The 67,092-nt window shown below is 34.3% G+C and overlaps 2 protein-coding genes and 1 pseudogene across 6 annotated transcripts; 2 read left to right on the plus strand and 1 right to left on the minus strand.

The window, feature by feature from the left end:
• Positions 1 to 1,032: 1,032 nt before the first annotated feature.
• LOC147390648 (Leucine-rich receptor-like protein kinase family protein) lies at positions 1,033 to 9,514 on the plus strand. 2 transcript variants are annotated; one of them, XR_015182671.1, is made up of 4 exons: positions 1,033 to 4,325; positions 5,783 to 6,166; positions 9,100 to 9,186; positions 9,283 to 9,514. XR_015182671.1 is itself a non-coding variant. In XM_086458090.1 (3 exons), the coding sequence occupies exons 1-3, from the start codon at positions 1,382 to 1,384 to the stop codon at positions 9,114 to 9,116; spliced, it is 3,345 nt and encodes a 1,114-aa protein (XP_086314216.1). In that variant the 5' UTR covers positions 1,033 to 1,381; the 3' UTR covers positions 9,117 to 9,514. The 2 variants fall into 2 exon arrangements, 1 of the variants encoding a protein (XP_086314216.1); XM_086458090.1 differs by having other exon boundaries at positions 9,100 to 9,514.
• A 13,172-nt stretch (positions 9,515 to 22,686) lies between these two features.
• On the plus strand, positions 22,687 to 24,597 carry LOC147390649 (F-box protein At5g46170 pseudogene; annotated as a pseudogene). Its single transcript, XR_015183189.1, has 2 exons — positions 22,687 to 24,097; positions 24,321 to 24,597. The product of XR_015183189.1 is annotated as an F-box protein At5g46170 pseudogene (transcript).
• Positions 24,598 to 34,157: 9,560 nt separating this feature from the next.
• On the minus strand, positions 34,158 to 55,674 carry LOC147390650 (transcription factor TCP2-like). Of its 3 annotated transcripts, none has more exons than XM_086417244.1 (5): positions 55,248 to 55,674; positions 54,935 to 55,040; positions 54,703 to 54,769; positions 52,983 to 54,524; positions 34,158 to 34,427 (listed from the first exon to the last, which is right to left on the minus strand). In XM_086417244.1, exon 4 carries the CDS (start codon positions 54,211 to 54,213, stop codon positions 52,990 to 52,992), a length of 1,224 nt encoding a protein of 407 aa, XP_086273370.1. In that variant the 5' UTR covers positions 54,214 to 54,524; positions 54,703 to 54,769; positions 54,935 to 55,040; positions 55,248 to 55,674; the 3' UTR covers positions 34,158 to 34,427; positions 52,983 to 52,989. The 3 variants fall into 3 exon arrangements, with proteins under 3 accessions (XP_086273370.1, XP_086273369.1, XP_086273371.1); XM_086417243.1 differs by having other exon boundaries at positions 55,244 to 55,674; XM_086417245.1 differs by having other exon boundaries at positions 52,983 to 54,540; positions 55,244 to 55,674.
• Between the last annotated feature and the right edge of the window lie 11,418 nt (positions 55,675 to 67,092).

Raw genomic sequence — 67,092 nt, forward strand, 5'->3', positions numbered from 1 at the left:
GAATGGTTTCAGCATTATTTATTTATTTATTAGAACAAACTTGACAAAGTAGGTATAACTGTTCAATTCGAGAAATTAGTAATTAAAACCATGATCAATGAGCCTAACTTATATACTCATTTGTTATTTTTCAATGAGTGTCAAATTATGATTGAGTTGGTTTGATGTGGTCGGATCATTTTCTAGAAGTGGATGGTTTAAGTTGGGATGATGTTTTTCAAATTTCTCTAACAAAAAAGATCGATAATGATTAATCAAACCTTGTAAAGGTTTCTGTAAAAATTACAACTTGCACATGCTATTAAATTTCTGATGAGATCGAGTGATTTAGATAAGATTTTCAAAATCACTTATAATTATTAGGGCATCATAAGTATATATTCATGGTCAAATCCGTATTTTCTTATATTGATTCAGATTCTTGATCTGACTCAAATCTTACTAAATAATATCATATCCAAATTTATTTTGAAACATTTTTTTATCGATTTTATTTATTTGCACGCTTATAATAGTATTTTATTTTATCATTTTACCTTCTATTTTATAAGAATTCATGTTGTAAAAAATAGTAGAAAACAACATTTTTTTTTTAAATAATATTATTATTTTCGAAGCAATATATATTCGTATTTGGACGAATCTAAGGATGGATTCGTACCTGACCTAGATCCAAATCGATGCAAGCCTTCAAGGGACATTGTGGGATTTGATTCAGGGTTTGATCATGTTTCAAACACCTAACCTCTGAGGATCGGATTGATCATGGTCCAAATACATAAGTTATTGGTCTCCGGGTAAAATTACCAGACTAGGTTTGTCAGGATTACCAATTTCAAATCAAGTCCAACCCATTTTATGTCCAAAATTGATTACATCCAAAACTCAGACGAGTCAATAGGATCAACGATTCTATCTCACTCATTTGCCTCAAAGATCACGATAACTCGCCCTAGTTGCCTCGCTATCGATCGAGTTTCTAAACTATTCCATAGATTCTACAATCTAAATTTCTTATAAAGCAACAAATCATCCTCGATAACATAAAAGAAAAAAAAAAAGAAAAAAAGAAATTATGACGCGGAAGAGAAGGAGAATGAGACGGAGGTGGAGGTGGAGGTGGTGGAGCAGTAACAGAAGCAGTATTGAACCAGCTTTGCTGTAAAGCTTCGTTGACTTCTAACTTCAATATCCCTCTCGTGTCTCTCGCCTTTCTCTCTCTCTCTCTCTCTCTCTCTCTCTCTCTCTCTACAACTTCAAACTACCTTATCTCTTCTTCTTCTTCTTTAAATGACTTCCATCCCTTTTAATTTAATCCCTCTTTTTATTTTTCCTCCTCAACCAATCTCACTTCAGATTCAACAAAAGCCTTAGAAAAAAAATGCCAAATTTCAGTAATTTAACCTTCCAAAATCATCAATTTCAGTTTTTTCTTACAATTTGTTGTTATTGTTGGTGTTTCATCTTCGTTAGATCACTAAACGAAGAAGGAATCTCACTTCTGAATTTCAAATCAAATCTCATCGACAACAATAACAAGCTTCAAACCTGGAATTCTTCCGATTCAAATCCCTGCACTTGGATCGGTGTAGTTTGTACTCCTGATGATTCTAAGGTAATTTCTCTGAATCTTCCCCAATTCAATTTATCTGGTAGTTTATCATCTAATATCTGTGAATTAAGCCAATTAACCGTGTTAAACGTGTCAAAGAATTTCATTTCTGGTCCTGTACCGAAAGAACTCGTTAATTGCAGTAATTTAGAGATTCTAGACCTAAGTACTAATAGATTTCATGGCAAAATACCACCCGAAATCTGCCAAATTTTTGGCCTAAGAGAGCTTTATTTGAATGAGAATTACTTGTTTGGTAGCATCCCTAAAGAAATCGGAAATTTGACATCGCTCGAAGAGCTTGTTATTTACAGTAATAATCTCACTGATACGATCCCTTTTACTATTGGAGTGTTGAAAAAACTTCGAATTATTCGAGCGGGTTTGAATTTTCTATCGGGTCCAGTGCCTGTTGAAATCAGTGAATGTGATAGCTTAGAGATTCTTGGGTTGGCGCAAAATAAGCTTGAAGGTTATCTTCCTAGCGAGATTCAGAGGCTTAAGAATCTGACCACATTGATACTTTGGCAAAATCTTTTGTCTGGTGAGATTCCTCCAGAGATCGGTAATTGTAGTAATTTGGAGTTGCTTGCCTTGCATGACAATGGTTTCAGTGGAAGCGTTCCAAAAGAGCTTGGTAAATTATCCAAGCTTAGAAGGTTGTACATTTATACTAACCAGTTGAATGGAACAATTCCATCGGAGCTAGGAAATTGTGTAAGTGCGGTCGAGATCGATCTTTCTGAGAATCGGTTAACGGGTTTCATTCCTATGGAATTTGGTCAGATTCCGAATCTTCGGTTGCTTCACCTTTTCGAAAACCTTCTTCAGGGAAATATACCCAAAGAGCTTGGACAGTTAGAAGAGCTGAGGAATTTAGATTTATCGATCAACAACTTGTCTGGTACAATTCCTTTAGAGTTTCAAAATCTTACCTTTTTGGAGGATTTGCAACTCTTTGACAATAATCTCGAGGGTACCATTCCTCCTCTCATGGGTGCTAACAATAACCTCTCTGTTCTCGACATCTCTGAGAACAAACTTGTAGGTAGCATACCCGAACAAGTTTGTACCCATAAATTAATGTTCCTCAGCCTTGGGTCAAATATGTTATCTGGTAACATTCCTTATGGTCTGAAAACATGCAAGTCTCTTGTACAGCTAATGTTGGGAGATAACCAGCTTTCGGGAAGCCTCCCCGTTGAATCATCCTCTCTTATGAATCTTTCTGCACTAGAACTGTATCAAAATCAATTCTCAGGACCAATTTCCCCAGAAATAGGAAAGCTTAAAAAACTAGAGAGACTCCTCTTGTCAGATAATCATTTCTTCGGTAGTATCCCTACGGAGATTGGAGAATTGGTGCAGCTCGTTACATTCAATCTTTCCTCTAACCATCTCTCAGGAAGTATCCCTCGTGAGCTAGGGAACTGTACGAAACTCCAGAGGTTAGATCTCAGCAGGAATCGATTCACCGGTTACGTCCCGGACGAACTTGGCAAACTAGTGCATCTTGAACTTCTGAAGCTTTCGGACAACAGACTTATCGGAGCCATACCTTATACGTTAGGAGATTTATTCCGGCTTACGGAGTTGCAAATGGGAGGGAATGGTTTGTCTGGAAGTATACCTGTCGAGTTGGGTCACCTCACTGCGCTGCAGATCGCTCTCAATATTAGCTACAATGCTCTTTCTGGGAGAATTCCTGAAGATTTAGGAAACTTGCAAATGTTAGAATCTCTCTATTTGAACGACAATCAGCTTGATGGAGACATACCCACTTCGATTGGTGGACTCTCGAGCCTCCTAGTGTGCAACCTTTCTCACAATAACCTTGTAGGAACAGTACCCAACACCCCTGTATTCCAAAGGATGGATGCCAGCAATTTTGCCGGAAATAACGACTTATGTATATTGGGGTCAAGCCCTTGTCATTCATCTCTGGCTCCGTCTCTTACGACACATCGAAGCTGGATTCAGGAGGGTTCGTCAAAGGAAAAAGTAGTGAGCATCACTGCAGTGGTAATACTTATGATTTCTTTGGTCCTTATTGTGGGTATTTGTTGGATTAAAAGGCGTCGTAGGACAGTCTTTGTTACGTTTGAAGATCAAGCGAAGCGTGATGTGACCGATAACTATTATTTCCCCAAAGAAGGTTTTACTTATCAGGACCTTCTAGAAGCTACTGGTTATTTCTCAGAGAGTGCGATTATAGGGAGCGGGGCTTGTGGTACTGTTTACAAGGCTGTTATGTCTAATGGTGAGTTGATTGCTGTCAAGAAATTGAAGCCATGTGAAGAAGCTTCGAATGTTGATAGAAGTTTCAGAGCGGAGATATCGACATTGGGAAAGATCAGACACCGTAATATCGTAAAGCTCTATGGTTTCTGTTACCATCAAGACTCCAACCTTCTCTTATATGAGTATATGGAGAATGGGAGTCTAGGTGAACTCCTCCATGGGAATGGACAAACGTGTTTGTTGTATTGGGATACTCGCTATAAAATAGCTCTTGGAGCAGCAGAGGGTTTGTGTTATCTTCACTCCGACTGTAAGCCTCAGATAATTCATCGTGATATAAAATCAAACAACATTTTATTGGATGAATCTTTAGAGGCTCATGTTGGGGATTTTGGCTTGGCAAAGTTGATTGATTTACCATACTCGAAATCCATGTCTGCTGTTGCTGGTTCATATGGCTATATCGCCCCTGGTAAGAATTTTATTGCTCCCATTTTGAACAATAATTATCTCATTTTATGCCCTTTTGCCTTCCAAACTTTTTTCTTAAAATTTCTTAGAATTAGAAAGTTGGTTCAGTATTTAATGTTTCTTATGTTCATCATGGAGACACTTCTAAATATAACATCCATGGCTGTATGTATCTATGTGAAGTTTCACTTTTTTTTTTTATAAGTAAAGATAGACTTTTATATTAATGAAGGAGGCCGAGATGACCAACCCAAAAGAAAGTACAGAACGCCTGACACAACCTCCAAACCCAAGTAGACAAGCGACTACTCAACCACAAGATTACAAACCCTATCCCACCTTACAAGAAAATCTTACACCAAAAAACACAACAAAGCCAAAGCAGAAACAACATCCTGCACATAAAGCTCCTTTCCTTAAATAAAATATGGTGATTCCTCTCCCTCCAAATATACCAGCAAATGGCAAATGGAATCAAACCCCACAGTATGTGTTTTGAGTTAAGGAAGTAGTTTCACTTTCTTTCTTTTTTGATTATTATAAATCTTATTAAAGAAAACAAGATAGATGCAAAAGGCGTTCGAGAGATCTGGCTGATATAAAAGAACTAAACACCCAAAATACGTAAAAGGGAAGTGAAAGCACCTACTACATACTACTGCACAGACAAGCTCTCACATAAACAAGAGATCCTTAAAACTTTAAAAGTGTTTGCAGCACAATAAAATAGGAGCTAGAATGCTGATGAAGACCTCCTGCGTTGAATGCTCATTTCCTTCAAATAATGTCTGTTTCTCTCTTTTTTGACCCGTAGATAACAAAGGGCAAATGATTCCACAAAAATCTCTTCCTAGAAATGAAGGCTGAGGACCATATAACTCTGTGAATCCATCAATCATCTTATACATTGAAGTTACACTTTCATTCAGAAGTAAATATGTAGTGTAGAGCACCATAGAGACGGATGATGCTTTCACCCATGCAGTACGCATGATCCACTTGGGCATCATACTTTTCAATCGGTTATAGGAAGTAGCCTCTCTGGAATGGTTTGGATTAAAGAATGGGAAGGAGTGTACTAATGGCACAAGACACCTCTAGTCCTCTATGGTGCTAAGAGCCACTACTTTTTTACTCTTATTTCAGACAAATTCTAAAATAAAGCTTGTGCATTTGAATTTTAAATTCTATCTCACCCCTTCATCTGTGCCACATATAGAGTAAGGGAGGGAGAAGATTTCTGTACCCTGATAAGAGTTAATTTTTTTCAATTTTCCTTCTTGTTGTTTATGTTTAAAGTGACTCACAATTAATGAGAAGGTCTCATTACCTTCTGTTACTGGGTCATAGTTTTTAATTTGCGTTCTAACAATTATTTCTTTACTGCTTTGGAGATATTTACGATTTCCTTTTTAAATGAACCTCGTTGTATTAAGAATCTCTTGTTTCTTATTACAGAATATGCTTATACAATGAAAGTCACAGAAAAATGTGACATCTACAGTTTTGGGGTTGTTCTACTGGAATTAATTACTGGGCGGTCTCCGGTTCAACCTCTTGATCAAGGTGGAGACCTGGTGAACTGGGTGAGAAGAACAATTCAGAATACGGTACCAATTTCCACAGTTTTCGACCAACGGTTGGATCTTAGCTCAAGGAAGACAATTGAGGAGATGTCTTTAGTTCTCAAGATTGCCTTGTTTTGTACCAGTACATCCCCACTCAACAGACCAACTATGAAAGAGGTCATTGCAATGTTGATCGATGCTAGGGAGGCCTCGTGCTGTTCTCCACCATCCCCAACGTCAGAGACCCCTTTAGATGAAGACGCAGCTTGCAGAGGTTAGGAACATTCTCTCTCGTTTTCAGGAGTGTAATATCGAAAGAAATTACTATACATATATTGATTGTCGATACGCATGGCCGACGTCCTGGTAGACAGATCCGACCTTATGGGTCCTACCTAGAAGATATCTAGGTTAAAAATAAATAGTCCATAAATTTTTATTTGGTTGATAATGATGTATTCGATCAGATGCTTATGATCATCTTATCAGGTTATAATGAGCTGCAAGATCTCGAATGGTCAGTCTAGATGTTGCCGTCTTATCCCTGTCTATTTATAGACTACAAGTGCATATCGTAACATAAATATTACAGATATATTCATCTATAATTCTTGTTTTGTCATGCAATCACCAACCTATCCTTGAAAGGTCTTGGATCGGTCTTTGCTGTTTTAGTTTACTATTTAGAACCTCCATAACAGAGGACTGATTCATGTGAGCCTACCCCACTTCTTTACTATAAGGCTTCGATGATGATGAGTCACACATTAGAACCCCAGGTAATTCCCAAATGATCTGTGTGTTTATTTTTATTTTTTTTAATTGTAAAAAAGCATTATTAGAAACAGAAAAGGGAGGCCAAGGTGGCCTATTTACAACATGACAAGGAACAACAAAAGGAGAAAAAGGATAAAAAGATAGACAAGACACTCAGGCTGAACATAAAAAATTCCACATAAACAATAAATCCTCAAAGAAAACTCCTTTTTTTTTGGGTAAATGCTTGATTAGTGGTTAGTGATAGGTAATAGGTTAGTGGTTAGCATAAGAAGTATGGGTTCAAGGGGGTTTGAACCTAGGATGTGGGAACAACTCTCAGCATGTCGTACCACTTAGTTAAGTGGCACTTCTTAACTCCTATAAAATCTTTAGAGATCTTAGATTTAACTTTAAGACAAAACAATGTAAATGCCTAGAAGAATGGAAGATACAGGGGTGTATCTTGTTCATTGTATTAAATTTTGACATATGCCTGAGAAATATGCTGAAAATTTTCCAATTCCACAAGGCTTGATAAGAAATATTTTGGTACATATATGTTCGTTTCACAAATATTTTGGTGATACTAAATTTAGACCGAAATAATCAAACTTCAATCATAAAAATACAAATTTTCAGTAAAAATGTTTTGATAAATCGTAAAATTCAACTAAAATATTTTAAAAAAATTTGATGAAATTTATAAAAATAATTAAGATTATAATTACTTATAGAAAGAACTTGTAAAACTCTACATGCTATTCATTCATTAGTAGAATGAATTATGATTAACTTGCTATCTATATATCAAGATGGGGACATCAGAGATCATGGGTCTATCCAGTGATCAGAAACATTGAAATCCTTGGTGTGATTCCAAGGTAAATCTATCATCTTCTTCTCCTTAATCTTCTTTTCCTCTATCTTCTTCTTCGATCCATCTCCATTTAATATTTTCTTTCTTTATTTATTTTTATGTTTTACCCGCTCTCCATAAAATATCAGACCTATAGCGCTTTGGATCTCAAAATCCTACCCTAAAGCCCTTAAAACCATGCTGTCCCACAAGATGTAACCCTCAAACCTTACTTAAAATCATCAAGAAGCCAGCCAATCCCTTCTTGGGCCACATGACCCAACCCTGCCCTAGTGCATCTAAAACCTATCCAAACTCTTTTAGAACCCATGTCGAAAACCCACAACCTTTAAACCCTCCCTCCATTAAACTTAACTCTATTCCATACCTCTAAACCTAATCAGAACATCCTATTGTAAAACTTTGGGTTACCCTTGACTACTTATTCCTTTAGGCCTAAACATTTCCCCTTTTTAACCCTATTCTTTGGTTATCCTATGTTGATAGCTATGCCAAATCTATTACATGCACTTAGGAATGATCTCCCAATTTGGTTTTAAATGTCTAACCTCTCTCCATCCTGCATAATATCATCTTATTCTGATGTATTCTAAGCATATTAGCATGTTCATAACAACACACACATATTGTCATGCATGTTTTAATTACTTACATATATTAAAATTTTATTCATAAATATTTTTAAAATAAAAATTTAACAATTTTTATTCATTTGAAAAAGTGTTTTAATATTAACGTATATGTATTACGTAAAATTATTATTCACATTTCTATGTAGAATATTGTTGGTTTTGGTTGTCGGGTACTCAGATAACCACGCCTGGTGTTCTGCGTGTAGCAAAATACTACTGATATTTTTCAGGCATTACATATGACTGTTCATTGTAGTTTGATGACTCGTAAGTTTTTTTTTCATTTCCGTTTTTTCATTTCCTATAGTTTCAATTGAAAACTATCAATATTTCCATCATTTCCGTGAAAATTGTATGAATTTTCGCATTGAACAAAATATTTCCATTTCCATTATGATCAAAATAGACACTAAAGAAACCCAAGTTTAATGTATCTATCTTGTTATATTTTTGAAAACTAGGATTTGAGAAACATGGCTTCTTTTACTATCCAAAAGAAATAAGATCCAGGATGAGAATGCTAGTTGCTGAGTTGGTTAAGTTTGTCGGTGTTGATACAATTCACACGGCTTCAAAACCCAACATTTTATGAAGATGCCAGCTTTGAAATTTCCCCGTATTGCTGCACTTAAACCACTGAACCTCGCTTACCTGCTGGAACTGAAACACTACTGCTGAGATCTTGGCACCTCCTTAACAGGAGATAATTCTTATTATAGAATCCAAAAAAAGAAAATAATTTTTTGACATCTTTTAGTAACAGATTAACCACAAATGTGGGCCTCAAGGGCCATGTAATACTACATGATGTCAGTGGCAAAACCTACCCAATAGGTGTTGGATGTTTCCATCATTGGGATTATGTTCCAATTATTATTTCCAAGAGAGATAATTTTCATAACTTCAACACATCATCCACTATCTGTGTAATTTTTGCAGGATTTGGGGAGCCATAGAGACTGCTAATTCATCTAGGAGAAGAGCATTGCAATAAAGATTTCTGCTTCTGACATTCTCCGCAATAATGTAAGTTTATTAGGGTAAAAGCATCCTAATCTTTGTATAAAGTGAAAAATTAAAAACATTAATAACTCTTTTTTTTATTTTATTTTTATGGGCTAGTGATGGTTTTCTATTAATTTAGCAAAAAAGCCTATATATAAGAGCTTCTATTAAGGGATAGATGGCTTGCTGCCAGTTACTGCAGTGCCAATGCCACTCCGACTGCAAGGGTACATAAGAAGATGAGTGAAATTGCTAATTTGTGGTGGGTTCCAGTAGTTTTTCTTGTTTAAAAGCTTCATAGAATTATGGGCTCAAAAGGTTTGCTATATACTATCATTGACATGTTCAATTGTTTTTGTTGGGTTATTGGTTTATCTTTGAAAAACAACTTGGCATCAAATTGTCCAGCTTGAGCAGTCCACTTGGGTCCCCATCAGATATACATCATTTATCTGTTTTAAACACACCATCCAATTGGGTCCCCATCAGATCGGGAAATGGTTCATCCAAAAACCTATCTGATAAGTTATCAAATCAGGTCCTTATTGGAACCCAAATCCTTGATTTGGACTCAGAGATTTTGGAATGGATTGGGTGAGTTTTTTGATCTGATCTGATCCATTGAAAGCCCTAGTATTGACATTCAAAAGCTTAAGCCTAGGTTTGTGCATTGTTCATTCATCGAAATATTGAAGGTTTACAGATTCTATTGTCCATCTAAACCACACCCACTTTTATTTATGACACCAATTTTTTTGCCACTCATATGTCGATAACTTCCCTCTTCATCATCCCTTCTATTCTCCCTTTCTCTCTCACATTTATCTTTTCTTTGTCATTTCATTCTAGTTATGGATAATTTTTTGGGTAAGAGTAGTCGCACCCACTTTTTGAGGCCTCTACACCGGCTTAGTAGTTGCACCTCCGGAATTTAAAACATGTTTGTTAATATACCCACATGGTAAGTGCAACAACAAAATATATTTTGTTATCATTCACAATTGAATTTTACAACCCGTCCTTGCCCTTGTCATGGTCCCACAAAGTACTTCACAACGAACCATCTTCATCTTCGGCCAAGAGTTGTTCTAAACCTTGAAAGGCATCAAATTTAAGTTCTTTTTGTATGTTCATCATCTCTACTTTGTAATGGGGAAAAACAGTGGAAGAATTAGGACAAATTGTATGCATTGGTTTAGATTAGAGTTAAAACTATATTGTACAACATTTGAATGCTTAAAAACATTGATAAATACTTTTAGAGAGTGTTGATAACAAGTACATGTTGATAATGCATTAAATCTACAAATATATATACATTTTATTTTATATTGACCTTGAAAGTTCCACATGTGTAAAGCCATGTCGACAAGACACATTTAACATGGATTAAGCCAACTGAGATGTGTCCTGTCGACAAGATACAGTTTTCTTGTATATTGTAAAATACAAAAATGAAAATCAATAAAAGACATGAAAAGGTACAATTTATATACAACTTTTGAGCCATCCTATTCGTTGTAATTGTGATCATTTGATTGAGTTATTTCCCTTTTAGATTGAGTTCTTGGGAATCATTCATTTGAGTTCAAATAAATAAAATAAGTCAAGGAGAGTTTTGTTGTATATTGTAAAATACAAAAACGAAAGTTGATAAGAGAAATGAAAAGATACGAGTTTTATATACAACTTTAGAACTATCCTATTCATTATAATTGTGGTCATTAGATTGAGTTATTTTTCTTTTCAGATTGAGTTCTTGAGAATCATTTATTTGAGTTCAAATAAGTAAAATAAGTCAATGAGAAAACCTAAAAATAGAATGTGATTTCAATAGTTATCAACTTCCATTGTCGTAATTTGTCAAAATAATGATTTTTTGACCCGTTTGAACCCTACAATCAACAAAAAATAGACGAGCTGAGGCTCTTCGTCTTTCCAAATGGCTCAAGCAAAAGTTTAGAGTTTTAAATTTCAAATGGTTAGTGTATTGGTGATTGCAAGTCTTAATATTAATGGGATCTGGGGAGAGGTTTTAAATTTAAGCCCCTCATAGGCCACCTACAAGGATTTATCCCTACTTACCTGATATGTATGGTTTGTGGGGTATTACATGTACCTAAGAGATTTAGACGAGATATGATGCTCTAAAAAACCAATTGCCTTGCCCCTACTAGTGGGTTTATGGGTTCAAAAACCCCATCATAAAAAATAAAAGATAAAAATTAATGATACTCATTTGTCATTCTATTTTTTAGAGGGTGGACATATTTCAAAAAGTGGGTGCAAAAAACTCGAAAAACAAAAATGGGTCGACTTTACCAATGTTGAGTTCACAAATATTTATTGTCGAGTTTGACATTTTTTTCAAATTTGTCAAATGCAATAATAAAAAATGTTGAACTTGACAACAAAAAGTGGTGAGCTCAACAATAATAAGGGGGCATTAACAACGAACGTTGGGTGTAATGGCTAAGGCATCCATCCAAAAAGGGAGAGGTCTTGAGTTCTAACCCTTTTTTTACACAAGGATTTATGGATTTATCTAGTATGTGTTGGGAGAGCATTAAGAAATAAAAAGTCGTACTAAATGGACTATCAAGGTACCATCCAAAACTTAAGGACTCCCTTCGTCAGGGTCCTATAAGTAATTTCCCCTAAACTTTTTCTTTCTTAATGCACCCCTCACCCCAATATCAATCATACTCACAAAATTCTTCAAATTTTTCAAAAATTTTGAAAATTTCTCCGAATTAGGAATTAGTCGATTAATTTGGTGAAATTGACGAATTAATCGATGATCGCTCAATTAGTCGTGAAATATGGTAACGTTTTAACCATCACCTCCAATTTTTTAGTTTTTTCAACATTCGAACATCAAGAAGAAGATAGGATTTGGAGAGAGGTTGAAGATGATAGGTTTTGATACGAAACCTAATAAAATAAGTTGTATAATTTCTGAAATTTTTATTTTTATATTTTTATTAACTTTTCCCTAATTGAACCTTCTCCAAATAATTACTTAATCCGAACTTTGTTACTATGGTATCAATTGTTGATATCCATGCTTAAATTTTCAAGGTCAGTAACTCAAATCATTAGATCAACTTTGCTCCCATCTCTAAATCAACCTTTGACAACTGTCGAGATCAATGATTATAAACTAATAATTATCAAAGGCGCCTCTGAGGGTAGGAGTGGTTGATTTCTCATCCTAAATTGAAGGGGAACACGTGGTATGATCACGTGTGATATTAATGAACCAGTTGCCTTATGTATATAGTAGATAGATATCAATCATAAAATATTGATGGAAAGAAACAACTTTGTTTAAATGATTGTTTAAGGTCTACCTCTCCTCTTTATGCTTACATTTAACTATTAAATTATATCTAAATAGCTAACCCATAGCTCATATATTTACTTTATATATATGGAGAATATCTTAAACAAATCACCTTGATATGATTAAGGGAAACATGATTGAGACAAAATAAAATCTATTATCCCTCACAATCCTGACCCAAACCTGATCATTAGATGGGTCGGATCCATTATCCATTATCAAAGAAGATACAACAAAGTATTGAGAGTAAATTTTTATTATAATATGTATCAAAATCATGATCAAGAGATGAGGGAATGAGGGTTGCCTTCACCTTATATACCACACAGAATGGGCTCCCACAAGAGATGAGACTATATCGTTTTAACATCCTCCCTTATGTGGGACACCACATGAGGAGTCAGGCGAATGCTTCCACACATCCCGAAATGGACGGTCCCTGCTCTGATATCATATTATATAGTTCATGGGCTTAATTCAACCTCAAAATCATGGACAAGAGGTGAGGATTGCCTTCTCCTAACATACTGAATGGAGTGGGTTCCCACATGCGATGTGGGACTCCCTTTTTCTAACACATCCAACCCCAGCTCAAGAAATAAAAATCGTTCAATTAAAAAATGGTACCAATCAGAGTAGTTTTCAAAGTAAAAGTCCACTAATAACTGGGGCTAGCGACCACAGAATCGGAAACACATCTGATTGGTGTTGATTGATCAATTAGGACACTTGACCAAATGCAGGGCATGGGCACACAAGGCATCACATTTCATACTTTCTTTTCTCAATTAGTCTTTTGCATAGAGTTGTCTTTTTTGGGTGCACCTCTCAATCTGTCCATTCTTATGAAGTAAATGACTTCACTACCCCAAGTGTGCATTAGCTTTATTTATTTCAAAGATGTTATTTCTTCAAGTAGTACCCAATATTGCTTTATATGGTTGAGATCACGTGTTTCTCTTGAGTCATTCTTCATGAATAACTAGAGCCAACCCTTGACGCTTTCTTTTTCAGACACTCTCTCGTCACAGAATCGTAGATCATTTGCCTTAAGATACACAAGAAAAAGATTTGTGGTTCTATGTACCCTGAGACAAATGATCTACGATTTTATGATAGGGCGTAAAAAAAAAACAAGTGTCAACTCATCATTAATCTAAAAATAAATGGCATGGAGGGAGTTTTTTCAACTTTGGAGAGAATAGATGAATAGTACCTTAAGTTTGGGGGTATAATGGGGGGGAAAAGAGTTACTTTTATTATTAAATAATTAGAATAACCTTTAAATTTCCTTCCCAATTACACCATTATTATTAGGGGATGATGGATTTTCTAAAGCTGGATAATTTAGCCAAACAACAATATGAGAAACCTGCCCAAGGGATTGAATCTACAACAATTTTTTGTAACCATGTCCCGATTAATGCTTGGACATGTGCAGTCCTCTAGCACGCATCAAGTAATTTCTTGAATAACTGAGGGTGTGATACCAAAGGGGTGATTCGAACTCAAGACCTTCACTTCCTGACGTATGGGCATGGCCATCTCAGTAAACCATTTGAATTTACAACATCTCTAACACAACGTGAGGATACACATTAATTAGCCTCAAACCATGATTGAGGCTCTCCATTAAACAAATGGTTGAGATGGGAGACTATTCCCAAGGATTCCTAAGAAAAAGTATGCCTAAATAATTGATATTAATCACTAGCATAGTTACAAAATTTGTAAAATTCTCCAAATAAGGGACTAGATGTTTAAAATAATAAACAATTTATCCATTAATCGTTGAATATGATAACCATTTGTATCCTTTCAACCTCAAAATTTTATTTTCTTCAACATTCAACTTTGAAGGAGTCGATAGGATTTTTATGGAGGTTGAAGATGTTTTACTTTGATAAAAGGAAAAAAACAAAACAAAACCAAAAACATCATTTGCAAAATTTTCAAAATTCCCTCTATTTTTATTTATTTATGAAACATTCCAAACTTTATCATGAATTTGCCGAATTGAAGCCCCCTTGAATAATTACTTAATCTAAACTTTGTTACTCTGATAACTAGTATTGATCTACAGAAATTTTGTGTTTCTCCTCTAATCTCAACCACAAATTAATGGACTTCAAACCTTGTTTGAGATTAGAAGAGTCCTAAATTATAACAATGCAAGTTTCCAAAATTTTGAAGGCCTTGTTTAGGGTTTCAACTTGAGCATAATGGCTTGAGCTCAACCTGGCTGAAGAAAAATCTGGGGTAATTTATGTAAAACTGAGTTGAGTCTAGACTAAAATAACGCAGTCCGACCTTAATTTCGGTTGAGCTTGGGTTGGGGTTTGGGCAATCCAACTCAACCTAAAACTTGAGGATATATATAGGGTCCCGTTCAATGGCCAACAGTTTGGCAAACACTTTTTCAAAACATGGGTTAGAGGTCTTGGAATGGGCTGATTTTTGGTGAGGATGATCTCTTCGGTGAGGAGATCATCCTCACCAAAAATCAGCTCATTCCAAAACTTCTAGCCCCAGTTTACAAGTTGAAAAATTGTGAACCGTCCATTTTTTGTAAATCATTTTTGATGGGTTAGAAGTTTTGGAATGGGCTGATTTTTGGTGATGATGATCTCCTCACCGTAGAGATCATCCTCACCAAAAATCAGCCCATTCCAAAACCTCTAACTCATGTTTTGAAAAATGTTTTGTCAAAAAGTTTGCCAAAAAGTTGGCCATTGCACGTCCCCCCATATATATATATATATATATGGGAAATGTTCAGCAACAAACATTTTGACAAACATTTTGGCAAAACATTTTTCAAAACATGGGTTAGAGGTTTTGGAATGGGCTGATTTTTGGTGAGGATGATCTCTACGGTGAGGAGATCATCTTCACCAAAAATCAGCCCATTCCAAAACTTCTAACCCTATCAAAAATGATTTACGAAAAATGGACGATCCACGATTTTTCAACTTGTAAACTGGGGATAGAAGTTTTGGAATGGGCTGATTTTTGGTGAGGATGATCTCCTCACCGTAGAAATCATCCTCATCAAAAATCAGCCCATTCCAAAACCTCTAACCCATGTTTTGAAAAATGTTTTGCCAAAATGTTTGTTGCTGAACGGGACCCTATATATATATATATATATATATATATATATATATATATTGTGGCGCCCCGCCAAACGCTAACACAAATCCCCATGTCAGATCTCGAGGTACTAGGTGGCACCTCGAAATATCGGCATGGTCTCCTCTGTTTATGTTAGCATTCCAAGGCGTTCAACCTGCACCTGATAAACGACATACAATCCTGCATACATATACAAAATATAATACTAGCGGAACCTTATACACGTCTAATAACGTACGAAAGATCAGAGTGCGGAAGAATAACCAGGATACAGGATTATACAAAATTCCTCACTCTAACAGAAATCCTAACACTTAAAACAACATGTATAATACTCTCGGATAAATCGACACCACTAGGGATAATAATCCCAATACTCACCAAGTGACGAACTCTGGCTGTCTATCTGACCTACCAGATGATTCTCACTCGTGCTCTATACCTGTCTCGCAAAACTTCGAATCTGAAACTAAAAAATGGAGAAGGAAAGGGTGAGTAACAATGGTTACCCAATAGGGAAACAAACAATTTCTGCTAATAATCCCTCCTAACATGAACGAATAAGCATACTGAATCATTTTAAAATATACAAAATTTTACAGAAGAAACTACGATTAACTGGTACATATAGCCAGGGATGAGCAACTAAACATTTTAAAACTCACATTACATCGATCATCATTACTCACTATAACATTCTCTTTTTATACAAATCTAATTGATCAAATGGAAACATTAAACATGGATTTCATTTTATATATCAAAATAAGCAACAGATACATAATACACAATGGTGGAGTATTGGAATTAGAGAGTTGGGATTCACGACTGGATCGCTCCCAGTCGGGACATGATGTTACAAATCTTCTCTGGTTTTTAGTTCCTGATTTTGTGGCTAGTCGCTGTTTACCACGCTTGGTTGACCATTTATCCGGCTCAGGCTGGCTGTTTGACGTGACCGTAAGCAATGGGTCTCTTTTCAATGTGTCTGAACGTTCGACTACTATAGATTGTTAGTGATCACTGACCAATCATCTTCGTCTATGCCTATCAGGCGTGCATGTGATTCTCAAATATACAAACAATTCGTATACGACCACCTTTACATTACAAGTTCACTGGTAAAGATAGAGAGGAATAAACCCGGATTCTAGTTGTGACTCCATTCTCATATGCGTCCCATACCACGTATGAGTTTGGTGGTCCCTACCGTACATCCCAGGATAGTACACCACTCCGGATGATATGACGCACTATCCCTTCAGGCATTCACAAACTCTTTAACAGCTCACAAAATAGTTACATATATATATATATATATATATATATATATTATATATATATATATATATATATTATTTTCATTTGAAAAACAAAAGAGAAATTAACAATACAAGGTTGAGAATAGATATCCAGTTTCCTACCATGCAAGTGTGGTCACCCGGCCTAAAATAAATAACATAACGGAAACGTAAACAGCGCTTCGCGCTAACAGAAAGGAAATAAACATGCAACCAATAATATTATTCCTGGATATCTGTTCACCAACCTACACACAACACAACAACGTAAAATGCAGACATCACCCCTCGGGTGTGACTCTGACATTTTACCATTTCATACCATTTTTCTCTTTTTTCGATTTTTACAATTTTCAATCTCTTCAATAAAAACATCCATTTTCTGATATTCATCAACTCAATATGAGTTCATTGAATATTAAATCACATTTTCCAACTAAAGAATTTATTTTTTATCTAAAACCTTAAAAAAATATATAACTTATATTAAAACGGGTTCCGAGCAGTGCACAGGACCCAACTTACAGAAATAACCCAATAAAATACCTTACCCACGTATAATTTGTTAAAAATACAATTAAACATATCAATCATGCAATTTCTAGTGTAAATTTTTGAAATAACAAAAGAATTCTACATTTCGGAAATACATCCAAATTTTTCCAATAAAATCCTAAATGCAATTTTCACAATCTACGATTACTAATAGAAATTGAGAGTTCCTTACAATGTCTAGGCGAAAGGATCAAAGCGTGTGCGCGGATATCGAGGCGATCGGTGCGAAAATCGAGACAGACCGAACTTCGAAGTGGCTGATTTTTTTAAATTGACTTAATGATTTTGAAGATCTCGATGTGCTTGTCTCTTCTCCCTTCTACGATGAAAGACGGTTTGACCCCGAAATCGATGAAAATCGAGGTTGAAGTTACGAAATTTCCATATAAAAATACGGCTGATTTTTGACTATACGGGATGAAAAAGACGAGAAAACGAAAGGAATTTGGGTGGGTTATGTAGAGAATGAGGCTGCAGACGTTTCTCCCTTCTGCGTCGGAAGACGGTTTGACCCGGAAACGGACGAAATCCGAGGTCAAAGTTTCGAAATTTCCGTATCCAAATACGGCTGATTTTTGACGATATGGGGTAAAATAGAAAGTGAAACAAAGAAAGGTTGGGTGGGTTTTGTAGAGAACGTAGCTGCGGACATTTCTCCCTTCTGCGTCGATCGTCGACGACGAACCGTTTGTGAGAGATCTGAGATTGAAAATCGAAGAGAAAAAAAAATTCATTTTTTTATATGTCTCGGCCGTATGGACGCGTTGGGGAAGATGACATATAAAAAAAAATTAAAATTATTATTTAAATAAAATGTGGGACGAATTCGGTATTTTGTCAATTGTTTCGATCGATGATAACTTGATCATCCGGACTTCAAAACTGACAAATGAATACTCTATTTCACCTAATTTTTCATTCCGGATCTAATGGTATAGTCAATTTCTACAAATTATGTCTCCATAAAAAATTTACATTTTTAGCCTGATGTGACCCCTAAACTTGATGTCGTTTTCGTTTTTGACGATAATTCGACTTTCTGATCTCCAAAAATGACAAATAAATAGTCCATGTTGAATAATTTTTCGTTATGAATCCAATGGTATAATCGAATTTTAAAAATTATTGCTTTAATAAAAAATCACTATTTTAGTCTAGTCCGACCCGGTAATCGAGGATTTTACAACTTTTATATTTGGACTCGCATTTGAACGTGCTTATAGGCTAAACTATGTTTTTCGATCATTTTGAATCTAATGGTGAGGTCAGATTCCATTAAAAATGATCAGAAACATCCTAAAGTTTTACCCCTAAATCCCACTTTCAAGATTTTCTTAAAATTTCACTATTTATTTTTTCCTCGAGATACGAATTAAAAATTCGGGGTGTTACATATATATAATTTTATTGCTATTGAAAGTAAAATTAGGTTTTTTCAATGAGCCCAACCCCTTTAACCCGTCCAAAACTATTAAATTTGGACTAACCTGAGCTCAACCTGAGTTTAGAACCTTACACTTGCGTTAATGACTATATGCTCAATGTTTGGGTTGAGGGCTCTCCACTTGAATTGAGGTTGGGTCTACCCTCCAACCGACCCAATCCACCCAGGTTGCAGCTATAGTCTTATGTAGTACTTTACAATCCATTACGAGTCACAAAATTTTATATCATAACGTTTTCTTTTTAATGGCCCCTTCTTATAAATTGTGAAGTTTTGAGTGCCCGAACAACATTTTCTAAAGGAGATATGAGACAAAAATAATGAACCCAACAAAATTTGGGGCTAAACACAAGTAAATTTGGATTACAATCCTTCTCAAAAATCATCACATGGTATTGGCCTCCTCCAATCAAATTTCCAATCCCACATTCTAAGAGGTTTTTTTTTTTTTTTTTTCCTATAAAAGTTATTGTGGGCAAATGTCTCATTTCTTTTAAAGGGTATCTTAATCATTTTAAGAGAATAGTTGTTGTAAGAATGTTAACAAGTACCCATTTAATTGGAATCGAAATTGAAAATCTTGATTTTGAACATATTTTTATTGGAATTAATTAGAATCGTTTCTAAAATGTTGAATTAATTAAAAGAAAGATTATAATAGAAACAAATCATTACGAACCAAAAATTTTAAGCGATTCCGATTCTACTTTTTTAATTAATCGATTTGGATTAGAGGCATTGACACCCTTAATTGATTGACCAATTTGAGTAGCCTTTAATGTTTAAAACATAATTAAACTATGGGTCCCGTTCGCTGGCTAACAGATTGGCGGACGGATTGGCAAACTGTTTTTAACCGTTCGATAAAACGGTATCTGACGGACGAGATCGACTCTCATATATACGTTATAATATTTACAATTTTACAGCGCCATCCCTCAAAATACCGTTATTTTGTGCTTCCTCCCTCTCTTCTTTAAACCCCTCACAGAACAGAGAGGTTCTGTTCGAACAAAAAAAGAAAAAAGAATGACTGTGTTCTAAAAACAATTTGTAGGATTTGGCAGAATATTACCTCAAATCTGAGGATTTGGAGGTAAATGCAACATGTTACAAGAAAGCATTGAATCTAGCGACTACACCGCAGCTGCGCACAGCTTCTGAATGTCAGGGCCTGAAGAGAGCCTGTTAACAATACCCCGTGTTATCTTCACAGGTAAACCAGCTAAAGGCCCCACTTCGACTTCGAGCTTCTTTGCCGCTGATTCCACAATCTCATTCAGCTTTTTGTACTTCTCTGTTCCACGGAGAAGCTTTTGGCTTAGAGAGACACGATAACAAAGTACATCCACCCGTCTTGTATCCTTCGCCATCATAAGTTGTTTCCTCCAACATCTGTATTAAAATAGAATACTTCGATTTAAAATAAGGGTCTTCAATATTTCTTGAATATTTCACATTGGGAAGTCTTAATGCTTTGCAATATTTGTTAATTTGTGCAAATCAGAAAATCTATGGTTTATGCAAGTAATTGTTTTTCTTTTTCTGAAAAAAAAGAAGAGAGAAAATGACATCAAAGTGCAGAAGAAGAGGAAAATTAACAGATTGCAAGCTGAAGTATGAACACCTTCCTCATCTATTGGCCTTCCACGCGGACCATGAGAACAAAAACAAAAAGTCTCATGGACAGAAACTGAAGAGTTCAAAAGTACATTTTGTATTGTTAAACTCTCCACCATGAAATCCTTAATTTACCAAAAAAAAGGAAAAAAGAGGAATAGATATGTTGTTTCGGTAAATTATTGAATACAGCGAGAGAGAGAGAGAGAGATGCAGCGATAGCGATAGAGAGAGGTCCTGTTCGTGTTCATGTTCGGGCGAGAGAGAGGGAGTGAGTGAGAGAGGGAGTGAGAGAGAGAGAGCGACAGTGAGAGAGAGAGTGAGAGCGAGTGAGAGAGAGAGTGAGTTCGAAGAGGTGAAGAGGTTTGGCGTTCTGTTCGAACAGAACCTCTCTGTTCTGTGAGGGGTTTAAAAAAGAGAGGGAGAAAGCACAAAATAACGGTATTTTGAGGGATAGCGCTGTAAAATTGTAAATATTATAACGTATATATGAGAGTCGATCTCGTCCGTCAGATACCGTTTTATCGAACGGTTAAAAACAGTTTGCCAATCTGTTAGCGAGCGAACGGGACCCTTAAACTATATGTAGTTGGGAGTTACTTAAGATATAATCACATACGATATTGTACCTTTTAGTACGGATCTCACTTGTTCCAGTCCTTTACTAAGAGTCCGTAACATGCACTGATCCCCTCGTAAAAGATGCTTCCAGATCTTGCACATGTAAAGCATTTTCTATACAAATAACTATGATAAGGTATTTATGAAAATTTTAGTAGTACACCCATGAAAAATTTGTGATATTAGATTTACCCCTTATTTAATTCAAGAATAAGCCTAGACTTAGACCCTAATGAACCTGACCAAGTTAGTGTTATAACTCGGGTGGGTTGGATTGGGTTGAGGATAAACCTGAGTCCAATCCAAACACCAACCCATGCTCATGCCCAACCTGACTTCGGATTTGAAATACTCAATTTGAGCCCAAACCAAGTTGGGTTGGTTGAGTTGTTCGAGTTGATTGGGTTAATTTATTCCTCATTGAATTAGATAATTTAGCAATGATAATTGATAAATTCTTACATAAAGATAAGTGACGTGTAAAAGAATATAAAATTTGTAATTATCTATCTTAAAATGTGTTTCAAAAGTTAGATACATATAATTATAAAAAAGAAAATTAAAGAAGAAGAAGACGATGATTAACTAAAGCAACCAATTTTGATTATTGTTAATTATAATTTCTATTAATTATGATTTCAAATAAAATCAACATTTAAAGTTACATATAATCATGGTATGACAATATAAAAATTATAAAGACAAAATCATTAATAACAAAATAATTTATTATTTAATGAAAATAATCACATATTAATTTTGATATTTCGATAAATTAAAAATATATACTAAATATTAAAATATGAATTGTGAATGAGAAAAAAATTAAAATATAAAAATAATAATTTGAAATTTTAATCATATTAAATTCAAATTAGGAAAAAATCAGGTTGTTTGATGCCTATGGTTGAACTCAACTTAATTGGAGTCCATAATTATTTATTTATTTTTTATTTGAAATTGAGACAGAATCCAAGTTAAATATGCTCAAATGTGAGTCAAGGTCAAGCTCAAGCTAGCAGGTTTGGGTTGGCCTGTCCAAGTTGCAATCCTATATCAAGTTTGGGTTGTTTTCAAGTTTTATAAAAATTATTGAACTCGTATTGCTTTTCAAAATTATTTGGAGTCCTTTGATATTGTTAAAAAAAAAAAAAAAAATCAAAAATCAAAAATCGAGTTCAATAACTATCCATAGTTTAAAAAATTGGAAGGAGTTGCGAGTAAATTTCTTGTTTTATAATATATTTTAATTTGTGTGTGTGTGTGTGTGTGTGTGTTATATATAAATCATACCATCTAATCATAAATAATATATAAAAGACACACTAGTGGGCATGTAGAGGCATTATTAGGCCCTTGTCAAGTCAAGTCCGTATTTAAAGGATTGGATAAAATTTTGTGGGCTCATAATCAAAGCCCAAACCCTTTTTGTTAGGGGGCCAACTGACACCGACATCTCCTCCTCTTTAAAGTGCTTTCTGCCTACTTCTCTGCAAGAGAAAGTTATCTCTCACTCACTCTGCTCTCTCTGTCTCTCTCTCTCTCTCTCCATCCATTTTACTCCAAATTAGAGTTAGGGTTTCGTTCTCTCCCTCCATCGCCACCTACGATGAGATGATCCAAATCCCAGACCAGATCTGACACTAAAACCCTAAACGGAGAGATCTCTTACGTCGCAATCGCTATCACCGGAAGCTAGATCTGGTCAGATCGGATTACCTTCTCTCTCTATCTCCATCCATGTCTTCTCTCCGACCAGATCTCACCGACAAAATCTTGCCGGATTCGTCGAAAATGTCAGATTCAGAACCGATCGATCATTTCGACCGGTTACCGGACTCTCTGTTACTGGTAGTGTTCAACAACATCGGAGATATCAAAGCCCTAGGTTGCTGCTGTGTCGTTTCCCGGAGATTTCACGGTCTCGTCACTCAGGTCGACAACGTCATGGTCAAAGTCGATTGCGTCATCTCCGACGATGACGTGTCCTCTTCTGCAACTATATCTTCTGACAAGACACGTGGCATCTTCTCCAATCTCTTTCGCTTCGTCTGTGGAAGTATAGTTAAACCTCTCATTTCTCTCGGCCAGTTCCTCGGTCCTAAGAAACCCTCTTCTTCGTCGTCTTCATCACCTCTTAGTGATGGCGAAGGAGGTGGTGACGTAACCCATCACTCTCCAATACAGGTCTTGAAGAACTTCAATGAAATTCGAAGTCTTCGAATCGAGCTCCCTAATGGAGAATTAGGGATTGATGATGGGGTTTTACTCAAATGGAGAGCCGATTTCGGATCCACCCTTGACGATTGTGTAATTCTTGGCGCTTCTTCGTCTACCAATTTGGGAAATTTGAAATCTTCACCGGTTCACGAAAACGAAAACGGTGTCGGTTGTGGTGATGAAGAAGATAATGGGAACATCCCTGATTCGTTTTATACGAGTGGAGGTTTGAAATTGAGAGTGGTGTGGACTATTAGTTCTTTAATCGCGGCTTCAGCTAGGCATTTCTTGCTCCAACAGATAATTGCTGAGCACCAAACCCTGGATAATCTGGTTTTGATGGATGCAGATGGGCAAGGAGAATTGAGGATGAACAGAGAGCAACTTGAGGAGTTAAGAGTGAAACCATTGTCAGCTTCGACAGCATCGAAGCGGACGTTAGTTCCTGCACTTAATATGAGGCTTTGGTATGCTTCTCATTTGGAATTACCAAATGGGGTAGTGTTGAAAGGGGCAACATTGGTTGCTATACGGCCGAGTGAGCAAATAGCGGCCAAGAAAGAGAACTCTGATGTATCTTGGATTTCAAAGGCGTTTGAAGAGCCGTATGGGAGCGCTGCTAAGCTTTTGGTGAAAAGGAGAACCTATTGTCTTGAAATGAACTCCTTCTGAGAAACCATGGAAGGATAGGTAATTTTACCAATTATTTTCCTTTTCTTGTAATCTCTATAAGTTTAAGGAAAACTGGTGGTGATTAAAAAAATAATAATGATAATCTGGATGTTTACTGCTCTGGTTCTCCCATCGATGATCTTGAATATTTAGGGAGAATCGTACACAGTAGATGTAAGGTATTACTTACCCAAAGGTACTTGTTAAATATCTGACCATTTCGCGCTATTGATCCCTTCAGATTATGGGATTTCAGGGAAAGAGCTTGATCGCTTTAGATTTACTCAATTTGTTATGGGATTTCGGGGAAGAAGAGATATTTTAAAGAAGGGATGTGGGTAATTTGAAAGAGAGACGAAATTTATGTTTTTCAATTCTTTTTTGTCTCGCTTTCTTTTCTGTTCTTTTAGTTTGTGTCAAGCCAATCTTGTTTCCTAATGTTCAAAAGGTGCTCTCTTGTATATGTTTGCCTTTGTGTTTGAACGAAAATATGAAATGAATCTACATTTTGGTTTTAATCCATGGGCGTATGCTTTGTTAAGTTCAATGAGTAGTATATTGCAGTTAAATGCTTCTTATCTTTGTTGGTTTATCCTCCTAAGCGTTGTAGGGAAGTTTTTATTCTTGGGCTCATATCTTTTCTTTATGGAAATTGGCTAGTGAAATGTAACTCTTATTTAGTTCTTAATGGTTGTTGATCCTTAAGCTTATAGCAAAGCTTCATATAATTTTATGCATAAAAAGAATGAATTTTTGGACATCTATGATATAAACCTGTTTTCAAGTCCAACCATCCTCGTTACAAGACACGTGGCGTTTTGAATTTATTTCAATCCCCTACAATTCTACCTAATTTTGAAATGTCTCCTTGGAAATGCCACGTGTAATCCAATGGAGAGGGTTTCTTCAAAATTTTGAAGCAACGTGCTGCCTGCTTCAAAGTTTTTTCCCGTTTTCTTCCACCCCACTCCAGTCTAGGTGGGTTGTTCCTAGGAAATGCTTAAAGATCTAGGAATCACCCGTGATTTGGTGTGTTTAAAGGGCTTTCACACAATGAATAATAGGACGGTTTGACCCTCCTATTATTCACACCTTTTTCTCACTCTAGGATTTTTTTATTTTTTATTTTAACCTTTTCACCTTCCATGAATCTATTTTATGGATGATGTGAGGTGTTTACTTTGTTGGATGATACACAAGTGATCTCTTAAACAGCTAGTATATGTAATATCTATTATGGTAGTTGCTAGTTCTTACTTAAAAGAGTAGTAGGGAGCGTATATGAAGACACTTGAATTAACAAGAGACATGGCTTTAGACATAATAATTGAATGGAAAAACAAGGTTTGTTTGGCCAACCACAGTTTTTGTGGGAAGGGGCTTTGATAATGATAAAATTCAATAGCTGGGGGACAGTTCGCCACTGGCTTGCCTACAAGATACATTTTTCCTGTATCCAAGAATAAGCTATCAATTCAAAGTGATAAACTATTCAACAGGAGGAATGAAGCCTCTACTATATCTTATGCAGGGATTCTTTAGGTCATTCTAGCACTAATCATCTGACAGTGAAACATGGAATTAGGGTTTTTCGAAGAACAAAAAACACGGAGGAAGAACTAGTTACTCAGGTCTTCCAGGCTTATTAATTACACATCCTACAATTGTAGACATGTTGGGTACTACTAGTCACATTTCTAACATTGGGGTTTTGGTGGTGCCCTCCCAATGAGCAAGACAGACCATATATTCATAAATTAGTTGAGCCCAAAATTGCTGAGGCTACTTGTTTCTTTGCTCTTTCATCTGGAAAATTTTCAAACCCGAAACTCTCTAAATCCTTCAAACTGATTCAATTAGCCATCAGTTTTAACAGAAGAAAATTGATACATCGACATTGAATCTTTTTATAAGATGGTTATTATAAAATAAGGTGTAAAATTCTTCTAGTGTTTGGACCACTTTGTAAAGTAGATATATTCTATGGCTAAATATGAGGGCAAGTATGGCTATCAATGGTCCCTGTTTGGATTGGATGGTATCACTATTAGTAGTGGTGAAGCCACCATCCATTAATAATTGAATCTCGAAGGCAATCATTAATGGTCAGATTTGTCCATTTTTTTAGCCTATATCAATCATTGGATCATGTCTGTCTAAAGTGAAACAGGTCCCATCCCAATTAATTACTGGTCCGATTGTATTATTGTTTGATTGTTAAATTTGCATAAGAAACTTAAGATCCCCTTTACCTCAATTCATTTTTTGTTCGCTGAAAATGATTAGCCTTACTAATTTAGTAAGGACTTCAGCCTCACTTAGGGTCCTTGTGCTCAACTTATGGCAGCCAAAAACATGATTATTGGCTTGAGAGGGTTGCAAGGATAAAATTCTCTGAGCTATAGAAAAAAAAAATCCCCAAAAAAATTGTTTTTCACAATTGAAATTCAATTTTAAGTTTGGGAGTTTTGCGGAAGTTTCATACTTGTCTATTTTCAAAATCTTGGATCAAATAAAAAACAAATGGTTTTCCTCTCCTCTTTTTTTTTTTTTTGAATTTTAGTTTTTTGAAGATCTCCCCCCCCCCCCCCCCCTACACAAAAACACCCCTCCACACCACCATGTCATCATAAATATTTGTTGTGTATCTCGAGATAATTGATCTACGGTTTAGTGGTGGGGGTGTGTGTCGGAGGGAGGTGTCATATTATCACAACTCTTTTTCAAAGCAACTTAGAGGGCTGTGGTGTTGGATTGTTGAGGTGGTAATCCATTGAGCAAATCGACTCTTAATAAGGTTCTAAGCTAGTTAGTAAAATGTCTCATTGCAATTTTCATGCAAAACCTCCTTTACTTTGTCAAGTCTGTTACTCCGCAAACTTTATTTTATGAATCAGGCTAGCATGGGTAAGTAAGTAAGATTAAATCTTATCATTGGTCATTGGCCCCACAAGGATCATCAAATTGGCAAATCTAATATAACCACCTTCTAGATTTCAGAAAAACTCGGATTCAAAAGAAAAATTCCATTTAAGCTTTGATCAAACGTATTGAAAAAGGATGGCTACCAATCTCCCAAATTTTAAAATAAATTTCAAATTCTTTTTTTTTTTTTTTTAAATCTCTTTATCAAAGTTCTTAGAATTTTGTCTTTTATAATCCTATGGCATCATATCATGTTTTTAGATGCCACAAATTGATGCGGTTAGCATCCACTCTAAGGTATGTTCTATAATAAATTAATCACATCAATTTGAATTTTCTGATGTGGATCCTAATAACTTGGAGTTGTCAGACCTCCAAGGGAGTTTCTGTAATAAAAATGTAACAGGTCTAGCAAAGTGAATCTCTCTCTCTCTCTCTCTAAACACGAGGTGGGAAATTGATCCCAGCCCAATAATTGATGATGAATTCTAGTCCATTTTGAGTCCAAATTGTTGGACTCATTCATTGAGGACTATTTGTCTTAGGTCTTAACAGGAAACATATCCCATCCCATTTAATTATGGGTGATTTAGACTTACCCCAATGGCCCCACATTTTGGTAAATATTTGAGATATCCCGATTTTTCAATTGGATGAATTTTAAAGCTATGATCCTAACTCACAACCTAAGCTATTAAAAAATTATATTATTATTATTATTATTATTATTTGAGTATTTAGGAAACATCCTCTGCGGAATTGGTGATATTAATTTTACCTCCTTGAAAAATGCAAGATCAGGTTTGCCCCCACCTTATCGGAAGTCAATGGTGTTTTGCCTTTGATAATTTAACTCTTAAGTTATGATATTTTCCAAGTTTTGATTTAGTAGTTTAAGTATTAGAAAAGCATTTTGAAAAAAAAAACATCAAAGGGTAAACCTAATATTATCAATTTAACAGGGTTATATTTCTAAAGAAAGCGGTTCAGCAACCCTAAAATTTGCCAAACATTATGTCAAATATTTTTCAAAACATAGGTTAGAAGCTTTTGAATGAGCTGATTTTTGTGAGGATGATCTTTACGATGAAGAGATCATCCTCTCCAAAAATCAGCTCATTTTGAAATTTATAACCCTAATTTACGAATTGAAGAATCGTGGATTGTCCATTTTTTTTAAATCACTTTTGATGGGATTAGAAGTTTTGGAATAGGCTGATTTTTGGTGAGGATGATCTCCTCATCGTAGAGATCATCCTCACAAAAAACCAGCTCATTCTAAAATTTCTAACCCATGTTTTGAAAAATGTTTGGCATAATATTTAGTTAACTTTAGGGCTGGTGAACCGCTCCCATTTCTAAAATATCATTATTATTATTATTATTAGAGTTGTGCTGCAGTGACCTTAAGATTGGATCTGATATCGCACATCTTAACGTGAAAGTGGATGGGAGCCATAGATACTTTTTCATTCATATCTCGAGGAAAAGTAACTATGGTTCCAATACACTTACACGTCAAAGTGTATGATGTGAGATGCAATCTTGAGGTCACTTCAGCATTACTTTTCTTTTTCTTCATCTTATTATTATTATTATTATTATTATTATTAAAGGAAAGATGGGAATGGAATGAACCAACGTCAACTATAGCTAATTATTATTTCTAAACTTGAATCCACAAAATCCCGCTTTAAAAGGGAAAAGTCTGGTGCCCTTTGAAAATATTATTTAAAACATTATTCTTATAAAGAAATGAGAAATATTAATCAATGATTGTATGGATTATTGTTGCTTTTGGATGTAGAGTAGTGGTTGCTTGAAGGCCTCGTAACCACAAGTTGTTCTTGCTGAAATTTTTATATTATTGGTTTTTTAATTCAAGGTGGAAAATTATTCCTGAGTTTGGACCATTTGAGATTCGTGCTGCTCAAGATGATAACAAATAGGGCTATAAATATGGTCCCAATTTGGAGGGTATGGTGGTAGAATCATCAGAAATCCACCATTAACAAATGGATACCAAGGAAAAACATGGTTCCATCAACAATCATCAACAGGCATCGCTAGCTCGTTTTTCATCCAAATCAATAATTGGGACAAGTTCTCGGAAAGGGAAACCAGTCCCATCCCATTTAATTATTGCTCCGAGTCCGACTTGATTGATTTAAAAATTTATTTGTTGGGTTGTTTGGGATTAACTTAGAGATATTAACTCGTTTCGGAAAATAAGTTGCAATTCTTGACTAATCATATAGGCACAAAATGAGGTGTTTACATTAAACCCATTCCAACACATTGCTTGTGTGTTGAAATATCAACCGACACTCCTAGTTTTCACTCATTCACCCGACAAGTCCAATTTTTAAAATTTGTATTATATCTCATGTCTAATATACATGTTTGTCACCTTATTACATGTTTGTATGCTAATTGCTAATTTGTTGAGTTTAGTCCCACATTGAACACTCATTGTCTTGTCTCTCTCCTTAGTAGTTCCTGGGCCTCTCCACTCATTGTTAATTGATTTTGAGTTGGACCCCCAAACTTATCATATGGTATTAGAGTGGGACTTTCTCTACTCTATGTCATCCAATTCATATTTTCACATGCAAACTCCTACATTGGACACTCATTGCCTTGTGTTAAGACTCAAATCAATGCTCCAAAAATACCTAGACATCAATGGAGCGGAAAGTTTAAGTCTTGACATAAGGATTGTAACATACACCCATGCTTCAAGGCCGATGCCTTCATTGGCCTACTTTACAGCTTGGCCTTCTTTCCAATTACTAAATATCCTTTTTTTTCTTTTTTCCATCAGTTGTCCCTTCCCAGACTAATTACGATGGTCTACTATGGCGGATCCTTCCATATCCCATACTATGGCAAGTCCATTTTTCCCCCTCCAGAATCACCTCCCCATGACTCAAACCCTAGATGTGGAGTTGACTCTGATACAAAATGTTAAAGACCCAAATCAATGCTCCAAAAATACTTAGGCATCAATGGAGCGAAAAGTTTAAATCTTAACCTAAGGATCGTAACACTTGTCTCTCTCCTTATAAGTTCCTAAACCTCTCTAGTCATTGCCAATTGGGTATGAGTTGGACTCCCAAACTTATCATCGACCAATCCAATAAAGATTAACAATTACAGTAGATATCGACTACTAATCAGGTGGGAATGGTGCTCAACATCTTTCGGATCTGACCAAATACCATCAAATTCCCAACCTCCCCTTTCTCACAATATTCTCTAAATGATCCAATAAGGAAAGAGCAATCTATTTAGACCAACCTTTAGAATCGACCCAACTACAGTCCAATTAATTAATCAGATTTATAAAGGTTGACCAGATTTAAAATTTTCGAGTCAAAAAATCATTAGCCATTTTTTTTGTTTTTTTTGAAAAAAAAAATTCACTTTTCTAAAGATGGAATCCATCAAATTGTTATGAGCTGATTTAAAATATAAATTTTGTAGACATAGATTTTCGAGAAAGATTATGATTTTCTCAGTGAAAAGATTCTTAATTAGTCTAATCTTATAAATTTAATTCATCATTTTATTAAAGTTTAATAATGTAGTTTAGAGAAACATTTTTGATTGGAATGTGTAACCAAACTACATGGCCAACAATAAAAATATTATGAAAATTCTCTTCACATCGAATTGACCAAGTCATAGTAAGCACACACAAAAAGTGTCACAAAAGCAACAAAAATAACAATTATCACACAAAAACATAAAAAAATTTACGTGGTTCGGCAGTGTACTACTCCATGAATGAGGTCACTATATTCTTGACAAAGATTACAGCCCTAGAGATCTCTAACTATCACGAAATGAAAGCGAAAGCCTTGTAGCTACGTCGTTTTGAGGTAATAAAGATTAGACAGAGACCAAAAATTAATCTTATAACCTAATCAAAAGTGGATCCCAAAAGATTCCACTCATCACAAATATATAATAGAAAATTAATCTTTATTAAATCACTAACAGATGCTAATGGTCCCAACAGAGGTCACTAATGGTCCCAATTTGAATAGAAAAGTGGAGGAATTAAACCCAACCATTAATAAGTGAAACTAAATTTTTTTAAAAAAAATTTGATCCATACAAATGTATGATCAACTCTAGTCGATTTTACTCAATCATTGGGAACAAGTTTCTCTTAAAGGGAAACCTACCCATCCCAATTATAATTATGGATGATTTAGAAATTCGCATCCACTTAATTTTGGTGAATATTTGCGATACCTATGTTTTCAAACTCATCTCCCAACATCTTGACCCCTTGTAGAAAACTTTTTTCTTTCTATTCAAAATTTCATCATTTTCTACGTTTCCTAAAAAAAAATTATCTTGTTCTTAAGGTTTGAAGGTTGAAAATGCGGGACAATTTTACTCAAAATATGTAAAATGTTAAGTTTTGGATAGAAAAATCAAGGGTCTTAGGCTACATGTTAAACCTAAGGAGATTTAGATAATTTCTCATCAGTTAAATATTAGATTGAGATGAATAAGGTGAAGGGGTATGACATCAGTTTGAAAACTTAGGGAGGATCTCAAATATTCACTAAAATTTGAAGGGGCACATTTAAATCACCTTTGATTTATTCGAGGGGTCTCACGGATGGGTTATTTAAAAAACTGCGTCATTGACAATTCAATAACCCATAAAAAAAATCGCTAATGATTTTCTGATTTGAATTATTACTCGATTTGTACACCCATTGATCTTTTCCTTGTGTATCCCGAAGAAAAGATTTGTTCTTGTCAAAATAAATAAAAAGAGTAAGAAAGATAAAACTAGAAATGAACACATTTCGAAAGATAAGATTTTTGGTAACTTTAAATCAATTACATTAATTCAAATCTTTAGCATAAATGGAGAATCCTACATGTAGTCCAAGTCTCTAAGAAATATTAAGTTGTAAAACTATGAATATTTACAATATGAGAAGAAATTAAAGATGCATGAGAGATACGTTGATACCGTTTAGTGTTGGCTGGTTTCTTCATTTGATTTGCTCACAGAGACAAGGTTGCTTCTTTTCTTTTCTTTTCTTTTTTTAGCTTTTGAAATCAAATCAAATTAATAAAACTTCAATGGGCTTTATGTTCAGTCTGTCATAAAAAATTAAAAAAATTAAAAATTAAAAAAAAAAAAAAAAAATTTAAAAGAGATCGAGAGGGGCTATGAATTGGACCACAAGTGGTTCATGTTGATTTTTTTTTTTTCTTCTTAGTTGCTATGATTCAAGGTGGAAAATTATTCCTGAATTGGACCACTTGAAATTTGTGTTGCTCAAAATGAAATCAAGTGGGGCTATGAATGGTCCCAATTTTGGATGGGAGAGTGATAGAAGTAACATCGACCATTAATAAATGGATTCCAAGAAAAGACATGGATCCATCAACAATCATTTATGAACAGTAGCAATTCTTTGATCTTTTTTAAGTTCAACAAATCATTCATTGGGCCAAGTCTCATCTCATTTAATTACGATCAGGATCAGGTAAGGTGTCCCTTCTTAAATAGGAGCGGTGTTTGCGTGGCATGTTTTGGTTGGAGTTTAAAGCACACTGGACTCTTAACCAAACCGTTTTAATCTCCAATTAAAATGTGCCATATAGACAGCGTATGTTTTTATAGGAACGTGAAGTCGTTGTGGATTGCAACTCATTTAATTATGGGTCGGATTCCAATAACTCAAGAAGAACGACTCGTGAGAAAACACACGTTCCTGGCCGATTATAAGGATTATCAAAATCATCTTCACACCTTAGTAAAATGAAGCACACAAACTTACACCAATGTTCTAAAAATTGGACCGATCATGGGAATGAAATATGTCAAATTGATCCATCCGTGATCAAATCCGGATTCAATTTGGTTGGACAGATTTATATTTACTCAAAAAAAAAAGGTGGATATCATTCTTTGTAAATTACTTTCGTTTATATGCTCTATATAAAGGTTAACAAAAACTAAGGGTTCACAAAATAAACTGATTTTTTTTTTTAACAAAATGTGGTCCAACCCACCATATTGGTTTGTTTTTTAAAACATTGACTTGCACCATCCATAGTGATAAAATTCTGCAATTTTATGAAAATATTATTGGAATTTAGAAGGTGAATTTGAAAACACTTTAATATTCAATGAGTTTGAACCATAAGGTAAAAATCCAATCCCAACTTTATGTTCTATGTTTTTTTCTTTTGTTTTATGCTTTATACTTTAATTGTTAGTATTGATTTTGTCTTATGTATTTTTAGTCTCACATCAATTAAGAGAAGAATTGATTTACAATTCTTAAATAGATATACTTCTATTAGCTTTAAAATTGATAGAAGTAGTGGACGGACTCATAGGACCCAAGAGGAAAACTCAAAGTTCTAATTGGGATTTGGATCCACCCGTGCGCGCGCACAAAAACCCATTTTATTTAAAATTCTAACCATTTTTATTTCATTTGTATGTACAAAATGAAGAGATTTATGCATATTCTAAACAGTCACTTCCTCTTTTATTTATAACACACAATTTCTCTTATTTTTTAATTAAAATTTTTTGTTGTTTTATCGTTATCAGTATACTTATATTCGTTAGTGTGAGAACACATAATATTCAAGGTTTTCAACACAGATTTGTTCTTTGGAGGGTGAGGTAACTCCAAAATCTCGTGTCTTCTGTTGAGATTCTGTTAAAGATGTGTTTTGATTTTTTATTTTTTTAATAGTAGAAGAGTTCTCGGAAACCACTCTTCCATTAATGAAAACAAGGGTTTTGGGTTTAATGAATTCATGGAGGTTTGTACTTCATTAATGGAGTTGTGGAGATTTGTTCTATTAATTTTTTATAGAATTAAAAAATCAAAAAATAAATAGAGAACCATTTATGCCTATTTGCAATGGAGTTGCTCTAAACAATTTGTCATGATGGGGATGACCTGTGAGTTTTATTGCTCACAGAAAAGTCAACAATCGAAACCTAACGAGGGTAGTTTTGTAAATTGAGGATGCCCTATATGCACATGGGTTCATGTGAGAAATTTTTCATGAACAGTGAAGGCCCAGTTCATAATCACAAAAGAAGAGATCCAAGCAAATAGAGTTCAAGAACAAAAAAATAAAAAAAATATATCAAAGCCAAAATTTAAATAAAGAAGAAGAATATGAAGGAAATTCCATGGCAGTGAGGAGATGGTTTAATGTCTAATCTCATAAAGCACAAGCCTTGAATGAGTAAAAATTATGCAATACATAAATGCAAGCAAGACTTAAAAATGGATGTAAATTTCAAAAGCATATAATAGTTGTTTATGCCTCTGGAGTAGGGAAATCAAGTCAAGTGAAGTAAAGGGATTCATTCGCCATGGATCCATATATCACACTTTCAACTTCACTTTACCTGCATCAATTGCATTATGGATATATTAGTATACATGATGACATGATAATGCCAAAAAAAAAACCCTAAAATAACAAATTCTCTTCACATGTTTTCCCATGAACAATGAAACATGGGCTGGCACACATTTACTCATTTTCAAGAAAAATTTTCCAAGAAAATGTTTGCGTCAACAATCGTACACAGCCCTAAAATAGAAATTTCTATGGTTATGAAAATTCTTTTAAAATTTAAAAACAAGAGAAATTATTAGTGTATTTTTAGGAAAAATAATTCTAAGGTAAACCTTCAAATATGCACAAAACAAGGTTATATAAGAGCTTAAACATACGAATATTGTTGATTTCCACCAACAGCCACTATCAAGGTTTAAAATCCCATCTCAACTGAAACACCCTACAACATTCCAAAATATTTCAAAAACTTCTGAGATGATCCGAAACATTTCATAAACATTCAAAGTTTCGGGGTCAATGAGTAGTTTCGGTCTTGGTCAAAACTAGAATGTTCTGCAGAAACAGTTCGAAAACAAAACTTTGACTACTACCATGTAATTCAATAAAAAGTAACATTTATATTAGTTGTAATTTTCACATATTTCCAGATTTAGATTTCTAGATTTACTATACAGTAGTAAGTACATAAGCTCAATTCAATATTTTTTTAGCGATAGCCCCACATAGCTTGGGTATCATAACCTTGGGCTATATATAAACCCTAGAGCAATCCTCCCTTACAAACTGGTTTTGTGAGGATAAGTTAGGGGGCCATGGGCTTCTACAATTTTATCAGATATAATTATGCATTTACAAAATAACTTCCAACACATGCACTTGCCCAGAAAGAGAAAGTCACTACTGAGGCTTCTTGCTACTCATGGTCTTAAAACTCATCCAAGACCGAGACGTATCGCAGGGCTGAACGAGACCAAACTCACAAGTCACTTTTTTGACCGAGATTTAATACCTCACGTTCAATTTTTTGATTTTTTGAACGAGACGTCTCAAACGTATCGGAAAACTCGTCCGAGTTGACTCGATATCAGGTCTGCATGTGACGAGACACGAAACCGAGTTTTAAAACCATGTTGCTACTACATGGAACATGCCAAAGTCTTCTAGCTAAAAAGTAATAATAAATATTTTGTAACCTAATCCATGATCATTCATTGATATCAGACTCTTCAAAATGGATAAAAAACCATTAGATGCTTTTATGAGCTTTCTTGCTCCATGAACAGCATCAACAATACCAGAAGTCAAGAAACTAAGAAAATTTACGGTGGGAATGGTAGAGAGATCATCTCCTATATTTTATAAAAATAGGGGCATGAGGAGGGAATTCTAACCATCTAGACCCACTTACGTACTTTTGAAAACATTGCTAGAAGATGCATATTTCAAATATTGATGATGAGTAAGGGATGTTGCATGGATACTTCAGCATTTACAACTTTCCTGTTTTACTTATAGCTAATTTCCGTTGTGTCAAATATATATGTAGACAAATAGGTGCAAGAAATGACGATAACACTAAAATAATTCACAAATCAAAAGTAAAGAGAACATGACACAAAGTTTACGAGATTTGGCAAGATTGCCTATGTCCACGGGGCTATGCTAAGATCCTTCCACTATTTCCATAAAAATTAGGGTCACAAAGCACAAATGTAACAATTTACAAATAGTATTGTATCAAAAATAAAATAAAAATTTTAAATGATGCTGGATTATGAAAGTAAAAAAATGAAAGCATAGCATCAACATATTGGATTGGATACATATGAATTAAATTTCAAAACCATATTACTATTTATATAAATATCCATCTATGGATATCTTAGTAGTAGAGTATTTTATAGTTGTATATACAAAGACAGTTCTTACAATGAACAGGATGTAAATTAAATACCCAAAAAATATATATATATATATATTTGATGTTAGATTATGCAATTTAAAATATCCTCATACCCATATATGGATTTCCCAGTAGTATGGAACATAATATGTTGTATGCACAAAGGCAATTTGTTGTTGTTCTAAAGAAAATTGATTGGAAGAACTCGAATGGAAACATGCATTTGGTGCCAATGAAAGAAAATGAAATAATAGAGAGATTATCTTCCTAAGATTAGGTCAAATAGAGAAATTAGGTAGTTGCATGACTATCCTACACAACCAACGTTCTTAAACCACACATCCATATCTTTAGTTTCAATATGGTGCATCACCATTATATTCATAGTATAGTTGTAATACATCATCATAATTATCATCAAAACCTTATCCTAAGGAAATAATTCCTATTCTTCCATTTGCAATCTGTCCATGTGCTCTGCCATTGAAGCTACTCTTACATAGAGATATCATCTTCCTAAGATTAGGTTAAATAGAGAATATTGATTAAAGTTCACCAAGAATACAATCCAAAACTTCTCGCATATTCTGATGCTTCAATCAAAATTTCATCATTCTAAAGAATTATAGGATTGCACCTTTGTTACAGACGTTTTTATAATTGAAATCCTAATTCTACAAAAGTGTGTGCTCAAGGATCTCTCATAGATATTGTTAGCCCAAAGTCTCTTTGGTGGTTTTCATTCTGTAGTTTCTGAAATAATCCATCCACCATTTCCTATCTCTTCATGTCTTACTAAGAATCTCTCATAGTCGCCTTGATGATTTAACATGGCCTAAGTCTTTAGTTTCCCTTTTCCTTATTTTGCGCCAACTTGTAGACATCATATACCTTATGTTTAGATTCATGTACCATTTTTTTTTTCTTTTGTATTTGTTTTTAAATCTTCTTTGATTCTTGTTATTAGCCACGACTTGCAGTGGATCTCTTTCCTTTAATGACTTCTTAGATAATGATGTTTCCTCATGTGCATGATTTTTCCCCATAAACTTCTCAAGGAACTCCTTCATTACTCTCTTAATGTCTTTAGCTACCTTAGCCTACATCAGCGCAGCCTTGCACTTTTCTTCCTTTATTAATTTGTTTGCAAAAGCCAACATATTTTATCCTCATAGTTTGATCCTTATTTCAAATCCTTTATTTTTACCACATCTTTTTTTCATTTTAAGGTAAATATTTAACACTACTAGATTATGTTGGTAGACCTCATAAAATTATATCCCATTCATTTTGATAGTTTTTTATTTTTTAGCCCAACCAGACTCTTCAAAAGATAAACTTTTTATTTCATTTTTTTTTTCTACCCTTCACACTCTTGTTCAATTCCGAAACAAGTTTAAGGGACTAGATTTTAAAATTTATTCTCTTCTTATTGGAAAGATTTCACAAATTATCTCTCCAAGGCCTAGATTTTGCATTTGGAGAATATTATGATTGTAATTAAGTTCATAACTACACGTCCTCCATTTTCGATTATATTGCTTCTTATAATTTTCTAGCTACAAGACTCATCAAATGCTACCACAAAATCTGTATGTTTAAATCCAAGCAAGTAATTCAATATTTTCATTTTCTTCTTGAGCAAATAAAGACAAGGCATGAATGGAAGAATATATAGACATGGAGAAGGTGTTAGCGTGCTTAGTTGGTTAAAGTCTATGAGTGTTGATACTACAACCTGGGTTGAAAACCTGCTTTCACCTACTAATTACTGACCGATATTCTCACTTGGCAAAGCAAAACCAAAAGATCCTAGAAGATTGGGGAGAGGGAAGGAAATTTCATTTGATGATACTTTTTATCTTCAAAATTAGTGTGTGGGAATGAGATGGATTTTGGAACTATTGGAAGTTTATGTTATATGCTAACCTAACACCTGTTACTTTGTTATCATGCTACTTATTCATTACTTAGATCAATGTTTGACTTTAAATATTTCGTTTATAATTTAAGATATGATTTATTACTTTTTAAGCGCATGAATCATATTGAGGATATAATGACATCATATCAGGTATTTGGCTAATTATAAGAAAATGAAAAGTATCATATTAATTTTATTATTTCTTCTTCTTCTTTTTTAACTTTCATGGTGATTGTATTGTTTTTTAAAAATATGACTTTCTAGGCATTTGAAAAAACAAGGCTTACACCTCAACCTTACAAGGCAAATTCCCTCTAATATACCTTTAGCAATTTTAAAAAGAGGCTCATATCAACTATTTTAGGATGAAATGTCCACCCCAAATATTGATATGAGATCATTGTCATGTGTGATCATTTTATTTTTCACTAACTTACAAAACAATTTTATTACTGGGCCCGGATATGTAGACTCATGAAAAAGGACTCATAAAGGATCACAAGATCCAATTGTCAGAATTTATCTTAAGAAGATACGTGATGTATCTTCCGATATGTGTTATCCCAATAGTAAGATTTTGTGTGTATACGGATCCCAACCATTACTATTTACTTCTTTGAACATGAAAACATGAAGAGAAGTGATTAGTAAGACAACCATGATGTTAATGTTTGAAGCAAGTTTTACTTTGAGGTTTACAAACGTGTTATGTTTAAATCATACAGAATGAGATTCTCAGCCCAAAAAAATTTCCATGTCAGAAGTAGGAACTGCCAAACATGATGTGCATGTTTAACTGTTAATGATTTGAAGAATGATCTCAACTAAACATCACAAATTGGAATTTGAACATTATCAAAGAATATTTGTCGGACCTAGCCAATTCATTATCAGTTTAAAAAGAATATTCTTTGTAGACAGGAAATTATATATCCTAAGTTTCTTGCACATTATCATATAATACATATTTATTAATTATGACTGAAAACCAAAGCAAAAAATTCAATGTAGTTAATTTAAGGTGGTATTCCACAAATATTTTCAGTCCTTTTCACATTTGAAGTCCAATAAAGTCGACAAGACGAAGCTTTGCCAAAATAAAATAAAAAAGATATTTGATACATGATTCAAAGTATATAGAAAGCAGAACATTAATATGACTAATGAGAAAATAGCATTAAGTGGGTGAAGGTTTATTTGTGTGTCTGATTGGGCACCAATACAAAGATTTTGAAGCCAAACATTGACAGATCTCCCTATTGAAACCTGGAACCTACAGGTTGAGGTGCCACAATTAGGAACCATCATGACCAATGTATCACAGGTTTCTTTATTTTACTTGGTGTTACGACAAATAATGTCCATGGAGTTGGGTTTGATATGTTTAAAGGTCTTTCAATGTTGACGAAAAAGGGCTTGAATACATGGAAATTGAAATAGTTCTATTTATGTGTACTATTGGCGAAGTATTGTATCAGTGACAAACAGTTTTGACAAATGTTGAAGTTCGATTGAGGACAGGCATAGGCTGTGAGAAGCCAACCACTGTGTAACTGCCTAGCAAGATCATATGTTCATCAAAAGCTCTTAACATTTTTATCTTTCCTTTCCACCACATGGTGTTTTACCCCTATAAGTACTCTAAAATATATAGAAACCCCTTATGATATAAATTTCTTTAACCCTCCCCCAAATCCAAAAAAAGAAAGAAAAAGAAATAACAATAATAATAATAATGATGTGAGAAACTAATTATGTGCCACCAAGAGACAGTCTATGTGCCACCATAGGTACTCATTATGCATCAAAAGGAACAAGTGCTCAAAAGCCATTACGTACTCATCGCTACATAAACCAAGAGACAGTCTATGTGCCACCATTTTGTACTATTGCTAGAAAGTGTAGGTTATCTAAAGAGGAAACAAAAGAAACCTTAAATGGATGAACAAGCTGTTTTACTTGGTTTCTGTTTCAATATTCTAATTAGTTGAAAATTAATATGTGCGTTTGGGAAATTATGTTTCCGTACAATCTAAATTAATATGTTGAATCTTAAGAGTTATTTGATTTTTTTTTAATCTGGTAAGCAATTGGAGGAAGGGTAATTTTAGAAAACCCATAATATTATAAAAATCAATATAAATATAGTGTAGCTATAAGATAATGAAAGCGGATGTAAATTTTGTTGGGGAGTTGTCATGAATTCAATCCGAATTCTTGATGATCCATTATCGACCCGTATGACCCAGATTAATTCACCCCCTGCCGAAATTTTGGACCCATTTGGTTTGATTTTTTATCCGACCCATTTTATCCTCTTTGTAACCCTAAGTATATAAAGGGTTTTTAGGGTTGTGAAAAAGGAGAGCCGCAAGAGAGAGCTTAGAATGGGTGTAACAGGGGACTAGAACATTGAAGAAATCTCGTTGTTGATTTAGTGGATTGATCATTGCTGCCCTTGGACATATGCATCTTGCCAAACCACGTAAATCGTGTCTTCTATTATGCTTTCTCTATTTCGTTTTTGCTTTAAATTTCCTGCTCGTAATTCGCTTTATTCGTTGCACGCTTTGGCACAACAAATACAACCAAAAATTTTGGGGTAAAGCTTCGATGATGAAAGCAACAATGTGAAGGCTGGTTATTCTAGAAGATATTTTGGACAACTTCCCAGAAACCAATCAAATTCAACCTCACTAAAAACCCTATCTTGTTCTTGAGTTATAAAGTTTGAAGAAGATAGAATCTTGAGGTTCAAAGGGTAGGGCTGGTCCCTGGTTTGGAGAATTATGTGACAATGATGAGTACTAGAAAGAGCAACAACTAAGATAGAAAGTTCTTAACCGAACTTTGAAACAGATTCAATCATAAAGATGACAATAGCAAAGATTTGTTGAGTATTGGGTCGTTGTGCAGAGAAACGTGAGCATTCACAAACTACATTGACTAATTGTAGCTAGAATAACAGGTTGACTAACAATTGTAGGTGCCAACAAAAGATTTTCTATTGTAGCAGTATCTTCAATTAAAATTCATATAAGTTCTGCAAGCATTGAAGTAAATAATCAACAGACCAATAAACTAAAAGAAAAATAGTTCTCTTTTTGATAAAATCAGTTAAGGCTGGTATAATCAAATATGATTATACAAAAAATAAAAATAAAAAAGAGCTTGCAGTGGCAATCAATTGCAATGCACAAATCCGAAAGTCAGGAATCCATCATCCATAAATATTGAGACACAATCCAACAATGAAGGATGATGTTGGAGCAGAGAATCGCCTTTAGCAATCAAATGACAACAATGAGTAATATCAAATCTAAGTGAATGATGTTCAAACGCCAATCTGAGTTGTATTGGTATGACATCCAAGGTTTAAAATCTCATCTTGAGGCAATATTTCAGTTCAGGAAAAATCAAGACAATGTCCACCAAAACATTTTGAGACATTCGGAAACATTCAATAATTTAGGGCTAATGTTTCAATCCAGTCTTTGGCCAAAGCTAGAATGTTTTCTCCATGATCTGCCAAAGTAGGCATAAAAAAAATATATATATTTCAAAGGATATCAAAGGCAATTTAATTGTTTTTCATATTCATGTTCTAATTGGCTAGAAATTGTGAAATCTTTCAAAGAATTCAAGTTGTAATATGACTCAAATTCGTAAGTAAAATCTTATCTTTATCATGGCACTTTTACTAGGTAGGCTTAATTAGATGTACTTTAATTTTAGGAAATTGTTTTCTTTTTTAACTATAGTAGAGTATAATAAGCCTATGAATAAGGAGTATATTTATGATACAAAAAATGAGTGTTTTGGAGAAGACGGCTTGTTTTGCTAATCGTTTTTTTAGAAGAAATCAAAGCTTCCAACTCTCTTTGACTGGTAATGAAGTCCAATTTTATTTGTTTAAAGTTTAGGGTAACATATTTAGTTTGACCTGAGTGTAAGTTGGCGTGGTTTATTTCTATTTTTTTTTTTTATTTTTTTTTTTTTTTATAAAAGTTTAATTCATCCGATTAAAAGAACTTTGGGTAGCATCACAATTTACTTTCTATATCTTTTCTCTACACCTAGGACTATAATTGTACCTCGAAAAATTGTTTCGTGATTTTTTGTAGGATGAAAGGCAAAAGTTCCACTTCAAACGTGAAAACATTGTAAGAGAATATGATGAGATTGCTACATATATTATTTTCCATCACTACCTTCCCTTTGTGATGAGATACATTGATAATGATACAATGTATCTCATGCATCATATTCTCTTATAAACGATGCAATCGAAAGAAGTTAGGATTTAGGCACGGCATCACTTGCTTCCCTTCCATCCCCATCTTTTTCTCAGAAGACCATCTAGCATGGGTAAGTAGCCAAAATGGAGTCTTCTCAATCAGATTACTATACTTCACCTTATCTTTATTCACTCCTTCATTACTTGGTTTAATACGTGTTCAGGATCCAAGGTTCTATTACAAGTCGATTTTTTCATTTGGTACGTTGTCTTGAGAAAATTCTTAGTTTGGATTTTCTCAATGCTAGGAGCTAAATTTCTGTGGAATTTTTCTTGTGTAAAGCTAGTAGAAAATGTATCAACCAATTGTTAGTCCATTGTGCCTTCGCAAACGTTGTTGGATTCCACTTCATTATTTTTTTTTCAAAATTTGGTGGTCCTTTCCTACGCCTATCGCTGTATTTCTTCATGATTGGCAGATCATGTCCCTTAAATGCAGAGACGATGCTTTAAGATTGACTCCCTTTTCCATGTGCTGAAAATTTTGGAAAAAGCGAAATAGCTAGATTTTATGGGAAAGAGCATTCTCTTCAGGATAATTTCATTTCCATTTTAGGTCTCATGTTCTTTCGTGCAAAGATTTTAAATAATTCAATGGAATTTTTTTAATACAGCTTGTTCAGATAGGAGTTTTCTGTAAGATTTGGCCCTGGTAGTCAAGAATGGAGAGAACTCATCTTCATGATTGCTCCTTTTGAATGATAAGAAAATTTAATAGACATGAAACCTATTACTGCAAGTGGCAATTGTAATTTTGGAAGAGAACAAGTAAGGAGAAAGTTACGTCAAAATAGAATAAAAGGGAAACAAAGAAAGATGTTAAAGTGATTCCATCCCCTAAGGATAATCTTTAGATCCTAGATTCAAGTTGATTACTCGTTGGACCTATGACAACTAACTAATACTCATGTGTGTACATTGAAAGCCAACTCAAAAGCACAACCAATGCTTTCTTTGCTTTTAGTTTCGATGATGGACAGTCTACTCAACATTGATCAATGCCTCAAGCTGCTAAGCAATGTCCCGATTCGAAACATCCTCAATTCTCCTAACTTAACTAATCACTGGATTAGATGATCGAGGAGAATGCGAAAGGTGAACTCGAGCTTCTAGCCTCAAATCTGCTCTAAGCGACTAAAAGAGAAGGTAGTTGAGGCTTTAGGCAAGCTCATGATATCACATTTGCAATTTGCGGTTGACATTCTCCTTTTTTTATGCTTCTATGAATCAAGTTAGACTTTTAGTTGGGATTATTGTATGTTTTGAGGTTGTGTCTGGTATGAGCATTAATATGCAAAGGACTAAGATTTTCGAACTTGGAGCGGTTCCTAATATTCATGTCTTGGTAGGATGCTTTAGTTGTCAAGTGCAAAAATTTCCAACATATTATCTTGGCTATCCTCTCAAGGCTCCATATTGAAGCTTCCAAATTTAGAATTCAATTCTAGAGTGTAGAGAAAAAGTTAAGTACATGGAAGGCAAGATATTTTTCTAAGGGAGGAAAACTAACCCTAGAAAATGTAAACCTTATTATGAATCTTTTTTCCTTCCCTCTAACTCCTTTTATCCAGAAAATTCCATTTGAGGACCAAAAAACCATTCCAAAGTATCCTTTTTAACTTGGGCTTCATTTCTAAAAAATTACTAACAATGGATCATACATGGCCAGGCGTGTTACCTTGGTTGATTATCGTTGTCTTTCTAAAAAGAGTGGGGTATCAATCAACCATCCGTTTATTCATTGTTTCATGGCTTCGTATATTTGGAATTGGTTCCTTTCTCTTTTCCATGTCTCTTGGTGTTATCCTAATTCCTTAATTTCTTTATTTTATTGTTGGAAAATCAAACCATCGAGGCATAAAGAGAGAATACTATAGTCTATTACCACTTTTATGGTTAGTTGGGTATCTAGAAGGAAGAAAACTTGAGAGCATATGAAAGGAAGTTGAAAGGAATAAAATTGTGTGTATCTTTATTGAGTATTTGTGAAGTATATATAATACAAGTAGCTTGGAGTCCAAGCAAAATACAACCATTCAATCCCTAAATAAAGGGAGATCTCGAAACTAAATTAGAAAAAAAATTTGTTGAAGAAACGGAATTTTAGATAGATATGGAACTAAGGATAATGTGGCGTAACACTCCCTCGCAAACTTGGGGGTCAAGCAACGAAAAGTTTGAAGATATCAACAGCTTGATCAATAGAAGGAACAAAATGCACAAGATGGTTACCAGTTTCAACATGTTCTCGAACAAAGTGATAATCAAGTTCAACATGCTTCGTCCAGGCATGAAAATTGTCACAGTAGAAAACCGTTTGAGTGTGATCAAAAATATGTAACTCACAGAGGATATGACATATCCAAATAGTTTAAGCACAAGCATAGGCCAATGTCCGATATTCAGACTCGACACTCGACTTAGAAACTGTTGATTGTTTCTTGGCACTCCAGGAAATGAGATTGGGTCCCAAATACACACAATAGCCAAAAGTAGAGTGACGATTGTCGGGACAATCCCCCCCAAATCGGCACCAAAAAAAGGTTGAAGCCTTAAAGGTCCACCAAAGTGATAAAATTGGATTTCAAAACCAAAAACGCCTTTCAGGTAGCAAAGAATTCATTTTGTGGGAAGAGTATTCATGAACTATGCAGCATGATGGACAACAAAGAAGATGTCCAGTAAGTGAGTCAAATATTGAAGGGTACCCACTATGTGACGATATTCGATAGGATTAGAGGGAAGGATGTCCTCAGTGGTTGAGAGTTAAGTTTTTGTTGTGATTGGTGTGGAACACAATTTACACTCTAAGCATATTTACACTGAGAGAGATGAAGTCCACGACCAAAATGAGATACTTCAATTCCAAGGAAGCAAGGCTTAGATTTCGAATTCTTTTCCAAGGAGCTTAGTGAAGGATTTAACTAGAGTTGGTGCATTTCCAATAAATATTATATCGTCAACATAGAGCAAGAGAACCATAAGAGTGAAGCCGATAGATAGACAAAGATTAATCAGCCCGACTTTGTCATAATTTGAGAGTGATGCCCATAGATAAACAAAGACTGGTCAATCCAACTTTGCACAAAACCTAAATAAATAATAAGGGAGCTGAATCGTTGAAACCAATCACGAGGTGCTTGTTTCAAACCGTAGATAGCTTTGTGAAGCTTGCATACATGATGAGGTCGATTGGGATCAACAAACCCTAGTGGTTGTTGCCAAGTAAACAAACTCATAGAGATAGCTATGTAGAAACACATTTTTGACATCAAACTGTCGAATACGTGAGTCACTAGAGGATGCCAAAATGACAACTGTGTAAATAGTTGTGGACTTGACAACAAAGCTAAAAGTTTCATCATAGTCCAAACCCGGTTGTTGATGAAATCCTGTGGCCACTAGCCAAGCTTTATATCAATCAATGGGGCCATTTGAGCACCTTTTGATTTTAAAAACCCATTTACAACCCCCAGTATTTTGTGTAGAAGGAGGAACCAAAGACCAAGTGTCAATTTTGAAGAGGGCGTTGAATTCATAAGTCATAGCATGTCACCATTCGATAGATCTAACTACATCACTATAATAGGTCAGTTCATTATCAAGGGATTGGAGTGGGAAAGCAAAGTCATGTAGAATAGGATACCTGGAGACAAACATACTTGGAAGAACTTTTGGTGTGTGAATCCCAGACTGAAGACGTGTAAGTATGTGATGTTGTGATGGTGTTGGAGAGGATGTTGTAGGTGCTAGATCAATTGGGTGCACAATATCGATAAAACTTGTGTGTATTTTTATTGAGTATTTGTGAAGTAGATATAATACAAGTAGCTTGGAGTCTAATCAAAATACCACTATTCAAACACTAAATAAAGGGAGATCTCGAAATTAAATTAGAAACAAATTTATTTTGTTGGAGAAATAAAATTTTAGATAGATATGGAACTAAGGATAATGTGGTGTAACAAAAGTTTAATCAATATTGTTGGATTTATTGGTCAACATAGTAACTAGATTCTAAAGGATTTTTTATTTTTTGAGGATTTCCTTGTTAGATGGGAATTGCTTCGTAAATCATGAGGTTATTCTCTCAGTTGTGTTGTTTCGAAGGCACACCTATCGCCCTCCTTCGTTTTCCTTTTTCTTTATTGATAAATTTCTAGATCTATCAATGTACATATACATGTATGTATGTATATATATAGATTAGGATTCTAACTTTCATCTTTCTTTCTTTTTAAAGGACATAAAATTTTATTACTAAAAAGAAAGGAGGTCGAAAAGACCTACGTTATACACAAAAGAAAGAGAAGAGAAGCAATCCACAAAAAAAGTAAACAAACAAGGCCCTTAGTTCACAATCTCTCTACAAAGCCCCCAATTTAAAAGAAAAGTTGTAAGAAAATCTACTCTTACAATCCTTAAATTCCATAAAAAAGTTTCTTCCCGTCCCGGGTCATACTCCGGTGCGTCCACAGAAAGAAGAGGAAATCGCAATGCATCTTGCTCAGCAGGCGTAGCTTGGAGTGGGAGTGTAGCGGGGGTAAGGTAAGGAGGCCGCCAGAGAGGAAGCAAAACCGGCCTATTGAGCGCAGCTAAGCTAATATGCACCGGAGAAAGCCAGGTGCTGGAGGTAAGTTAGCACCAATAGAACATAGAACCTAAAACGCTACTAATGACCCTCTAAGCAGTATTCTCCTTCCCCACAAAATTGTGGCTGTTTTGTTCCTCTTATAGGCCTCACAAAAAAATTGAAGCCAACAACCAAAACATACTTCCCCTACAATTAAAAACCACGATCCATATTTTCTTAAAAGATATAAGATTTGACCTCGGGAAGACCTATTGAATGTGTAAATGAGAAATTAAATGGATTCAAATGGTTCGTGCAAAGTCAATGAATCAAAGATTATTGGTCAACTCACCACATATGCTCCATAGTCAAAATCCTATCCATGGAAACCAACCACACACACATATATATAAAAGGACACCTTCAAAAGAACTTGATGTCCCTAGATACTAGTGGCCAAAACCATTAGTACAAAGTTATACCATTAAGATATGGAATTATCAATGAACGTTGACAGTGGGGTTAGCCACTCTTTATGGGAGGATTTTTTTGGAAAAGGATTATGAAAGTTCATCTGGATTTTATTAGGATTATCAAATTTAGCGTGTAATGAGGGAATAAGGTAAGTTTTGGAAAAATGGATAGTGTGGTAAAAGAACTTTCTTGTCAACTTTTTTTGTTGTTTTATATCATGTCTAACAAGAAGGAATGTCTAACTAAATGCTTTGGGATGATGAAAACTTGTCTATGGCTTTTGGTTTTGAAGAAGGATTAATGATTGGGAGATTGATTTGGTTTCCATTCTTCTATCAAAATCTCTCAAGATGACCTTTTAACCACCCCACATCGAATAGGGGATGATGGATTAGGGATCATCAGAGCATCTTCTTTATAAGTTCCTTCTACAAGGTATTGAATGCTACTTAGGTCAATTTTCTCTTGCTTCTTTTATTTTGATTAAAAAGGTCCCTTCTAAGGCATGGAATTGTACTTGGGTCAAAATTTTCCCCATTCTTTTGTTTGTGTTACACCAAAGTTCCCTTCTACGATAAGTTTCATCTAGTGAACTACCTTTCTAAGCAAAATTCCAACCATCAATCATCTTAGAGTGTGTTTGATTGCGGGTGGAAAAGTGGTGGAAAAATGGTCTTCCATGGAAAACTATTTTTTTTTTAGTGCATGATTTTCCAGCAAAATTTTAAATTCTTGTTGAAATGGGATATTAGAATCCAACCCAGACCCTAAGGAAAATGAGATCCAACCTAAAAGTCCACAGGAGCCAGTTTAGTATCGTCTCTCTCCTCTTCTTCCCCTCTCTTCTCTCCTATGTTTTTAACATAGACATTCACCCCTCCCCTCTCTCTCTCTCCCAAAAATGAGAGATTCTCCCTTCCCACCCTCTTTCTCTCTCAATGAAAAATGGTGTCACCACTCCCCTACTCTCTCTCTATTTATGAAAAACAATGTCGCCCCTCGCTCTCTTCTTCTTCACCTCCTCCTGCTATTGGTTCTTGTTTTTCCTTCTTTTTTTTCTTTGTTCTTTTATATAATTTTCCTAATTGCAATCAATTGTTGGATTTCATTTTTCACCATGTTCCCACAATAATATTTTCATTGCATTTTTGTTTCTTGTGTAAAAAAGATGGATAACTTCTAAATCATTTGTTGTTCATATCATTTAATATTTGGGGTTGCTTTTTTTTTCAATCCTAAGTGGAATGGGTATTACCCAATTCTATCATGGATGCCTCTCATAATTGACATACCACAACCTTCTCATCAATGATCAATTTTTTTATAAATCGTTCCCATTTGCTATTTGTTGGGGGATTTGGAAGGAAAAAAATCTCAGAGTGTTCAAATGTAAAGGAGAGGCTCTTCAAACAACAATTTAAACTACATCAAAGCGTTGATGCTTCTATGGTCAAAAAACTCCAACTAGTATGGGAGATATTCTTCAAAGATTTGATTTACAAATAGGCCTCGAATGTAAATTTGGAGTGGTAATTGCATGCTTTTTAGTTTGATTTGGCTTCTTTATAGTTCACTACCATTGGTAGATTTTCTCAACTTCTTGGGTATATTGGTAGTTTTTTCAATTTATGTGTGAAGTTATTCAAAAAAATTATTATGCAGGAAAATATTTCTTTATTTTATAAAAACCGTATGTGAGAAACGAGAAAATAATTTTTTTTTAAATGCAAATCAAAATTAAAAGAGCAAGAAACATAATTAACGTGGCTCAGTAAGATTGCTTATGTCCAGGGGAGATGATGAGTAACAAAATTGAAAATCCCCCCATAGAAACCCTAAAATGAGTTTGCCATAAACACATAAATCATACAAAGATAAATTTGCCCCTAGGGCCTAGTAACAAAATTGAGTAAAAAGAGCACCCCAAACACGACATGTTTTTTATGGACTCCAGTTATATTATTATATATTTTATTCTTTTTTGGTTAACAAGCTAGTAAAAGCGAATATTATCACTCACAGATTTTACCAACTTACTAAGGAGACACCTTATGATATATTTTAATTCTAAGTAATAAAAATGGCTCCACTTTTTTCTCTTCATTGGGTTGAATTGGATACAGTAGAATGATGATTGATCAAATAAAACTATCAAGCAACTTGTTAGCTTCGAAAGATATTAGGATGTGATGATTACATTGAACTAAATTGTTGTTGGGAAACTAAAGGCTCATGATTTGGAGAACTCATATTATGTTTAGAAGTCTCTTATGAGAAAGAATTCATTGGAGAATGTATACATGTTGACTATTAGTACAATCTCTTCTACCAATACAATACAAAGGTAATAAAGTTGGAGGGGTATTATTGAAAAAGGGTAAAAAGGAAAAGACAATAAAGTTGGAAGGATAATATTTAAAAATTGGGAGAAGAGAAAAAGCAATATATAAAATAGAAAGGGTAGAAGAATAGAGGTAATAAAGTTGAAGGGTATTCTTGGAAAGGGGAGAAAAGAATATGGTATAAAGTTGAAAACTATTCTCGAAATGCGTTATAGGGGGATAAACATTTGGAAACAACAGTTAATCCTTTTTTTTGATAATCGGGTATCCGTATCTGGGCTTTACCCAGTCCATAGACCATGGTCTTATCCAAAGACTAGTCTTGGGGTGCGTGCAACCCTCGCACATCACACCCACATGGTAAGTGAGGGTGCGCCCTTGCGAGTGTCCCCTGAGGACTTAATGCTCATACTGGGTATTGAACTCACAACCTTCGAGCATTAATCACTTATTGATTTCAATCCTTATTTTTAGTTATATTCTAATACTTTATCTTTTTTTATTTGCCAGCTAATAAGGTGGATATTACCATTAACAGAGTATACCAACTTACTAAGTTGGGTGTTCTCAGTGTATTAGATGTGGATCATTGTAAAAAGGTGCACTGTAATACATGGAATCATATTTTTATAGAGGATAGGATTAGATTATTTTTATGGTACATCTCTAATTAGAATTTGTTAATTCTATGTAAATCTTTTCTTTTTTTTTTAGCAAGCTATTTTTTGTTTTTTAGTATAAGAAGGGATTCAAGGGGTTTGAACCTAAGACCTTGAGAATAACCTCTCAAGGTCTTACCACTTAGCTACATAGTCCTTCTATATAAATCATGTTAGAGTTCTTGTAATTAATCATCAAATCAATAATTCCAAATATAGTCTTCATCGTGTTGTCAGAGCTTAAGGTATATTGAGCACAGGATCTTGGTAATCATACTTTTGCTGGCAATGGTAACATTATTGGTGAAACCCCACTCATCGATTCTCACACTATTCTACAAGTTTTGTCTAATTGACATTTTGTCGAACAAATTATCCACACAAAAAATGAAACCCTTCTACTATCCACCAAACCTGTCGATGCTAGTGTACTAAGATATAATTCTTCAGGAAAAAAAGAAAGGAGAGTAAGAAAAATCTCAATTTCATTGTTGTTAGACCATCACATTTCCCAATCCCCTTTGTTGTCAATGCTTCTTCTTCTCTTATTGTTAATTGTGATTGACGTAATTGAATTCAATTCAATGGGTTTGATCACTACTGCCTTCAACAATAAAGGCTTCTTATGCACCATCGATGCAATCAGGAATTAAAATTTATGTTGTGTGGCACTGTAATACCAATCCCCTCGGCCACATCCTCTACCTCTCCTTAGTTAAAACTTAAAAGGCCAGTCAATCAAAAGCTTTACAACTTCACTAGTCAACCACCTCTACTTTTACCATCATGAAACTTCCCAGACAATGCAACCGTCTTGGTCCTCAAAAACCTTGTTTTCTTCTGCAATATTGATTTTTTCAACAATTGAAGACAACCTTTTGAAGTAAGTTTTGCTAGGGGACTTCATTTGGTACATCTCTCTTACACCAGTCATAATTCTACCATCAATGTCGTGATTAGATCCTTGTATTGGAATCAATCCAAATCCAAAATTTTAGTTCAATCCCTAAGTATGACCCAAATTGACTCAAATCCACACGGTTAAGCCTATCTTCAAATATAAGGATATTGAAATCTTATACATGATTGAACACTTGCCACTAAGACCCAAAAGAGACAATGACCAATGATTGAGCCACAATGAAACCAACACTAAGCTTCAAGGTCCAAGTGAGGACATTTGATCACATCACTTCTCAAGGCAATCCCATTTGATTTGAATTGATTTGATCTGTTTCAATCCATACAATCCTCAAAATGTCCTCCTCAACAACACGCATCTTACAATCGAATTTCATCAATCGCATTCTTCAATGGAAAATAAGTTTTATAGGATGAAAGAAATTTAAATTCCAAATTTCATTAAACTCGCATCAATCTTCAATTGCAATAAGTTTGGGAAAGGATGTTAGATTATAAAATATGAAGAATTGTAATAACATATACTGTGATACACCTCTTATTGCAAGGATTTACATTATAATACTCTTAATTTGGTTGAATTGGACAATTCAAGTAAAAGTATCAAGCTAGCATAACATCTCAAAATAAAAGTTGCTAACTTTGCAAGATATTAGGATAAGTTGACTATTGGGAACCTAATTGTTATTGGGGAAACTAGAAGCTCATTATTGGATGAAGTTATATTATGTTTGGAAGTCTCTTTCAAGTATTCACTGTAGAATATACATCTGAGCTGATAATGATTGTTACATTAGAAGAATCACCGTATCTTATTTTAAAAAGACTTCTACATTGCCTTTTTCATATGTAACAAATATAAAAAGAGTGCATTTTGACTATTGAGACTTAGAGTTCCAATGACTCTTTACCATGTTATAGTCACACGGTAATGATAATGCTTTATAGCAACCAACTTGAGTTGTTTTCCGCGTAATTTAACTAACTAATAAAAAAGAATTTATAGTGTATACTTTGGTGGAGTCCGACAATATGCAAATCTACTCTACTGCCAAGTGGGGGTATCTCGTAACTATCGTTCAGCCCATGCAATTGGTTCTAGTGAGATTCGCTAAATATGTGATATTTCAAACAAAAGCCATTGGAGGACACTAAGGAAAAGGCACAATGTTTCACCAACTGTTCGACACTTGGCCTTTAACTATACAAATAGTAGATAAAGAAAAGATCACCAAAAGAACAAACAAACAGACAGACAAGCAGCCGATCCATCTTCTCAGCAATCAATGCAGGAATAAGACAACAAGATAATAAAGCAGATAACTCTGATATCATAATTTCCAGGTTTCATTGATATCGAGAAAGTAGTCAATGTAGCAATAAAAGTGTAAAAACACGTATAGAGACAAAGCAAAATCCAACAGACAAAAGGATAGAAAATAACAAATTTAATTTAATGGAAACAAATGCAGATTAATAATATAATTAGATTAAATTTTTCTTACCAAGATTTCAGCTTTTCCCTTTTCCCTTCAGGTCTGAATGCCTGGAGCTATCAAACCCAGCTGGGAAGTAATGATTCTCTGTAGGTGAAGCAGAAGCCACATTTCCTACAAAGAACGGCATGTTTGGTCCATCTGCAGAAGAAGAAAATCTCTGAAGATGATGAGGTAAGGGAGATGGTGAATTGGACTGAAGGGTCCCCCTATTGAGGCCAGCAAGGCCGGAAGAAGAGATTGTGAAATGGAGGTTGTAATCGCCCCCTGTTACAGCTGTAGAATCCGAGATGAGATGATGATCAGGAAGGAATGAGAATTGTTGCAGCTCATGATGATGGTGGTGTTGGTGAGGATCACTAGTGCCATTAAATGGGGGTGGAGGAGGGATTCCAAAGTGGGTTTGGTTTGAAAAACCAGAAGAGTAATGGGTTCTTGATGATGCTGGATTGAATAATCCAGAAGAGAAGTAATCCATTGAAGTTGTTGAAGGGAAGTGATGGCGAGTTTTAATGTTGGATCCGCCAGTGAGAAGTTCAGTAAAAGAAGAGTTCTGAGAATTCTGTTGATGACCAATTTGAGACTCATCTTTCTGTTTTTCTTTCTCTTTCTCCTTATCTTTTGCTGTTCTTTCTCTAGCTCTCTCTCTAGCTTTAACCCTAATTTCTGATCGAGATCGAGAGAGAGATACTGAACCTTTACTCGTCTCTGAAGTGCTACTACAAGCAGATTTCGTTAACGACATGTGTTGTTGCTGCTGATACGAAGGATCTGTAGTGTCTAATTCAACCTCTATTGGTTGTTTTGGTGTCTCGGGAAACTTACTTTCGAGTGAAGGAAGCTCAGCTATGGCATCTGCAGCAGCTTTGATCAGCCATTCTACAGCTTTACTTGGTTGATCGACGCCTAAACGGTCTTGAAGATCGTAGAATTGTATAGCTGTGGAAACTGAAAGACGAACTCTTCGATCTCTAAGCCCTTTAGCTGTAACAACCTTACTGTGTCGATCTTTCCCACCTGAAGCTCTAGAAACCCTAAAAATCCTCGATGAGTGGTTCCATTCGCGAAGATGAACATCACTTCCTCCTCCAATTCCAGCTTTTCGTTCTCCATCATCTTCGTCTTCATCGTGATATTGATCTGATCCTCCTTGTTGTTGGCTTATCTTGCTAGAATCGCTTCTAGTGTTACCGATTCTTGAAAACTTGCACGCTTGCGTCTGAATCTCCTCCGCCTCCATACCAATTTCATACCTTTTTGGAGAAAACTAAAAACAAAGATCTCAGTATCTCGAGTACTTGTTGTTTTCTTTGTTATCTGTTTCTTCTGCACAACTCTCTAAGAGAGAGAAAGAGACTAGTAGGTGAGAGTAATTGTTAGTGAGTGGTGCCCTTCGCATTGATGATGAATTTCTCAGTACTTGATGATTTGTGAAAAATAAAGCAACTTTAAGCTCTCGATCTATCGCCTTCGATGCCGAAAAATGTGAACTTTTTGCAGTTCTTGTATTAAAAGAAAAGCTTCTGAGTGGATGAGCTGTTCTCAGTCTCTCTGCGTTAAAGAGTATCTGATGCTTATTAGTCGTCAAGTACAGCCAGCTTAAAGAGAGAGAGAAGCTCAGATTGAAATTTGCGATCTGTAATTTCAATCTGAGCTTATCTACATCAGAGTTGAGCTTTTTTTACGGTAAAAATGGAAAAATATTGAAAGCTTTTGAGACTTGAATTACTTTTTTGTGTTTCTGTGTGCAACTTCAACTTGGATCTGAGAATTTGATGCGTTTTAAAGCTTCCTGACTGTAAAAATGGAAGAAACTGGTTATAGATGGAATATTATAAAATAAACTACACAAAATTTATGAAAAAAATTCCATAAATTTATGCAAATCAGACTCGGATCTGTGCTTCTATTAAGTTTCTTGACAGTTAAAAATATGGAAGAAATAAAGATCTTATACGTACATTTCCAGTCTTCTTCTCCACAAGAATCGACAAAGAAACTATCAGGAGGCTTACGGATCTGCTTTACTGAGATTATCAGGACCTCTATAGCTCGACAGATCGATTCCTAAGTAAAATAACAACATGAGGAGAAGATTAAACTCAAACAAAAATTTTGAAGAATTGAAAGATAGAAACGAAGAAGAAATCGATTAATGCGACTGATTAACACGAACCGATCAACAAAGTTTCACATCGAATTTAATAAATAAATAAATAAGCGATTAACGAGGTCAAATTAAAATCAAAGAGGTTTGGAGTAGACTAGACCTACTGCGCAATAAGTTCGTTTCCCGATTTCTCTCTCCAACGCGGATTGCGTGTGTTGTTTCCTTATTTTCGGTTGCGTTCTCGAGTTTCGAAATCAGATGTCACGAATCCTAAAACACCGCACACACACTCTCTCTCTCTCCTTAGCACCTTTTACTAATATTTTAACTGAAGATCTTAAACAACTTCAGACATCAAAATAAACCGCCATTAATGAACCTTGAAGTCTTGAATTTTCCTGAATTTCTCAGCTAGAATCCCATGAAATTCAACTCATGAACCTCTCTCTCTTCCATTGGGAGTATTTAAGCTTTTAGGGTTTTTGTTGGAAAATCAAAACAAAGAGAGTCTGAATCTGTGCGGAAAATCTCTTTCAATGCTCAAAGTTCCTCTCGTTCGAGCAGTCACAGGGCTTATCGGGAAAAGACAGGCTTGGAGCCGTTTCCCACTATATATTGATTTATCATTACAAAATTGCCCTTTTTCTTGTTTTTAAAAAAGAAAAGAAAATAGGGGTAATTTGGAAATTTTGATTAATAACTAAAGATAAATTAAGAGAGTTACTATTACCAGACCAACTTTTATTAATACCACACCATTTCCTTTATTATCATAAAACAATTGCACATACTTGGTGTGGCGTTAGTAAAATTGGTGTGGCAATATCTAGTCTTTAAATTAACTATTGTTTAAAATTATAATTAATTGATAAATTAATGAAAGAAAAAGAATAGTATTTTGGAAAGTGACGTTCTTGATGGTTTTTGAATCTTTCGTTCATAGATTGGTAATTTTTTCATTTAAGGGTATGTTTGATTGCATGGAAAGTGACTTTCCATGGAATTTGAAATCCATGGAAAAATTGTGATGGAAAATAGGTAGGGTTGGAAAATCAAATTCTATTGTTTGATTTTACTTGGATAAAATCATGGGAAAATTAAATGAGAAAAAAAAAATGAGAAGAGGAGAAGAAAGAAAGATGAGAGAAGGGTGAGAGGAAGAAGATAAGTGGCGGTGGCGGTGGTGGTGGCGATAGTGACGGTGGCGACGACGGAGGTAAGTGAGGAAGAAGATGAGCAGAGAACATGGTGGTGGAGGTGAGGGATGGAGAAGGAGAAGAAGAGAGAGAGAAAGAGAGAGAGAGGAAAAGTGGTCGGAGATGGTGACAACGGTGATGGTGACGATGGCGATGTTAGTGTAATGGTGGTGGTGGTGGTGGTGAAGAAGAATATATGAGTGTGAAAATTGGAGATGGAAAATATGGGTGGATTTCACTTTCCCACCTATATGGGTGGGAAAGTGAAATCCATGTTTTGGTGGATTTTTTGATTAAGGTGGAAAATGAATTTCCATTTCCATGTGCAATCAAACACTTGAAAAATATCATTTTTCATGGAAATTGATTTTCCACCCTATTTTTCATGTGCAATCAAACATACCCTAAAAGTTGTGTAACATTTGGAAATTTTATCAAATAATTTATGGTAAATTAATTATTATTAAAATTTATTTTTAATTGTTAAATAAGAATAGTATTTTGGAAAGCGACTTTCTTGATGATTTTTAGATCTTTCGTTCATAAATTGGTAATTTTTTTCATTTAAAAGTTGTGTAAAATAGAGATCATGAAAAGATTAATAAATGAGATGATACACCAAAATTGGCATTAATTTCTTCTTATTCATTTAGATTTATTTTTGTTTTTGTTTGGTTCACATAGCCGAATTGGAATTTATATGACTCACTTGAATTATATCGAGATCATTCATGAAAGAGATGAGACACCAAAATCGGAATTAATTCCTTCTTCTTCTGCTTCATCATCTTCGATGTTAAGATCTTTTTCTAGTTGATATATCTAAATTGGGCTTAGGAATCATTTAAGATCGAGATAAATCACCCAAGTCTTCTCATTATATTAATCGTGAAAGAGACTAGATGTCACTATTGGGATTAATTTCTTCTTCTTTATCTCTTTCTACGTTGAGGACTTTTTTTTTTTTTTTTTTTTTTTTCTGGATCTCGTCTGAAACTAAGATAACTTGCTTGAATCTTTTAGGTATCACTTGTGAATGAGATAAGATGCAAAACTGGAATTTAAAACTATGATATACACAAAACTACCAGCTTAATAAAAGTTAAGATAAACAATAAGACTAAGCATGGCAAATGGAATGAAATGTTTGGCACTGAAAAATAATGTTGACTTGGATGAACTCAAAAACTAGAAATACAACATAAAATTTATTTTTTTATTTTATTTTATTTTTTTGATAATGTTGAAGTAACATTAAAATGTACATCATGGGGGAATTTTTGAGGTGAATGTGTGTCAAAGCAATAGATGCTTTTTGTCAAGATATAAGTGATATCTCGATGAAAGTATCTATTGTTCCAACACGCATCCACGTTAAAAATGTCTGCCACGATGTACAATTCAATGTTACTCTAGCACGACTTGTTCTTTTTTCTCTCTATGATCTAAAAATTAGGGATATAGGTTGCTTGAAAACATATGATAAGTTTTGGGGGTGGGGGGGAGGGGGGGGGAACAGCAATTAGCAACTTAATTTCTTACAAATATATCAATATAATGAATTTTTTAAGGCATCAAAAAATCTATTTACAATGTAATGACTAAACTACCATTACAGATAAGGGTAGTATTCGGCAACCAATGTTAAGGAGCCAACACTGGAGACCAAAATTTGTCTTATATAGGTTAAAGTTTTGGATTGGGCTGATTTTCTGTGAGGATGAACTTTATGGTGAGGAGATCATCTTTACAAAAAATCAACCCAATCTGAAACTTCTAACCCCATCATAAGTGATTCGCAAATTAACAGTAAAAATCGATGCTCCCCAATTTTTAATCACTTATGATGGGATTATAAGCTTTAGATTGGGCTGATTTTTTGTAAGAATGATCTCCTCACCATAGGCATCATCTTCACACAAAAATCAGCCCAATCTAAAACTTCTAACCCAATATTGGACAAACACATTGGCTCCTTAACAGGGATTGCCGAACGGGACCCTATAGATAAATAGAAAAAACATACGACTACTAACACTTCCCCCCACCCATTCAAACTCATTGTTGCTTTGTAGAGGAAATAGAGAGTTTGTTTAGTAGAAAACCCGATTCCACCGATAGGAAAGGCCTCTGAGAAAATAAGCCACTTGAAGTTGTAAATAAAGTGTCCCAACCCAATAATTTTGTTGAATAAAATGACAATTAATTTCAATATGTTTGAAAATTGTGTCAATTCCTAGGGTGAACCTCTCACTCCCAATTTGAAAATAGGTAAAAGGAAAATGCTGAAGCAACATTAGAATTGACATTGATTCTCACATTGTTGATGTGAATGTGTGTACGAAATCATAAATACTTTTCATCAAGATACAAGTGAAAAGCATCTATGATTATGTGTGCACTACCACATCAGCAATGTGAGAATCGATGTCAATTTTAATGTTACTCCAGCACGACTCTAGGTAAAAACATTAAAACTCGATGTGGAATCAAAGTTTAAGTGCTATATGTGATGATTGTGCTGTAACACGTATGTTTCAAAAGCAATTATATTGAAACAGAATTGATAAGTGCGTACTTCGGATTTTCTTAATTTAATTTTGAAGAAAGATTGTGCTATTTGTGGTGCAAGTTGTTAATGATATTGTCAAGATGATAATGTTGGGACATGATAAGTTATGCAACATTGCAACTCGAAAATTGGTTAGGGCCAAATTGATGGAGTCCAAAATATCGTGGACTTAATTGATTAGGTACAAATTACTAGACTTGACTGATTGGGTGTAAACTTATGGACTTGAGAAATTGTGTAAAAAATTATGGAATTAAATAGATTGATTCCAAATTTATGAGCTAAATTGATTTGGTCCAAAATTATGAACTTGACTGATCGGATCCAAATTTATGACCTCAGGTCGACATTTATGGCCTTAGTCGATTGTGTCCAAAATAGCGACATGATTGATTGGGTCCAAATTTATGGCTTAATTGAATGGACTAATATTGGGCCATTGCCATTATGATGTATCTTGACTCGCATTGGTTAATTCGCAATAAATTCGAGAAAGACCTGACTTATGTATATAGGGTCATGATCGTGATCCAATATTGTATCTAATGTGTTTTGTAAACTGAGGTTAGAAATTTTAAAATGGACTGGTTTTTCATGAGGATGATCTCTATGGTTGGAAAATCATCCACACACAAAAAACAGCCCATTTTGAAACTTTTTTCTAACCCCATCAAAAGTGATTTACAAAAAATGGACGATCCATGATTCTTTAACTTGTAAATTGTGATAGAAACTTCAAAATGTGCTGATTTATTTTTTAGTATGATCTCACCATAAAGATCATCCTCATAAAAAATCAGCCAATTCCAAGACTTTTAACCCTAATATACAAAACATGTTAGATCTTGTTCCAGATCCAATACATATACATATATAAGGTCCCGTTCCGCACCCAACCATTTACCCAACAATTTGCCCAACATGTTTTATCCTACATGGGTTAGAAGTTTTGGAATAGGCTGATTTTTGGTGAGGATGATCTCTATGGTGAGGAGATCATCCTCACCAAAAATCAGCCCATTCCAAAACTTTTAACCCCATGTTTACAAGTTGAAAAATCGTGGACCGTCTATTTTCTGTAAACCATTTGTGATGGGGTTAGAAATTTTGGAATGGGCTGATTTTTGGTGAGGATAAGAACCTCACAACAAGCTTTGAAGCTGCTAAAAAGGATAAGAAAAGATTTTGGTTACCCTGAGGAGTTAGCTCAAGGCACTTTCGAACTGATAAGCTGTGAAAGTCCATAGGTTGTGAGTTCAATACCTCAATAATTCCTCATGGTCACTCGCGAGGGTGCACCCTCACTTACCTGGTGCGTATAATGTGCGGGCGTTGCATGTGTCCCGGGATTAGTCTTTAGACAAGACCATGGTCTATGGAGTGGGCAAAGCCTAGATACAGGCTCGATCGATTGTCTACAGAGATACCCAATTATAAAAAATAAAAAATAAAAAGACTTTGGCTAAGTTCAAGCAAAGTTGTATTGTCACGATATGAAGAACTGCAAAATGGATCCTATCCAACCTTATTTCACGCATCTTCTTAGCCCATTTGTTTGCCAAACTTAAATTGTTAAACCAAATCAAAATATATAATTTCTAAGGGAAGATATTAAATAGGAACCATTAATATTTGAAGAATAAAAATTTGCAATCTAAAATTAAAAGAAAATTGAGAATATATCAATAACTAATCAAGTTGTAGAGAATTGAGTCCAATCAAGGATCATTATCACATGATCTAAATTTGATCAAAGAAGGTTGGTGATCAACACATAATAACTCTTGGAATGATCAAATCGATCATCTTATAATCAATATAATCATGATCTAATAAATCAAAAATAGTTTTTCAGCTAAACTTTTTTTTTTTTTTTATATCATCGCAGGGAATCCCGACACATTTTGGGATGGGACTAGTCCCTATGGTCGCACACCCCTAACCCAAGGAAGATTTTCAACATGCAACTGAGTAAGTCAGGAGGTGACCAAGTTTTGATCCCACACGACCAGAGGGAGTAAACCCTTATCACTAGTTTTACCACTGAGCCAATCTCCAGGGGGGCACTTCAACCAAACTTTGAATCTTCCTTTGTTTTCAAAATTAATTATATATATGACCGTTTAAATTTTAAAAAAGCAAAGATCAGATCAAATAACTAATCAAGAACTAAATCACTACACAATCGATTTAAAACAATCAAATTGATCATGCTGTGATTTATTTAATCATGTTCCAGTTGATCCCAAATAGTTTTTCAACTAATCTCTGATTCTTTTAATTATTGTTTTATGAATCAATTAACAATTTAAACCATTTAATTCTAAAAAATAATTAGATCAAAAAACAAGTCAAGAACTATATTAATTCACATTCGATTTAAAATGATTTGTTTGGGGAAAAAAACTTATCATTATGTGATCGATTTTGATAGTTGATCAACACACCTTTCATTGATTTGATTATTATTATTTTGTCTGAAGTCAAAATGAGTAAGCTTGTGGGAATTGGAAACAATTCCAAAAAAATTATGTAGTCTATTTTCTCAATTTATACAAAAGATGTGACAACTCAAGATATTAAATTCATCAAACAACTACTAAATCCTATGGACTTTTATCAATCAATTTTTAAGTCTAAAAGATATTACGGCCCATGCATGAAATTTTCACCTACACCATTTAGTTTTATATCTGATTTTCATTTTTTTGGGAATGCTGAATGCCATGGAGAAATTACTTAAAGGATCCTGGCGAAGGGATTTCTTTCTAATTAGTCCCTAAGTTTTAGGGCTTCTCTTAATAGTCCATTTAGTAAAAAAAAAATTATAGTCAATCCTTGGACCCCCGCTCCACACATCTCTTACGATTGAAATGTTGAAATTGTCATATATAACCATTCAAACTCATCATTTTCGTCCAAAAAATTTGGATTTCTGACATCCTAGTTTAGTTTTGGAGACTCCATTCCGATGGAAAGAATTTGAAAAAGAAGAAGTCATTTTCAAGGGGGTTTTAAAGCATTTTCAAGAATTATGTAAAAAGTTGAGGGTTTTTTTTTTTTCAATTTTTATTTTGGTTTTTGGATGAAAATCTATCAAGGATGGTTCTTTTGGTTTGGAATCATCTACATAAGTCGTTATGTTAGTCGATCTTTCCATGTATTTTAATCGAAAAAACTAGAAAAACAAAAAAACATGAGAAGGGGATTTACTAGCGTCAAGCTCGCCACTTTTAATTTTCAGGATCAACATTTTTTATTGTCGCGTTTGACATAGTTTTAAAATTGTCAAACTCAATATTAAAAACTGGTGAGGTTGACAATAAATAAAATTAGTGAGCTTGACAGTAAAAAGTGGTGAGCTCGACAATAAATAAAATTGGTGAGCTTGACATTGTATAAATTTATTTGAATCTTAACTTCGTTATTCATTTTTTGTTATAAATCATCGAAATAAATAAATAAAATATATCTAAATAGTCACAATTAGAAATACATCGATTTCATTCGTCATTCAATATAATAAAAAAAATCGTCGGAAATAATTAGAATTGTTGTTGGAAAATCGAATTATGTGAATAAGATGAAAAAGGGGTAGTTTGAGTATTTCAAAAATATTATAAACTGAGATGAGGTTGAGAGACCGTTAAGAGAAAAAAAGTTTACTAAATGGACTATCAAGCAACTACCCAAAACTCATGGACTAATTGGGAAAAAATCCCCCCACCAAGACCTTTACGTAATTTTCCCTAATATTATTTTGATTTAGAGCTCAAGGGTTCAATTCATGTAAATCTCACATTTGAATTGTATTTGGATTTCTATGATGATTGGGTTCAGTTGTGATCAACCAATTTGAGTAGGCTGGGTAGGTCTCAAAAGTGCCAACTCAAGGAATGTCCCATAACTATCAAGTAAAGATATGAGATCCATGACTTTTCTTTGTCATTAAAATACATAGGTGATTGAAAATTTCAACTTGAACTTGTGATGACTTTAGGTTTACTTCTGTGGATCTCCTTTGTGTTTTACATTTGATGAAACATCAACCAACTGGTGAATGATTAATTAAGTGGTTATAAGTTCATTTTCTAAGAATACTACAACATGGTTTTAAAACTCATTTTGACATCTTGTCTCATTCATGAATGAGACTGAGTTGTCCCAATCGAGTTTTTCGATTTGTTTGAAACGTCTCATTCAATAATAATAAAAATGAATATGGGATTGAAATCTCATCCGATACATTGACTTGTCTGTCCGTCTCATTGTTGGGCTGTACCGAGATGACTCAGGTGATACGTCTCCTTCTTGGATGAGTTTTGAAACCATGTACTACTACCACGCATGGTGCGTACCATGCCATGTCAACCCATGCATGGCCCATGGGTCCTTCGTCCAACTAAAATAGTATTAAACATTTTATTAACTTCAATTACAACCTTATTTAATTATATGATAATGTCTATTTGAGACTTTACTTGTTCATGGCATGTTTATTTTACTTGGTTGCACCATATATTGTAGTTGGATGAGATTTCCATCAGAGCTGGCAATGACTCGAAATATACCAAATGTCTGAATCGACCTGATTCGATTTGAAAAAACATGGAAAAAATTCGATTTTCGGATCAGATTTGGATTGAAATCTTATATTCAATACAATTCTAGATCGGATTCGGATGTACTCAATTCACTTCGAAAAAAATCTAATTCGAACATATTTTAATATTTTTTATTATTCTTAATTTCATATAAATACATAAAAATAACACGTTTTAGTCTTTTGATCTCCCTCTATATTTGTAGTTGAAAAGTAAAGTTTAAAAAAAAAATTATATGATTTTATATATTTTTTTAAATTTGAACGTTGATAGAAATAAGTCATGTTCAAATTAGATCTATTTCAGATCAAAGATGAAATGAAACGAATTGGATTCGATTTGCATATTCATTAATCAGATCAAAATGGGTACATGTTTAAAAAAACATAGATCAGTATCAGAGTGGCACTGATTCAGTACTAAACCAATCCTAGTTTTCATGGGCTACCTCTTAAATTAGTAGCTATTGGAGAAAAGCTTCATTTTATTTTCATAGTTTTTTAGTCGACATTCTTGATTGTGCCATTTGGTGCAATCAAGTGGTGTATAAAAATGAACTCTCCTATCTCAAAAAATATATATAATGAAATATGTACACTTCAATTTTTTTTGTTTTGTTTTACTCTCTCTTTTATTTTATTTTTCTTATTTATTAATTTTATCAAGCTTGTTAAATGTTATCTATCTGATTAGCAAAGGGAATTGATTGTTTTACCTTCTTTCTATCCAAGATTGATGAATTTTGGAGATAAAATTCCAAAGATCATTCAAACATTATATGAAGAATGATGATTTTCTAAGCCCCCCTCCGACACAAGCCCCCTTGACGTGGCATGTATTAGAACCATAGATTCTTTGCTCGAAATACACAACTATACATTTTTATGGGATGTAAAGGGATGTAAAGTTGTGTATCCCAAGGGGGAAAATCCATGGTTCTAGCCCATGCCATGTCAGGGGGTAGTGTTAGAGGGGACATAAAAAAATCTCGACTCTTAAACGTAAGACGGGAAAATATTTTTCTTTTAGTTATCATGTTGAACTCATGATATACTTTTAATGGTTTATTTGCGAAAAAAACATTAAGTGACTTTCTTCAAGCATCGTAAAAAGCAATAAGATGCGGAGTTTTGCAATTAAGATATTTTGTAATTACAGTATTTTGCTTTGGGAATGTTTATAAAATAAAAAATAAAAAAACATAAATAATTATATGATTAATAAATTATAATGATATAAGAAAAAAAAAAAAACAAAAACAAAAACAAAAACAAATACCCATCGACTACACCCAAATAATTGCCAATTGGAAATTTCAATGCAAAGGCTGGCAGGTTGGCAAAAGGCCCCTATCGTACGAATAGGCCATGTCCCAATAACTTTGCCTGATGGGCAATATTGTAATTTAATAGATTTACGGGCAATTTGGTAACTTCACTTTCAAGCCAGGTGGGGGCAACAAAGAAAGCACTAGCTTTCCCCACCACTACCCATACGTCGAGTTCAGAACTCACTCACTATCCCAACTAATCACAAACTTCAAAAGTGTTTAATTTTTTAATGTAAAGCAAGGATTTGAGTGCATTTTCAATCCATTAAATTATTGAGTCCGTACGGATCATGATGTGTCTCATTGCTCCCTGACAATTTTATTATTATTGTAAATAAATAAATAAATAAAAACTTCTTTTGAGTGGCATTGGGTGAGCTGTAGTAAGATAAAATCATTATACAAAACGAACTAAAGGCTACTATATAAAAATAAAAAAAAATTAAAAAAAAATTCTTCTATTCTTAAAAGGAAAAAAATAATTAAAAAAATTAGTGTTAAGAGGCATCCCCATGCATCATAACTATTTTTATTTTTTTTATCTTATATGAATTAAAAATTTAAGAATGAATTATTTTTTATGAGAAAATCATTCTCACCAATAATTAGTTCATTACTAAACTTTCAACCCCATCAAATATGATTTATAAAAAAATTAAAAAAATTAATTTATGATTCTTCAACTTGTTTTGATAGGGTTAGAAGTTTCAAAATAGGTTGATTTTTTGTAAGAATGATATCTTTATTATAGGGATCATCCTCACAAAAAATCAGCTCATTCTGAAATTTTTAACTCATATAAAACAAAACAATTTGATCATAATGTGGGGTGCTCTCGGTAATAATTGTTGTGCATTTAACACTACATAGAAAATATGGCAGTCTAATTTTTTTTAGAACTTCTATTGACACCTCAACTTTTACTTATCACACCCCATTTAAAAAAATTATTAATCATTTCCCAATTGCATGCTACTTAAAATGAGTACTAACATTTTCACATCATAGTTTTTTTATGTGGAAATGTTAGTACTCATTTTAAAATATTATGAGACAACACCAACCAATGAGAATCATCTACTCATGCAAATTAATATCTATGTTGTGCTCTATTCTCTTTCCACTAAATATTAGACCTAAAGTGAGAAAATGCTTCTATCATTTGGTTAATTGCTTTTTATATATAAATTTGGTTGGGTGTCAATAGAATCTCTCTTTTTTTTTCTTCGTTTCATTTTAAAATTTTGGTACCATAACATAAGGGATCACAAATATATATATATATATATATATATATATGGGAAATGTTGAGCACCCAACAATTTGCCCAACATGTTTTGTCCTACATGGGTTAGAAGTTTTGGAATGGGTTGATTTTTTGTGAGGATGATCTCCAGCCCATTCCAAAACTTCTAACCCCATGTTTACAAATTGAAAAATCGTGAACCGTCCATTTTTTGTTAACCATTTGTGATGGGGTTAAAAGTTTTTGAATAGGCTGATTTTTGGTGAGGATGATCTCCTCACCATAGAGATCATCATCACCAAAAATCAGCCTATTCCAAAACTTCTAACCCATGTAAAACAAAACATGTTGGACAAATTGTTGGGCAAAATGTTGAGTGCCCATATATATATATATATATATATATATATATACATGTGAAATTGTCCCGCATGATCCATAGAAAATATTTTAAAAATAATTACAGGCCCCACATTTCTATAGAATCAAATCTTCTAGATTGGATTTCTCAAGAGCACTCCCATGGTGAGATCTGTTGTTTGAAGTGCATGAAATGTTCAATTGGGTCAGATGTCCCATCCAACATGTCAAGCTTGGGGTTGTGGAAATTCTGACCTTAAAATCTCATATAAAAAGGGAGGGGGGATCTTCAAAGTTTTCAGGACAGCATGGGCAAAAATCTTTACCTCACCCCTTTGACACTAATGTCGAAGGAGACTTCTCCTAATTCTTGCAAAAAGTCTTAAAATTGGGAAAAAAAAGGGTTTTCAATCTAAGATCTTGCAACAATCAAGTTGGTGTGAATAAAAAAAAAATGGTAATGGAGTCACTAAAGGATGGACCTGTGAACTTTGATTTCCCTAATTCACCATGCGAATTAGTATCTCATTCTTAGTGTTCAATTCAATCTTGTATTTGTTTGAGGTCGGCCTAAACATCCAACCAAGGACATGGACTCTTTCTTCATGATCATTCTCATCATTGGTTTGATATTCCTCCACCATGTCCGTATCCCTATTAGGCAAATCTCCTTGTTGTTGCAATTATTACTCCTATTGGAG

This window comes from Akebia trifoliata, chromosome 11 (genome assembly GCF_017979445.1).
Source record: "Akebia trifoliata isolate Shusen 1 chromosome 11, ASM1797944v1, whole genome shotgun sequence".
NCBI classification, from domain to species: Eukaryota; Viridiplantae; Streptophyta; class Magnoliopsida; order Ranunculales; family Lardizabalaceae; genus Akebia; species Akebia trifoliata.

Bases quoted from the DNA above. Each gene is read 5' to 3' on its own strand.
- LOC147390648 (XM_086458090.1), top strand. From the start codon at position 1,382: ATGCCAAATTTCAGTAATTTAACCTTCCAAAATCATCAATTTCAGTTT. The intron at 4,326-5,782 runs GTAAGAATTTTA...TTCTTATTACAG, and splicing joins ATATGGCTATATCGCCCCTG to AATATGCTTATACAATGAAA.
- LOC147390650 (XM_086417244.1), bottom strand. From the start codon at position 54,213: ATGGAGGCGGAGGAGATTCAGACGCAAGCGTGCAAGTTTTCAAGAATC.